The 60,948-nt window shown below is 40.3% G+C and overlaps 1 protein-coding gene across 2 annotated transcripts; it reads right to left on the minus strand.

Annotated features, from left to right (window-relative positions):
* Positions 1–25,270: 25,270 nt before the first annotated feature.
* immt (inner membrane protein, mitochondrial (mitofilin)) lies at positions 25,271–58,150 on the minus strand. 2 transcript variants are annotated; one of them, XM_057850817.1, is made up of 15 exons: positions 57,695–58,150; positions 53,550–53,617; positions 53,298–53,487; positions 49,468–49,612; positions 48,977–48,997; positions 45,388–45,480; positions 45,071–45,244; positions 42,561–42,694; positions 39,776–39,879; positions 36,477–36,612; positions 34,247–34,376; positions 33,196–33,419; positions 32,978–33,109; positions 31,153–31,282; positions 25,271–26,230 (listed from the first exon to the last, which is right to left on the minus strand). In XM_057850817.1, exons 1-15 carry the CDS (start codon positions 57,734–57,736, stop codon positions 25,626–25,628), a joined length of 2,328 nt encoding a protein of 775 aa, XP_057706800.1. In that variant the 5' UTR covers positions 57,737–58,150; the 3' UTR covers positions 25,271–25,625. The 2 variants fall into 2 exon arrangements, with proteins under 2 accessions (XP_057706800.1, XP_057706801.1); XM_057850818.1 differs by lacking the exon at positions 48,977–48,997 and having other exon boundaries at positions 57,695–58,060.
* Between the last annotated feature and the right edge of the window lie 2,798 nt (positions 58,151–60,948).

Consider the following 60,948-nt stretch of genomic DNA (forward strand, 5'->3'; position numbering starts at 1 on the left):
TCCTAATGTCATTGTATAACACTTTCCTGCCTTTTATTTACTATGTGCCATGTTTGTCTTTGTTGTAAAGCACTTTGGGGACCTTTCGGGTTTTGTAAAGGGCTATATAAATAAATTTGATTTTTTGATTTTTTTGATTTTCTCCTTCTTTGGTGGTATATACAGTGGGGCAAATCCGTATTTGGTCAACTACTAATTGTGCAAGTTCTCCCACTTGAAAATATTAAAGAGGCCTGTAATTGTCAACATGGGTAAACCTAAACCATGAGAGAAAGAATGTGGAAAAAAAAAACAGAAAATCACATTGTTTGATTTTTAAAGAATTTATTTGCAAATCATGGTGGAAAATAAGTATTTGGTCATACCAAAAGTTCATCTCAATACTTTGTTATGTACCCTTTGTTGGCAATAACGGAGGCCAAACATTTTCTGTAACTCTTCACAGGCTTTTCAAACACTGTTGTTGGTATTTTGGCCCAATCCCCCATGCAGATCTCCTCTAGAGCAGTGATGTTTTGGGGCTGTCGTTGGGCAACACGGACTTTCAACTCCCTCCTCACCCCGTGGCGTCAAAATGATAACAAGAACGTGTGAGAGAATTTATTCATGCTTAAAACACATCCATTATATATTATATGTTGAATGCTTTTGTCATGCTTGCATGAGAACATTATAGCATAGAGTATCATTGTTAAAATAATCTGTTCTAATCTTTTTGAGTGGGCCTTCTCATAGCCTTGACGATTGTAGATGGCGTCAATATGCCCAAATATGGACTGTCATTTTCCTGTTGTTTTCCTATATGCCCTGAATGAATACAATGTGGCAAGTGTGGCTTATCAAACTTCTTCCTGGCCACAGCTGGTGATTCAAAGTTATAGCTTAAGGTGGTTTTCCCCTATGAGAGATGTTTTTCTGTAACTTGAGATGTTTTTACTAAGTTTCGATTTCGTTTCTATGGTGTCAACCCATAAATAGAGGGATGCTCAAAAAGGGTATCTCTCTTTTGTCCACATGCGGAGAGACACTTTGTGCATTATTACGCGTCTGTACCCAAGAGCTCTTTTACAAAAACCTTCGAAGAAAATCAATCCATGGTTTTGGTCGAGAGAATCTAGCTATCGAGGTAACACTTGTCTCGGAGTTCAAACTTGAGCTTCCCTGACAGAACGGTGAGCAAAAATCCCAGCACCACGCGGGGGGACCTAGTGAATGACCTACAGAGAGCTGGGAGTAACGAAGGCTACTATCAGTAACGCAATGCGCCGCCAGGGACTCAAATCCTGAACTGCCAGACGTGTCCTACTGCTGAAGAAAGTAAACGTCCAGGCCTGTCTGCGGTTCGCTAGAGAGCAGTTGGATGATCCAGAAGAGGACTGGGAGAATGTGTTAAGGTCAGATGTAACCAAAAGAGACCTTTTTGATAGAAACACAGGTTTTCATGTTTGGAGAAGAAAGAATACTGAATTGCATCCAAAGGACATCATACCCACTGTAAAGCATGGGGGGGGGATCTGAAAAGGGACCAGGACGACTGATCTGTGTAAAGGAAAGAATGAATGGGGCCATGTATCGAGAGATTTTGAGTGAAAATCTCCTTCCGTCAGCAAGGGCATTGAAGATGAGACGTGGCTGGGTCTTTCAGCATGACAATGATCCCAAACACACAGCCAGGGCAATAAAGGAGTGGCTTTGTAAGAAGCATTTAAAGGTTCTGGAGTGACCTAGCCACTCTCCAGATCTCAACCCCATAGGAAATCTGTGGAGGGAGTTGAAAGCCCGTGTTGCCCATCGACAGCCCCAAGACATCACTGCTCTAGAGATCTGCATGGAGGAATGGGCCAAAATACCAGCAACAGTGTGTGAAAAACTTGTGAAGAGTTACAGAAAATGTTTGGCCTCCGTTATTGCCAACAAAGGGTACATAACAAAGTATTGAGATGAACTTTTGTTATTGACCAAATACTTATTTTCCACCATGATTTGAAAATAAATTCTTTAAAAATCAAACAAAGTGATTTTCTTCCCCCCCCCCCCCACCCCCCACCCCCCCACATTCTGTCTCTCATGGTTGAGGTTTACCCATGTTGACAATTACAGGCCTCTCTAATATTTTCAAGTGGGAAAACTTGCACAATTAGTGGTTGACTAAATACCTATTTGCCCCCTGTATATACATGTTTTTTTGAGTTTCTTGCTGATTTGATCGTTAGTGTTCTTGATATCCCATGTTGTAGTTAATTTACTAAACAGCAACAGAATTGGACAGAGGTTATTAAACTGAGTCTGAACCAAACAGTGGATTTGGTGAATGGCTACTCCCCTACATCTAAGGCACAGGTGTCAAACCGATTCCAGAAAGGGCCTAGCGGGTGCTGGATTTTGTTCCAACCGATAACGCGCAGAGAGTTTAACCAATGAACTTCCTGCTGAAACAAGCAGCACCTGACAAAGTTTAACTGATTACACATGTAAAATATCTAATTGGTGAAAAGGTGTCCTCTTCATTGGTTGGAAAGCAAACCTGCACCCACTAGGCCCTTTCTGGAATCGGTTTGACACCTGTGATCTAAGGTAAGGTCTTAAACCTTGTTGATCCGCCTTCCGCTCTCTTCGCTGCCTGAGTATCCGCCCTGAGCTCCGTCGCGGGCCGCTGGCTGGACGCCGGTGTGTCGTCTGCTCCGGCGGGGGACCCTACCCTGCCCTGGGCTTGGTGGGCCGTTGGGGGTTCCGTAGCGTGGTGTGCCTTCCCGGTCGGGGCTGTGGATCGTGGGCAAACGTGTGGGGTTGGCAGTGCGTCCCCTCTTCCCATCCCTGAAGGCCGGTTGATGGGGGCGCGGGTGGCCCGGGGGGGTTAACGATGGCCCCTTCGCTGGGCTGCGGGAGGAGGGACGGGCTGCGTTGGCTCATCCCCCACCCCCACCCCCCATGGGCTGGCTGGGTGGGGGCCGTGGACTGGGGCGCGCTCGGGTTGGGGGCTCCGATGCCGGGATTGGCGATAGGGCGGCGCAGGGTCGGTTGCCATCATATTTGATCAAAAATGAATTGTTCCCATCCCTCGTCCCTTTGGATGAACTCCAGAGTGGCTGCTGCACCATCATCATACTGCAGGTTAAATGTGTAAAATGTAGAAAACAGAGCAGCTAGCCCAGATACGAAAAATGACTGTATTCCTTCACAAATGATCTGCCCATCGATGCTGATCATCCAGCCATGAACGTAGCAGCCTGGTGTTGCACCTGAAACTTGACCAAAAAAAAGTCTTTACGTGTTTTGAAGTCATAACATTTAAGGAAAATCACTTTGTGAATTACACGAAACACTAGTGACTCATCCAAACATAAAAATAACAACATTCCATACATACCACGTAGTATCAGCTGAGGAGTTGCTGGAAGTAGGAGGGTTCTCTCCATATCAGCTGTCGTGTCAGATTCCTAGGACAGTTCAAATTGTAAATAACTTAGTGATAGTTTAAAAAGAAGTTAAACAGTATGACAAGGACAAAATAAACAATAGCAAAAATGAAAAAATGATTTTCCATATTGTATTATTGATTGTATTGTCAGTGTCTCCCTTTTTGAATAAAGAAAGAGGAGGCCTGTTCTACATGTCAGGGCAATTTTTTTGTACTATAAAGGATAATAAACAGAAAAAGTAACTTACATTTGCAATTTGGATCAACCCTTCTGAAAGCTCAGAGAAATTAGCTATCAAAGCTGGATGACGAAGAAACAGCTCAGTATTTGCACCATTTAACTGGAGGGTTTCTGCTTGAAGAACTCGACAATGGCTCTGCCACACTCCTACATGGAAAGCTTGAGCATACGCAGCACTTTATGCTCATTTTCAACTTCTTACTGATATTAAAGTCCCTTTTGAGTGAAAAGGTATGGCCATTTCTCTCTTAAATCTGTGAGGGTTGGTGCTGGTAATGCATTTATTTGACGGTGGTGCAGGCAGAAGGTGGTTTCCATGTTCCTGTACTTCTGCACTTTCAATCCCATTTACACCGCCCCGGTGGTATATCTCTTCCAACCGCTGACGTTTCTACTCTTAACGTTTGTTCTGTCTCTTCTGGTGGAATGTCAGGCTGGTATCTTGATGAACTGTGGTGCCTGAAGCTGCTTTTGCGGTTCAGATTTTCTAATCAGTTTTTTAATTGGATTAAAAGTGAGGAGTGGCCAGTTCTCAATAGTTTATTTACCATTGTTCTACAGCTCAGCAAAACTCTGACGGTGCTGGCGAATAACCTTTTGGCAGACAGTGATGCACTGTGAGCGCACTGGATTTTCTTCGTACCTCCTCCTTTTCTAATGTCATATCACAATCCTTTTGAGAGGTTTCAGCTTCAGTCACCTGTGCTGTGGCAACAATGGAACTGATGAGGTTTTCCTCTGTTGAATGTTTGTGCTTTCTCGATAATTGGGATGTAAATGATGAATATTACAGTGAAAGACTGTCACACTGATTGAAGGGGCATGCCACTGTTCGTCCCTCTTTAAATTGCACTCTGAGATGGGAATAAAACTGACTCACTGTATCACATTTTGCACTACACAAATCAACATGGCATTTAAGTTTGGCTATATAAAATTGGGTATTGCAGAGTATTGTGAGGAATTACGGGTAGGCAGGTGGTGTGGACCCAAATGCAGGGAAAGGGAGGCGAGGCAGATAGACGGTGAAAAAATTATTTAATTAAGGCAAGCAAAAAACAAAGTATCAACAAATAACGTGGAGATCCCCAAAAACACAGCAGCAAACAAAATTCAGGTTACTAACAAAAGGCTGGATATCAAAAACTTACTGAGGGTAACACGAGGGCTTGGATAAAACTGACGAGAACAGGTTCGGATGTGCCCATGGACATTGACAATGACGCAACAAGTAGTGAAAAGAAACTGGGAGCTTATATACACACAGCGACAAGGGGTAACGAGACAACGAGGAAGACATGGGTGACACAGAAGGATGCCAGTTGGCGGATACACTAGGAGCAGGAACAACAGGTGAAATCAGTGGGCAATCACAGGTAGGCTTGCCACCCGTCCCTTGAAATATGGAATCGTTCCGTAATTGGGAGTTAAAAGTTGCGTTCCGTTTTGAACCAATACGGAATGCAGTTCATTCCGTATTTCACAATTGTCCCATGGGGCGACCCCGTGCGACCCGCGGCTCCGGCGGCAGGGAGGGGCGGGCGGCAGTGCGCCCAGCGGGCAGCCCATGCACGTCTGGCACACACACAGACACACACCTGCGCTCATGAGTGAGCACTGAGCCAAAAATAATTAACAAAAAGGGCAGGAGATATTAAAGACAGCTAGATTGTTATCTGCCTGCCCACTGCTGTCTGCCCTGTACTGCGCTCCACTTCTGGGTTCATTGCCTAGTTACCTCGCTCGCGCTGCTCAGTGCACCGCCTCGCGTGTTTTCAAAACATAGATGTCTTCAACACCAGATGCTCAGGACACCCCACCTCATCCTCAAGAGAGGAAACGTCTTCAAAAAACAGACTGGAGTGGGAAGAGGGTAACCCGTGGCTCGATAGAGTCACTGATGATGATTGGAAAGCGAACTGCAAGGCAGGCAGGAAAATTTTTGCAGTGTCTCATGGAGGTGTAAAACGGCATGCTGCAGGGGACCTCCACAAACGGAATATAAGATCCCAGAAGAGCCTTCGTCACAATTCTTTGTACCTGAAACATCCCCCGAGCTTGATTTGGTATGTTATTATGCTCTTGTATATGGATAACATATAAGCTATGATTATATTTACCTTCATACATCTTGCATTGATAGGAGGATAGCTAGGCTATTTCAGTTGGTACTATGGTTGATTGTTCCCAGGAATGTTGATTTTTTTTTTTTTTGAAACATGCATTTATTATCAATCAAAATGGAATGAATTTATGTATCCATAAAGAACATCTTATTTTGTCATGCTCCTCATTTGGAATTACCAGCAAATAAACACTGAATAAATAGTCCTACTTCAAATATAAACTATCTATTGATTAATAGTGATACCAAAATTAAAGCAATAATTTGACATTATCCCACTCCTACCCTCTAAATTACTGCAGCTGAGGTGACACAGGTATACCACACAGTAAAGCGTAGCCAGCCAGAGCTACAATCGTGCTGACTGCGGACACAGGCTCAATCAGCAGATTTTTATGTGATTCCAAAATGGTGAAGAAAATGACTTTGGGAAGAACAAAGCAAGAGGCACTGTTGAAACAAGTCCTGGGTCCAACGGCAGTGGGTGATGTGCTCAAGATCTTAACGGCACCAATCCCATTCTCCATACAGACCGATGCCTCGAATAAATAGAGCAGGGGGATGTTTCCCGTTGCTGTCCAATACTGTACTTCAGTCCAGTGTCTGGGGTCACCAACAAAATGCTGGACTTCATAGAGAATGCAGACGAGTCAGCTGCTGGAATTGTAGCTCTCCTGGAACATTTCCTAAAGAAATGTGGCTTGTCAATGGGTCACGTGAACGGATTCAATGCCGACAACACAACTTTTAATTACGATATTCACAACTTCGTTTTCACTAACCTGCAGAAAAAAAATAAAACAGTGCTGCAAGGAAACTGCCATGCCCACATAGTGCACAATACAGTTTTCTCATCTAAAAATAGATACATTTATATGCATTTTAGGAGTTTTGGGGATGCCCCTTTTTTTTTTTTGCCCGTAAGGCTTTGGGCGTGAGGGGGAGGCATCCCTTATTTCTATTCCTGAAAGGTGGCAACCCTAATCACAGGAGCACACTAGGAGGGAACCAACACAAAACCTAACAAGTATAGGATCTAGGAGGTTCCTTGTGATGTCCATAAAGATGCGATTTCAGAGTAGCAAATTTGAGGAAGCTTTTATGCAGTCAGAGATGCAACACTTTAGAACTACATGAGGGGCATTGCTATGAAAACGCAAGTTTCCCATAGGCCACTACACACTCAAAAAATGAATCAGGCAGGTTGTAAAGTTTACTAAAAGACAGTGTGCATTTTCAGCAAGAAACCATCTTTAGATCTTGAGCCAGAACCTGACCCGACCTGAATTTCGGGCCGGGTCGGGCCCAGAATGTCATTTACGTTCGGGTCGGGCCGGACTCCTTTTCTCTCTCTTTTTTTTTAAAAATAAATATATATTTGTATACTAAAACAATGTATGGATGTTAAACTGAGGAATACTTGTTATAAAATAAATAAAATGGATAAAACAGGGAAGGCGCTTTGGTAATCCCAAACATGAGCCGCAGCAGAGCCTGTGCATTGTTTGCGCACATGAATTCTGTGGCCCCGCCCTCTTTTTAATCTTCCGCTCGTGCTCTGGCACTCTCCGCGAGTCTGCAACCCTTGAACGCTGTATCCTGGTATTTCCTTTTCGAATTTCGATATGGAAGCAAGAGGTGAAAAGCAAACTAAAGATGAGGGAATTGAAAAGGCAAGAATCCACCAGTAGAAGTGGGGTGTGGAAAGGATTCAAATTGATAGTGGAAGATGCTACAGAAAATTGTCGGCCTTGCGGAATGCAACAAATGTGGCGCTTTGCTCTCAAAGACTGGCACGTTGACGCTGAGCAGGCATTTTAAAAAATGTACTGGCCTAAAAGATGATATTAGTCAAACATCGTTATTATCATTTGTTTCGAGGGCCGCACCTCTTCATTCTAAGCTAGCAGGACATCATGGAGTTCGTGGTGTTCCTTAAAATGTTATTTATTTTGTTTCAGTGCTCCTTAAGGCAGGTTGTTCTTTTGTGTGTTCTGATGCGAGTCATTAAAATATAGCATGTTATTTAAAAATATTTTTGTTTATTTTTGTATATGCTGCTGTTCCTCTCCTTGTCAGAGAGGCGCGTCCATGTGAGCACAATATCCCACACAGAAATATATTTAACAAACTTTTCCAGCATTATTTCATTGTGTAAATGCATTTAGAATGATCATAAAAATAGGTAGACTATTTAAACATTAAAAAAAAAAACTTTTTTTCTGCCAACTCGAAGAAATTAAAATAAATGTGTATTGCATTTTGCCAAGGATATGACGCATGAACTATCCACCTGATAGAACAGACACACAAATATAAAAGATATAAATGTTAATTGAATATGCATCTTAGTCTTGTTTAACTGGGAGAATTTGTTATGCTTTAATTTGTTATCATTATGCACATGGCATCATCACAAATGTGATCACGCAAAACACAACCACAGATGCATCCCCGCATTTCCTCCTTCTCTTTAGTCCTCACAAATAAAACGGGCTCGGGCCTACATATAAAACGTAAAATGTCAGTTTTTTCGGGCTCAGGCATACAAATAAAAAATAAAATTTCTGTTTTTTTCGGGCTCGGGCCTGTAAATTAAGTTAATTGCTCGGGCCGGGTCGGGCTTTAATACACGCAGGCCGGGTCGGGCTGGATTTTTTAGGCCCAATCTAGGCTGGAGGTCAGCCAGCGATTGAATTAAAAAATGGAAGAACCACCGAGACAAGTATGTGTGTGTTCGGAATCGAGTGGCTACACAAAGTGGTGACCCCGTCGCCCAAAAACCGCCAGCTTTTTATCACTTTTATGTCATGTTTTTGGTTGGTGCACTTTATTTATTGTGTACATACTGTAATTTCCTGAGACAGTCCAGTATGTTTGCTGTGAGTCTGTGACTTATTTACGTGTCACACTTTAAGCAAATGAAGAATAAAGCATAGTTTTGGTGTCAAAAGACTTGGTTTGATGTTTAATCTTCAACAACGGACAGTTCACACTTGATACATCATCACTGATTGAGAGTGCCTCGGTGCTTTTATGATAGCATCAACATCAGTTCCATAGCCGCCAGAAATCTGCTGTGGCTTCCCACTGGCTAGTTGTAGGACACGGCAAACAAATCGGGCTGGTGGGCTTTGCAGACCCTGGAAAAAACACTGGACGCAGTGCTTAACGCCAGTTTGAAGCTAGCTGCCACAGCTTGCTGGTTTCCACCCAAGGCTAGAACTCTCTGTGCGGCATCAAAAGTCGGACAGACCGCCTCGAAAACGCCTGTGACTCCTCAATATTTGTATGATCAACATTTGTTCAATGTTAATGAGCTGAAGATCCACATTCAAGCATTCCATCTTGCATTGTTTATTTTTTCTCCGTTAATCTAGAGGATGTCGAAAAGCATGCCCCAAAACCGTACAAACACAATGCCACACCCCTCTAGTGGCTTGGCGGTGAATTACAGAGCAACGCGTTCCCTCACCGCAGAACTATCAAATGCTCATTAATGCCGTAGTCACTTCGCCGTCACCGCAACACAGGAGCATAACTCCGGCTTAAGTGACACGCTTGCTGTCAAGCAAATAAAAGGAGAAATTGACCCAGGAAACAAAAAATTATCCACTTTGAACGTCAAATGAATAAATATAGAGCGATCGATAGAGAGAGGTCGAAAAACTGTGACTCTCTTCCTTATGCCTTAGCGCAACTGTTTGCTCACACAGCTCCTTCCGTCGTCAAACATGACGTCACAAGCTAGTTTTTATGCAATCAAATAAATAAATCGCTATGAACATGAATAATTAACAAACCATTATTTATGCTCCTACAACTACTATAAGATTTCCAATTTTTGCTAACCTAAAAACATGTAATACTCTGGTAATTACTGCACTTTAATTACATTGCGTTGACAGTACAGAAAGGACTCAAAACACTCACTGGCAATTCAGCAGAAACCTCTGAAGGAAATATTGCTGCCCTCCCACACATCAACTTCAATCGTGTATATTTGGTTGTCGTGTGCACTTTTGATCGCAATGAAAACACGGTTGCATCCAAATACAAATCCCCGTCATTTTGCTGTGCATTTACTAATTTTCTGAGGGCTCTAAAACCACCCATTGTTAAGCACGAAAACCTTTTTAAGTTGTCGTTGGTCTTTTCATCAGGACCATTGGTCTGGGGATATTACGCTGCTGTGACTACCCTATCTATCTTTGAAAGTTCACAGAGCCTGGTGTTCAGCTTCACAAGACAATGCAAACTATTTTCTAAGTAAATCCCTCTCAGACATGAACAGAACTGGTTGGCAGATTGCATTAAAAGAACACTTCCAACATCTAGTGCAGTTTAAGAATTTATGCTTTAAATATGGCATGAAATGCTATTTTTAGCGTAAAAATACACATTATGCAATTGATGTAAAAAAAATATTCAAGCACAGGGGATAAACATTTTCTGTTGGCGAGTTCTTTTACGAAAAATTATTTGGTGTTGTCTGAGCTGAATAATACACACATGAGCTTATATATATATATATGTATAAATATATATATATATATATATATATATATATATATAATATATATATATTACAGGTGTGCATTGGCACTGCCCTCACGATTCGATTCGATTACGATTCGGAGGGCCACGATTCGATTCGGTTCGATTCGGCAATGCATCGCGACGCATTAAAGCCTGGGATGCATTAAAATTCTAAAGCAAAGCATATTTTTCGTGAATCATGAGGCAACACAAGCGATCAGACATTAAACAAATTTTTATTGGCTCTTGTGTCATTCCTGGTTGAAGTCAAATTAAAATAGTATACTTTCAGATATATATAAAAAAACAGATCACAGCATTTAATTAGTGCTTTCTCTTTTTTTTACACACAGTAGCAGCCTATCACACAGTGCAACATCTGAACTCCTGTGCAAAATCAGTAATAACAGTCACTGTATTTTAGTCACAACGACCCATCAATAAAATATTCAAATAAATATTAAAGAAAACGACAAAGAAAATATTGTAGTGCAGCAGCATCTTTATCGCAATAAAAATCCAGAGAATTGATTGATATTTGAATGTAAGGTAGCTCCCGCTACAGTTGAGCCTAGATCTTGAGCCCGAACCTGAACCCAACCCGACCGAATTTCGGGCCGGGTCGGGCCCAAAATGTAATTTACGGTCGGGTCGGGTCGGATTGGGCCGGACTTCACTGTCGCTAACGTTTTTTTAAATAGATATATATTTGTATACTAAAAGAATGTATGGATGTTAAACTAAGGAATACTTGTTATAATATACATAAATTGGATGAAACAGAGAGAAGGCGCTTTTGTAATCACAAACATGAGCCAGTGCGTTGTTTGCGCACATGAACGCCGTGGCCCCGCCCTCCTTTTAATCTTCCCCACCCGCTCTTGGCGCTCTCCGTGAGTCTGCAACGCTGCATCCTGGTATTTCCTTTTTGAATTTCGATATAGAGCCGCAAGAGGTGAAAAGCAAACTAAAGACGGTGGGATTGAAAAGGCAAGAATCCACGAGTGGTGTGTGGAAAGGATTTAAATTGATAGTGGAAGATGTTACAGAAAACTGTCGGCCTTGCCGAATGCAACAAATGTGGCGCTTTGCTCTCGTACGAGAGCAGAAAGACTGGCACATTGACGCTGAGCAGGCATTTTAAAAACTGTACTGGCCTAAAAGATATTAGTCAAACATCGTTATTATCATTTATTTCAAGGGCTGCACCTCTTCGTGCTAAGCAGGACATTGTGGAGTTCGTGGTGTTCCTTAAAACGTCATTATTTTGTTTCAGTGCTCCTTAAGGCAGGTTGTTCTTTTGTGTGTTCTGATGCGAGTCAATAAAATAAAGAATGTTATTTAAAAGTATTTTAGTTTATTTTTGAATATGCTGCTGTTCCTCTCCTTGTCAGAGAGGCGTGTATAGTGAGCACTATTTCCCACACAGAAATATATTTAACAAACCTTTCCAGCTTTATTTCGTTGTGTAAATGCATTTATAAATATAATAAAAATATGTAGACTATTTAAACATTAAGAAAACTGGCGTTTTTTTCTGCCAACTCGAAGAAATTGAAATAAATGTCTTTTGCATTTTGCCGACGAATTGATGCATGAACTATCCACCTGATAGAACAGACACACAAATATCATCGATATAAATGTTTATTGAATATGCATCTTACAGTCTTGTTTATCTGGGAGAATTTGTTACAAAAGACAGGTTTTAATTTATCATTATGCACATAGGCATCGTCCAAGTTGTGATCACACAAAACGCAACCTTGCATTGCATCCTCGCATTTGCTCCTCCTGCTGAGTCCTTACAAATAAAACGGGCTTGGGCCTACAAATTTTTTTTTGGGGGGGGGGGGGGTTCGGGCTCAAGCCTACAAATAAAACCTAAAATTTCGGACTGTCCGCCTTTAATACACGGGGCCGGGTCGGGTCGGGCTGGATTTTTTAGGCCCGAACTAAGGTCTAATCGAGAGAGCAGAGAGATAGGACATAACATAACAATGGCTGAAGCGGAGAAAGTGGGAGCGAGAAAGGTTATTGATGCACCTAACACATTAAAAGCAGACATCTGGAGACATTTTGGCTTCTACGAGGTTGGTGGGAAACTTGACCAGAGTTATGCGGTGTGTAAAAAATTAAACATGAGAATAATAATACAAATGGGGAAACCAAATCCATTGCATCACCGGAATTGCGCAGGGAAGATTTTTGAACGTACTTATATATTTTAAAATGCGCTGAATCGATTCGGCTTGTTGCCCGCATCGAATCGAATCGTCCATGCCCCGCATCGGGATGCATCGCCGCATCGATTATTGTTGACACCCTTAATATATATATATATATATATATATATATATATATATATATATATATATATATATATATATATATATATATAGCATATCAATGTATAGAGTCAGAATGTAAAACAAAGTTCCTATAGTTAACAGTACAGGCAATGTTGGACATGTTTGAACATCTCACATAGTAATAATATACCTATTGTAATCATTACTGTCTCAGCGCCTTTTAGTAAGAGGAAAGTAGTAGCCTTCCTACTACTACTCGACAGACTGCGGAGGAGGGGTGGAGGTAGAAGGAGGCTGCATTGGGTCCATCCACTGAACCAGCGCAGGCGTCAGCAAGGTGATTATTATCATCTTGTGGCTGAACTGCGGCTGGCGGCCATCACCAGTACTTCAGGATGAATGTGGAGAAAATGGATGAGCTTCTGTCGCTCATCGGCAGTGAACTCACCAGGCAATCCACCAACTACAGATTAGCCATAGAACCAAAGCAGAGACTGGCTGTTGCACTGAGGTGGGTTTTTATTTTAATGCATTTCAAATCACTTAAAACAAGCTGAACAGGCATTGACCTCATAGTATCATTTAAATAAGTGTCAGAACTACAAAACAAAGGCAATATCTAAAAAAAAAATTAAAATAAAACGTCAACACAAATAGTCACCCACAGCACACACGGACAAACTCAACCAAAAATAATGAGGCAGCTCTTTTTCATGGTCCAGAGAGTGAGGTGTTGTTACCTTCCCACTCCAGAGCGCTTGGAAGCATTTGTGTGAAATGCCCAAGTGGTTGGTGTCCTGGGGGATGTGTGGGGTGCTGAAACAATATTCTTCTGTTAGCTAGTAAAGGTGGGATGGGCAGTGGTGGGGCAGGTTGTGCATAATTAGATGTACTCATATAATGTGATGGGTGTTGCGGGGGCTGTGCACCCTCCTCATCTGAATGTTCCAATTCGTCCAGGTATTTTAGAATATGTATTTTTCTCCTGAGCCTCTTCCTAGTCTGTTCAGCTGGGGGACGAGACTCATGGCAAAGTGGTAAGATTCATCCAGTGATGTATCTGGCCTGGTCTCTTGTAAAACCGACAAGAGTCTGTGCTTAATGGAGTCTGTACCCCTGTGTCTCTTTGTAGGGGCGCTGGTAGAGGTGTCCCGCACCCTGGGGCTGCGAGACCTCTCTGCCCTGTCCCTTGCCTCCGAGGTAGTGGCATCCAGCTGCTGTCTCTCTGTGGTCACAGATGAGCTGCCACTGGGCTGCCCATCTGATCCACTAAGTGTCAAAGTTGTGGATGACAAACTCTTCCTCCAGGGAGGTGGCACTCAGGTTGGCTTTTGAACTAAGGGAAATATTAAATGAAACTTATTTGTCATAGGAAGTACTACATTAGGGATACATAATCAATATCATTCAATATCATTCAATATCATTTCAATGTGCCATGAATAATGACAAATTTGATAGTTTGCAATACTCCAAATTGCGGATGATTAGAATTCACAAAGACCTTCTGGGTTGTAGATGGGGCAGAAGAAAGGACATAAGCCCTTCATACTTTCACTCCCTCTGGGTTCCACCTGCTGAACCACTAGCAGCTACTTTCCTTCTGCATTTCACGAACGCATCCCTCAGGCACCTCCATCTGGTTTTGCACATATTTGCTGAAACAAAGAGGAGATGTAGGTTAATAAAACAATCTCGCATGTAACCTTTCTTTACTTTGTCAATTCCTTCACAGATACTTGGCATCTGGGGACTCACTGACGAGCCTGGCATTCTATCCTATCGCCTGGGTCACACAACCGTAATCAACTCAGTGCATATGGTGTGTGCAGCCATAGAAAAGACCATGATGAAAATATTCCTTCCTAAGCCGACCCCAGACACACGGAGGGAGGTGGCAGAATGCTTCTGGGTGAAATTGGACTTCCCTAATTACCTGGGTGCACTTGATGGGAAGCACATATTGATTCAAGCACCACCACGATCAGGGAGCCTATTCATTAATTATAAAAGAACATTTTCAATAGTGCTTTTGGCACTTGTTGATGCTGATTACCGCTTCATGTGCATTCAGGTGGGAGACTATGGGAGGACAAGTGACAGTGGTGTATTTGCTGGATCACATTTGGGGGTGTGAATGGCAAATGGCACACTTCAGGTCCCACAAAGTAGCTCCCTGCCTGGTGCTGCCCACCTCGGTAATGTGCCACATGTCATGGCGGGTAACGCAGCATTCCCTCTGAAGCCCTATTTGATGAAACCATACCCTGGAATGAACCTCAGCCGCAAAAAGATCATATTTAATTACAGATTATCGAGGGCGAGAAGGGTGGTGGAAAATGCATTTGGCATTCTTGCATCCCGGTGGAGGATTCTCCATCGGAGGATTAACCTGGACCCTAAAAATGTTGACACTCTCGTCATGGCAGCCTGCACACTGCACAATTTCCTTCTCGGCCCCTCAGATAATGTGATGCTGCTCACGGAGGCTGAGGAATTGGGGAGGGGAATGGCATCAGTGAGGAACATGGGGGGGGGAAACAGGGCTTCAAGGGAGGCCTGTAGTGTGAGGGAGACCTTTGCCACCTTCTTCACCACCCCCGAAGGCAGTGTGCCCTGGCAGGACAGGATGGTGCCCTAAGCACACTTCCCACACAAGGTGGAACGCATTTGGGCTTTGTTTATATGTAAGAATATTCCATAAAAATGTGACTGATCTTTTCTGTTAATAAATACGATTGAAAATGAATTTTTGCCTGATTATGCCCTTGGTAGTGTCGGTCATGGACTTATTTGCATTTATTTGCGCATTAATTTTTCCCATGGCACATAACATCTGATTGGGCTGTTATTTCAGATTATTCAACAGTTGTTCATCTATATGACATTAATAGTGATTTATATACTACACTGACTGAAACGGGTGCATAAAACAGCGTGCTTGGAAATGGTGTCTCATCATTGCAGAGATTCCCGTGCCAAGCGCACACTGTTCTCACCGTCCATCCCCATAGCTTGAGTTCTATGGAGCTTCCATTTTTATATTGTCCTTATAGAAAGGATCTGCTGCATCATAAATGATTTTGTGGGTTTCCACCTCCACGATGAAACGCTCATCATCCATCTTCGCCCGTGTTTAAACCGTGATTAGGCACCTGGGCTTTTGACGTCAGGCCCAGCTTCGCCCATTTTGTCGGATGCGTGTCCGGCAAAAATAGAAATTACCCTATACCATCCGGCGGGCATGCGGGCATGCGGTGGTTCGCAGTCAATCCGGAGCACTGACGCGGCCGGTATACGTTGAGCAATAGGATATAATGGGAATGGATTGGCTCCGGCGCTATTTTTTACCGGAGTCAGACCGGAACCGCAACGATCATGCATCTGGTGTACTTGGGCCCTTAGAGTATCAACTACGTAATTTCCTGCATTTTGGTGAATCTTTACACACTAATTTGTGCATTTTCTGCATTAATTTAAGATGAAAATATATTTATGTAAACATACAGCGTATAGAGCAATAATGAATAGACTGATATCATCTATAAGAAATCTACTGAAGGCCATCTTTTACAATCTAAATTAAAGTTGCACTGATACCGATACCAGTATCGGCAGGGGGTGCCGATCCAGCCCGAATTGGTGGTATCGGTATCGACGAGTACCAACATTTAGGGCGCCGATACCATCTACTGACATCCCTTGAACGCAACTGTACTGTCCTCCCCAAGTGAGCTAAATTTCCAAATCCTGATGCATGACATCCATATGATTTTGTCTCGTATTTACCATTTACCAAACGAAACAAAGACCTTCGTCTTCAGTAATGTGTGCATTCACAACAACGCAAATCCGCGATGATACTTATGGCATTCACAATCGGTTAGCATTTGGGATCAGAGAGGTTTAGACCGTGGGACACTAAGCAAACCCACGGTTTCATGATGAACTATGAGTGGCAAATTAAGAGCGCCGTACTTTAAACTCTTCCTGTTTATGAAAGTCGATTATCATATGCTGGTGTTGTGCAGTAATGAGCAGAAGTGACTTCTGTGGCGTTTGTTAACTTTCTTTCTTATTTCCTAGAAAACACTAACGCGCACACACTAGATATTATCAAATAGCAACCTACAGGGTGACCCAAAAAAAAGTTTACACTCAGTTGACTGCTTGTTTAAAAGCCATTGAAACATATCTAAATAGGTTGCCATTCTTAAGTGATTCATTAAGGTCACTCAATGCAGCTGGTAATCTCTCGTCTCTACAATTCCTGTGCTTCTGCTGAAAATGAAGAAAACTTTAGCTGTACCTGAATTGCTGTGTGCCGGTCTGACACCTACTGAGATTGCAGCAAATCAGAGAGTATCCAGATGTGCAGTCTACAAAGTTAAAAAGAAGCTGAAAGATACTGAAACAGCCTCACGAAAACCTGGGTCTGGAAGTGCCGATCTGTGCGGACCAAAAGGTTGATTGACAAGGTGATATGTGGCCACCCCAGAGTCCAGATCTCAATCCCCTGGATTATAGCATATGGGCAACTTTGGAGGACAGTGCCTGTAAGAAGCCACAAACTTCTGTGGCAGCCTTGGAGAGGTCCATTGTTAGATCTTGGGAAAAGATGACAGCATCCTACATAAAGAAGACCTGTCAAGCGTCCCGCAGGTGCCTGGAGGCTGTTGTGACACTTAAGGGAGGACACATTGAAAAATAGAGTGTACTGTTCATGTTCTTTACAATAATGTATAATTTGTGATTAAATTCTAATTCTAAGATGAATAAACATGGCATTTAAGTTGTATTATGGCAGTGTAAACTTTTTTTTGGGTCACCCTGTAGATGTGCTACGTTAGATCCCATGCCAACTCTCGCGTGCACATACTAGATATCATCAAGTAGCAACCTAGATGGCCTACGTTTGAACTCATGCCATTAGCTGCGTGAGCCCAGAGTGACGCGTAGTCCATATACTACATTGATGAATTAAAAACCGTCATGACTGAAAGGAAATTAAGCTGGCTAAATCAATCCATACCAGTGATACCATACCATAATGCTGCAAATACTGTTATTTCCGTACGTAACACAGATGGACTTTTTCAGATTAGTAAGAAGTAAGCACGTATATTTGATAACCCTATTTTTGTTTTGAAAACATTTCTGCAGTACCGCGCACTCCGAGTCATTGACTGGTGTAAATGCGCACCGGTGCTCCAGGTCTGATCGAAGGAAGGGCGGACCAAACCATTTTATGAAAATACGTTGGGGGGAAGAGTGGCTGGCAATACATATGCAAGACAACAAAACAAGAAAAAGATACCCTTCGTTTTATTCCTATTAAAATGATAATGATTAATATTCCAATTTGCAGACGATTACCTAATGTTCTAATTTTCTTTGTGGGCCCCATCAGGGCATGGGCCATTAGAATCAATATCACTTTTCACCCCTATACGGCGCCCATGGGTGTAGTGTCAGAAAACTGGGTCTGCGTCAGAGGTCACGGGTGATCCAAAAAGGACAATGACTCTAAACATACCTCAAATAGCACCACGAAATGGTTGGAGACAAAGGGCTGGAGAATTCTGAGGTGGCCATCAATGTATCCAGATCAAAATCCCCTTGATCTCAAAATTTCTGTTGGAAGAAGGCACCCTTCAAATCTGAGAGACCTGGAAGCGTTCTCAAAAGAAGAGTGGTCCAAAATTCCATTTGAGAGGTGCACAAAACTTGATGGTTATACGAAGCGATTGCTTTATGTTATTTCTTCCAAATGATTTGCAACCAAATTTTGAGGTGAGGGTGCCAACAATTTTGCCGAGCCGATTTTTTGGCATTCTGTGTAATATGGTGTACATTTTGGATTTTCTCTTCAGCTTTTTTGTGTTTTTCCGATGAAAATACAAAAAATAAACCCATTCATACTGAAAACATTTGTAATTGCGTTCATGTCTGGGAGAAACTGTATTTTCTGGAAAAATTCGAGGCATTGGTCCACGCCTTTGTCCACTCGCCTTTTGCGCTGCCTTACACCAACCACATCACCCTAGATCTTAATGTGCAAAATAAGGCGTATTATAATCTGTCCGGCAGAAAATGATACGATTGGCCAGCAATCAAACTAAGGTTAATACATTTGTTTTCCGTGTCGCTTATTCACCGAGAAGCAAGCTTCGGCAGCAACAACCTATAAATCAGGCAGGATGATCAACAATCTGGACATCTGCTTTTACGTGACAAAAATAAGACGTCATTAGACGTCTCAGTAGACGCAAACTGCAACGTTTTCGTGTGCTGTGATCCTCAGCAAAAAATAATTAAACTGCTGTGTTTCACTGTTTACCCTAATCCAGGAGTCGGCAACCCAAAATGTTGAAAGAGCTATATTGGAGCAAAAAAACAAAAAAACAAAATGTCGGGAGCCGCAAAAACTTAAATGCCATATCTTAGCCTTATAATGAAAGCAACACATGCTCTATGTATCCATCTTAGCTATATTAGCCTACTATCAAAATGACTAAGTTAGCTACGTTCTTCGTCGTTACCGTATTTCCTGCACTATAAGGCGCACCTGATAGCCTTTAATTTTCTCAAAAGCCAACAGTGTGCCTAATATTCCAATGTGCCTTACAAATGAATCAATGTTGTTTAAAGGGCAGCTGAAGAGCTTTTCAGATTTCGTTCTTGAGTGTTTTACTCGGTTGAATTGTATTAAATGCATCATTCGCTGTCTTAAAACTCACATTAAAAAAATGATAATAATTGACCGCGTAGTTTTAGAGTTACTGCCATAGCAACACCTTAGCAACGAGGGACGCGCCGTCCTGCCGACTGCTACCTGATGACGGAACTTCCAGGGGGCCTCGCCAACACTCTGAACACGGAAATATAGCACCATGCTATCCTCGCCATATATTGCAGATATTTTCAGGGTTTTACTCGCAAGATTTGTCATGCCATCTCGAGGTGTAGCGATGAATTGCTCACAGGAAGGCTCGAGACTCTGAGTGGCCCCCAAAAAACTTTGATTTGGACCATTTTTGTAAGCATGCATACAGGTCCCCAATCGGCTCAGTTTTCGTCATTTGAGCAACGACAGCTTTGAAAACCTACAACAATGCAACCTTGGTTTTACAAAGACGTAAGACGACCCTTACTAGCTTTTCAAATTCTAAAATCTGATGCACTTCTGTTGATAAACGAGAAGAAGTAAATCATACTGCCTGTTTGTTGAAGTGCGACATTTTTTTTGCCTGTCATAAGTAGATAGGTTTGCTGACAGGTCATCTACTCATGTGATTTTATTACTAGATATATAGGCATTATGTAAATTCAAATGTCCCCATTACCAAATAGATCATTGGCTAATTATTTTTTGGTCTGTCGCAGGGTAAACCTAAAGCCTATATATAAAACAATCCACCTGCCAGGCCATGATGTACCAAGTTCATCTCAATAAAACAATGATTATTGTACTACAGCATCGATATGAAGGTCTGCCTATTTGAGGGGTTAACAATAGCGTCAAATAGATGCTGCTTTGACTTGGGCATTGTTATTATTTGATCACCAAGAAATGATTATTAAAAATTATTACATTAAAATTTGGATTCATCCTATACTTTAATGCTACTGCTACTTTTTTTCAGGATGCCAAACATAAAAAATAAAGTGGTGAACGCCCTCAACACGACGAAAAAAGCGTAGCAAGTCAGTTGCCACGCAGTTTCCCGAGATCAAGAGAGAGTGGGTTGAGTCAGATGATGACACTGATACACTGAGTCCAGCGATGACGACTAAACTGCTTCTCAGTCTTTTGCCATTATCATTTTTCAATGTTGCACTAGTCCGTTGCTATCCTAACTTCTTGCTGCTTACTAAATTTATGTTCTTTGACGTGTGTCATTGTTTGCTTGGCATAGCTTAGCATTCTATGTTGTGTCACAATCTGACACTGAAAGCTGATGTTGATTCAACATAAATCTGTTATTATGAATGAATGAATGAAATGTTTATTGTCATCATCATCGGTATCATTGACAGTTACAAAATGTGATATGATTTGCCCGAAGAAAGAAAAAACCGAAGAAAGACAAAGGCAGACGGGAGAAGCATATGCTTATCAATACCCGTCCCACTACAGCCAGGGACGCACAGTTTGACATGGTAGGGTTGCATACATCACATTACATGAGCTTTTTTTTCACTTATATAATCTTCCCAAAACTTATTGATTGCCATGGTCGATTTGTGTAGGTTCATTGAGTAGGGTGCCGTTGGTTAGGTGTAGGTCGCATTGTTGAGAAAATTCTGTCCAGTGCTCAGCATCCAGTCAAGCAGCTCCATTTTGAACGATCGTTACACTAGCAGATTAGTGATCTGAGTTTGTTTACAAGGCGTACAATGTCATGACTTTGTCTCTGTCCCTGACATTCAATCATCTTTTTGTTGTGGAAACATTTTGTTGTGGTTGTGTGTGTGCCAGTTGAGTTATGTGTTATTTTGGTTCGAGTAGCGACTCAGAATGGTTTCCTTCTAGATCTTTTTGAAGTGCCTAAATAAGGAGCTCAGTCGTAATACATTCCATGAGATCTTCAATCCCAGTTGACATGTCATGTAGGATATCAAACTTTAAAATTTTCATTAACAAACTATTATTGTGGCCTATTGAATATTGTTTCAGAATGTTAAATAATTACAATATATTATATACCAATAGAATACATTAAAAATAAAAAAAATATGTTAATTTTGTTTTCAATTTATGGTTTTATTTTTTAATGTAATTCATGCCCCTGTCAGTGCTTCAGCCTCCTCAAGTTTGTCTCTCACGTCTGTGATCTCCTGACGACACAGGCATTCTCTTGGAAGGGTAATTACTTGAAAGTTTACAGCAACAGCTGGAAAATAAAGTTGTTTTGTCATTTATTTTGGAAAAAAAATGTTTTGTCATTTATTTTGAAAAATCAATACCATAAATCATTTATTTAGCCACATTTGGGCTAGCTTTACCATATTTAGATGGGTAGGAGCTGTCCCATAACCTCATATCCAGTTTCAGCTATGTGGAAAGCATGGAAAATATATACAACCACGTGATTGCATTCTCTCAAATAGAAAAATCACGATGCTGAACATAGGAGTACCACTTTCCTGTTCGTGAAGTGTCGAGTTGTCAATTAGCGTCATCACAATGTCTGCTGTGTCAAGTAAATTGTCGTCATGTGACGCCTCAGATTCAAACATTTAGGGATTAATTGTAGATCATCTTTCCTGGGAGCGTCACAAAACAGCGATCCTTAATGGTTATCTTTGGTGGAAATATCTCTGATATCGTTGTTGCTACTATGCTCGCTGTGGATAGTCTTCTGTTGCGTCCTCTCGTTGCGTCGATGAATTTACATCACACTTCTCGGTTTGGGAAGGGACCATTAACAGAGTGCAAAAAAACTAAACAAAAAAAACCACAAAAAAAAAAACGCAAATTATCCTTGCAATTACGCGTTAATAATGACATTGTTGTTTAGAAGAACTCGTCCAAAGTTTGTATTCGTAAAATTACACCAAAATCTGAAAAGCTCTTCAGCTGCCCTTTAATCCTGGCATGACATTCCATTTAGCTTAGCGCCATCTTGTGGATGTATAACGCAATGCCAGCCACTACCACTACTACTCGTACTACTGCACCTTAAAATGCATTGTGCCCTATACATGAAAACTGATTTAAAATAGGCCATTCATTGAAGGTGCGCCTTATACACTGATATGCACCTTATGGTGCGGAACACTGATGCACCTTATGGTGCGGAAAATACAGTAAAAAAATGAATGAATGCTTTATTTTGGACATGAGCACCATGTGACTACTCTGTTGTACGATGTCGCCTCGTGTTTAAATTCATCACAATGAATTATAAGAATGTTTGTCCTCCAAAAACAATTAAACTAAAAATAAATTTCCCTCCCACATTTTTTTCCATTTTGAAACATTTTTTAAAAAGCTCCAGGGCGCTAATGGGGCAGTGCTAAAGAGCCGCATGTGGCTCTCGAGCTGCCCCCCCCCCCCCGCCCTAATCATATGTAAAGCACACGACGGCTCTGGATGCTAACAATCTCATAATAATACTGGGATAGGATGGATCACACAATAGTTTCCCGTGAAGACCTCCAAACAGTTTTTGACATCAAACACTTGTGTCACTAGCAAACTTGACACATGAACGCTACTCGTCTCATCCCGTCTTTCCTGTTTTTTTTTGCTTTTGCTGTCCTTCTCCTTAATGGTTCACTTGGGTTCAAATTGGTAGAGCAGAACCGATCACAGTGTCACTCTTCACTACATAAACATGTCGAGGTTCAGCAGCGTACCCATGTAATGTCCCTGCCCTGCAATGTCAACAACAATTGTGAGCTCATAGACTTTGTAACGGTCACTTCTGTGATCCTCTTTGTTCCTTAGGACACCCACCACACAATGGCGCCTCTTTATGTTCACGTTTTTCAGTTGCTACCTACTTAAAATCAAGTGTGATTGATCATGTGTGCGTGGTCCATTGCACTCCCGGGTGACGAGTGGTTGAGCTGGATTTATTTATTTTTTGTCTATTAAAAGTTCATAAGTGGAAGTCTGCTCCTTTTTTAGTTTAAATGCACTCATCTTGCCCTGCCACGCTTTACAACCTCAAAATGATATTGACAAGACACAGGGCACAGAGTTGATTAATAAGGTAGGGTGACCATATTTTGATTTCCAAAAAAGAGGACACTCAGCCCGGCCTCAAGATACTTGAATTTTACTCGAAGTTCACTCAAAGATGCCTATATCACTTTAATATATTTAAAGTGTGCCCCCTCACTCTGGATAGAAAAATGCAGTTGGAAAAAAAAAAATATATATATAGAATGCAAACCCATGGAAATGTAGTCCAGTCAATACACATTCACACGAGCCAACTAAACAATTTTATAAATTACTATCACGACAATTGTCTTTGACGAATTGTTATTCCCATTCAATTGATATTCTCATTCAATGTTCTAGATTGCACACAAAACATAACCGAAATAAACTGACAAACTATTCAACCAGCATGTTTCCAAATGTAGCAGTTCAAAACTATGTTTCCCATAATGCCTAGCGTGGTTTAGCTTTACAGTCAAAGCTCTGACAGAAGTCAACAGTTGCCATTATATAGGTATTTATCGTAAAAAACTTAACTGGGCAGGCGTTGTGTCCAAATGGTCAACCCAGTAGATGGCAGTAATGCTTCATGATAGCGGTAAACTGCCAACAAAAACAAGAACTACTCCTTCCCTCCCTACTACTAAAGAGCCACGTCATCGCAGGCAGGCGCTGCCACCCAGCGATCGGAGGGATTCTCTTCAAATTGGTCTCGTGAAAAATCATAAAAAAACGGGCATTTTTATGAATTTATAAAACCCGCCCGGACGACGAGGATACTACGTGAAAGTAGGACATGTCCGGGCAAAAGAGGACGTTTGGTCACCCTATAATAGGGGACCTATCTCTGTCAAAGCTGAGTGGAAACATAGACAAAGGCTTTTTTTGTCAAAGATTCTTGTGAATAAATGCTTAAATCCCTGAATTCTTTATAGATATGGATGCAAAACAATCTCGATTGTTAAAAGAGCAAAGGACCGGGCAGTTAGAATTTGCTGCTAGTCTTTAAGCCACTGTGGCGCCGCCTTACTATCACACAAAGCTTTTTACGTTGAAAATTCTGGTGAATAAATGCATAAATCACTGAATTCTTTATAGATATGGACGTAAAACAGTCTTCATTCTTTGTTAAAAGAGCAAAGAACCGAGCAATTAGCATTTGTTTTACCTAAATATTGCAAATTATGGTGCCAATGCCGTAGCGGTTAATTTCTCCCATTGATTTTTTTTTCACGTATCAAAACGTATGTATGGTACGAAAAATATAATCACCTTGAATCCTCGAACTAATCACTCCTGGGACAATCCTTACTGTTTGTATGAGGTACAGCTTTTGTGCTTTTTCAACCTAAATCCGACATTAGATCGCTGCGTGCGTGTTTGAGAATAACTCCTCCTGATGTGGGCGGGCCCCCTACTTTAGGCGTGACGGAGAGGACCCGTCAATATAATTATGAAGTCTATGTCAAGCTACTAGTTAATTTTTTTGTTTTGTTAAAATTTTATTAAATTTGAAAACATTGAGGGATTTTAATATAACTTGTACTAACATCTATCTTTCAAGAACTACGTCATTCTATCCGTGGTACCCTTTAATATCTGATTATTTCGTAAAAATGGGGCAAGCATTAAGAAACCAGAGGGCAAAAACGTCTTGTTTCACTCACCTGTTTTCGCATTAGTCTTTGTCCAAGTCGCTGTGCTTTGCTGTTAGTTTGTCGTTTCTTTGTGTTACTTAGCCATGATGGATTGGCACGTCTTGTTTTTCCCCGTTAATCCGGGTGGCATGTCTCGTAAACACATGCATGTAATTTTCCCTCCTACGCCAAAATACTGAATTAGGGCTCCCCCATCCCTCAAATCCCACTTTACCAATGGATATATGGAACGATCCATATGGTGTGCCAGATGCCAACTGTTGTAAGAGTAGGGAAAAATGAAGAAACGAGTTCCACCTTCTTATTTATTTTTTAGTGCATAACTGACAAAAATAAAATGCAGATAAAGAAATATTTCTTACACAATATTGTCATTAATTACAATTTCTTGCGGGAAAAAAAAAAAAAAAAGGAATTAAACATGGCAAAAATAAACTCCTCGTTAATGTGGGCCTAAACTGATAACAGTAGACTCAGAGAGAATACCAGTAATTTGTTTAAACACTCATCCATTGAAACTTAGTGCTTTTAAACAACAGAAAAGTGACTAGGTTTATGTCTGCTTACATCTCTCACCTCAGCAAAAAGCTGGGGAAGGGACTATGTGGTACTCAAACATTTTCAATCAAGTGTCCCTTTCGTTAGAAGGTGAGCCTAAGGTGCTTGTGTGGTTCCTAGCCCCACTGCATTTGCATAAGCAGACAACAAAGTGACAACCTGCCTGGTTTCCAGGGTGAGCCTGGCTTCATTCAGCCAGTCCTCCGCCACTCTTCTGGCCTCTCCTGTCAACTGGTTGACTAGTTTTGCTGCTAACTCCAGATCACCGTGCTCTAAGCAGTAGCTAGCATATGAAAGGAGCTTGAAAGGGTCTAAATCCTCACTGCTTAGCTGGCTAGGCGGGGCTTCCTGTTTGGCCTCAAACAACAGTGCCGCTTGCAGGTAGGATAGGAAATACTGATACAAGGAGTTGTGAGACTCATCAATAAGGGCAACCCTGCGAATGAGCGAACGCAGATCGTAGAAGCGGGCTCGCAGCGAGGCCTCGCTGTACACGCCGCGCTGCAGCGATTCTTCCGGAAGAGCCGAAGCCAAAGCCGAAGCAAACTCGTCATGGCAGTTGTCTCGCACGACTTGAGCGGCGCCTTCCAACGGCTTGGTGGGTGTACCGGCTTCAGTGGTCTTTAAGGTGTAGTTGAGAGCCTCCACGGAAAGCCACAGCTGGTGTGCTTTTCGAGCCTCCTCCTCTGCTACCACGTGGCCTGCATAGAAGAACAGCGTCAAAACAGATATCCTCACTATACCACAAGATAATGGCGAGTGAAAACGGGTTCACTACAGTCGTGGAAAAAAATTGGACACCCCATTAAATATTCAGTTCTTTATTCAGAAATGTTCACATGTTAGTGTCTGATCTTGTTTTTCTTTATTTCTGAAAAAGAAAGTGATTTAATTGCAGGTAAACAACAAAAATTAACGTTGTTTCACTCATTAAACCAAATTTATCAACAAAAATGCATACTCTAACTGAGGAAAAAGTTAGGACACACTACCACCTAATAGCTAGTGTCTTTGGCTGAAATAACTTCACTGAGACGCTTTTTGTAGCCATCTACCAGTCTTTGACATCGGTCTGAAGAAAGTTTGCTCCTCAATGCACAATACTTTCAACAGTGACTGACTGTTGAAGTGACAGAAAAAATCAAAGTGAGATCAAAGGAGTTGTCTGAGGCCTTTAGAGAGAAGATCGGAGACACTTATCCCTGTAAGGCTGTACTTCTCAAATAGTGGGGCACGCCCCTCTGGGGGTCGCAGAGCGATGCCAGGGGTGGCTCCCCCCCGTACTAGAATAAAGTGTAGTTGCACATCCACACAGTGGGTGGCAATGGCACTCTCATTTTCGGAGTGCGCGCAGTATTTTTTAACTAAGCAAAAGCACACAGAAAAGAGAGATGAAGAGCTGCGCGCCGTTTTCGAAAGCCGTTTTCCGGCCGGACTCACGCAACGACCCACTGTCTTCTCCGGTTCTCACGTTTCCGCCCGAGAAGTGCCATTTTGGGCTTGGGATCGTCACGACGACTGCCCTTACCTACGGTTCTCCCTCTACCGCTGAGAATGCACTTTTTTCGGGCCGTTTGCCTTTTTGGCTTTGACTTTTAATACAATGGGAGATGAGGAAAGACCACTGTTTACTGTGTCTAAAATTGATTATAGCGGACAGCCAGAAACCAAATCAATTAAGACGCCACTTAAAGACATTAGACCCCAATCTTATTGATAAGCCGTTAGATTGTTTTTCAGCGAAAACGTGCCGACGATTGCCAACAATCGTCCTGCTTTGTCAGTGTTATATCTGTAAACTAGTGAGCACAGTTAGCATGCTCAGTGCAAAATGACCCCCACACCATTGCAAAGGGGGTGATACTGTGAGCAGCAAAAATAAAAACTGTCCTTCTGTCCAAAGACACTCTTATTTTTCTTCTACTATTCATTTTAGTTTTTTTGGTCAATTTTTTTGGCATATTGTCCTCATGAGTTAATTTTCTAATCAAATTGCATTTTTTTTTAATTTACTGATTTTATTACATTTTATTTTTTCAGTATCAAATTGTCAAAAATGTACCTTGAGTGTATTTTTACAGTTTGGATGTGACTTTTTAAATTCAGGCAAATTGCTGCGCGTTAGGTCTTTTTTGTTACAAACAAAACAATGCATATAAAGTTATACTTTATTATAAATTGATTATAATTTTAGAGACAATGATACTATTTACAGTGGCGGCAGAGAGTTTTGGGGGGGGGGGGGGGGGACATTTACATCTTCCTTGGGGGGGCGTAACAGAAAATAATTGAGAAGCACTGCTGTAAGGGATTTCAAAAGATCTCAAAAGAATATAAAATCAGACATTCCACTGTCCGGAATATCGTCTACAAGTGGAGGAGATTCAAAACAACTGCCAAAATGCCCAGTTCTGGTCATCCAAACAAGTTCCCCCCGAGAGCAGACCGCAAGATGCTAAAAGAAGTCTCCAAAAACCCTAAAATGTCACCACAGGACCGACAGCAGGCTCTTGCTACTGCTGATGTGAAAGTGCATGCCTCTACAATTAGAAAGACTTCAGAAGTTAAACCTTCATGGGAGGTGTGTAAGGAGGAAACCTTTGCTCTCCAAGAAGAACATGAAGGCCAGACTTTGCCAGGTTTGCCAGAGTGAATGTAGAGACCAGTACTTCTGGAATAATGTTATTTGGACGGATGAATCAAAAATTGAATCATTTGGAACAGAGGACATGTTTGGCATAAACCCGACACAGCATTCCAGGAAAACAACCTCATACCAAAATCAAACAATGTGATTTTCTGTTTATTTATTCCACATTCTCTCATGGTTGAGGTCTACCCATGTTGACAACTACAGGCCTCTCTAATATTTTCAAGTGTGAGAACTTGCACAATTGGTGGTTGACTAAATACTTATTTGCCCCACTTTATTGTACTGTTTGGGGAGGCTTTGCTCCAGCAGGACCTGGCCAGATCACCATCATAGAATCCACCATGAATTCTATCGTGTATCAGAGGGTGTGTGAGGAACATATGAGATCATCCGTGAAAAAAATTAAACCTAAAGCAAAACTGGACCCTGCAACATGACAATGACTCAAAACATTCCAGTAAATCCACCAAGAAATGGCTGAAAAGGAAGAAATGGAAAGTCCTGGAATAGCGGAGTCAAAACCCAGATCTTAATCCCATCGAGATGCTCTGGGGTGACTTGAAACGGGCTGTACATGCTAGAAACCGCTCAAATATCTCACAGCTGAAAGTATTCTGTGTTGAGGAATGGGGCAAACTTTCTTCAGACCGATATCAAAGACTGGTAGATGGCTACAAAAAGCGTCTCACTGAAGTTATTTCAGCCAATGGGGGTAACCTAGCTATTAGGTGGTAGGGTGTCCTAACTTTTTCCTCAGTTAGAATACGCATTTTGTTGATATTATTATTGACTATTAGTTTAGTGTGGCTTATTTGGTGATTTAATTGGGTTAATAGGTACCATTTTATTTGACAGCGCCATCATAAGACTCATAATTAAGACATGAAACTATAATGGTCATTACTGAATGCTGAAGACAAATCTCATCTGGCAAAGTATGTCACTAACTCCATTTATGTCCAGCTCGGATCTTTTACATCCATTCAAAAGTGCGATAATTTTCCGTATAAAACTAAATTACATTTTATAAGCATTCATTAATGCTGATAACAGTGTAATGTCATAATTAGGATTGTCTAATGACAATCTTATGGTGCCACTGTCAAATTAAGTGTTACCGAATACAATAACTAGCAATTCACGAAACAACTTGAACAGTAACTGAAGAAATATTTAGCACACAACATGTAGCGCTGCAATGCATGCTAGGAGGCATGTTCGACCACAAATGTGTTGACCGTAAGTGGCACCAGAGGTTGACTGTCTCCCCCAAGGGAGCAGTGATGGCTAAATGAAGCTTCTTGAAGCAATGAAGCTTTGCAGCCAATTGATTTAAAGCCCAAAATATGAAAGTGTTCATGAACAATTATTCATTGAACGAGTTCCTGCACAACACTGTGTTTTTCCTCAAGGAAGACTATTTCCCATGAGGACCAGTGCAGTGTCGTAAAATCCCGAGTTCCAAGTCACTTGCAGTTGGATTGAACGACATTTGTTTCCAGTGGCTTTTTGAAAGATAATTAGTGATGAGGTAATGAATCAAGTTGTTGCTATACAATGTCATATGACGATGTTGAAAATAAATATTTGATTCTGTACCTTCATTTTTGCAGAAAGCGTTCGCATTGACTTCCGTCTTTATAACGAATGGGGATGGGGGAAGTGATGTATGACGTAAAGTGGTCAGCACATTTGTAGTTCCTGCCAACGTCCTCAAAGTTATTTAGTGCCAGTGAAAGTGATGCAGACACCGTCAGGCCATAGCATAGGTGTCATTCAACTAGTTGTCAGTTGACATATCATCACGTTGTGGAAATATTTTATAATGTTTGAAAAGTTAATAGAGCTGTCCCGACTAGTCGACATCATCGATGACGTAAATGCGTCGACGAGCACATCATCCCGTCGACGGTGAATAAAGGGCTAAAAAATATATATGCGTGGAAAGTTGACAATGGCGGAGCGCAAGCGGGGAAAGTGACACAAATCTAAAAAAGCACACCAGAGTGGCCAAAACATTGACTTATGTCTATTCAATGCCAAGCTTGCAATTACATACCACGGCAGGGCATCGGCCGTGAATTAACACTTAAAGCGTCGTCACCCAGTTGTAATTTTAGAAGAGATAACAAGCTGGCAGATCGTTAGTCCATATAACCAGTGTTGTTCATACTGGCATTATTTTTGTCAGTAGCGAGTAATCTAATCAATTACTTTCTTTCCAACGCAGTCACCATTACTGAGCATGTAAAGGCGTGCTTTACTGCAATTTGCTCACTTGAATGATGCGAGAGATGTCTGAGACACGGAGAGTGCAGAGCAGGAGGGAAGTGGGTAGTGATGCCGTTGCAAATGCGATGCTAGGTGGTTCGGACCGTTAGCCTTGCATTCGCGTTCTCGCTAGCATTAGCATAGCGAGCATCATCTTAAACTCTCGGGCAACTTTTTTGCACTAAAGTTTTCTTGAATGACATATACACCTTGTGTGATTAAAAAAAGGAAACACTGCCCTGCTTAGTATAGCCCTTGACAGCAATAATCTTACTTAATATTATAACGTATTATGTATATACATATAGTAGTATACTATAATATTAATGCTACATATTTTTAATGTGTAGTTTTTTTAAAGAAGTGTTTTGAATCATGTTGGAAAGGTGAAGTCACAGTGTTCTGAATCTGTTTACATTCCATTTTTTGCACTAGTTAATGCTATCAGCATTTGATATAGAATTTAAGTCTTCCAAAATGTTTTTTGAATTAATAAGCGTCGACAAAAATTTAAATTGCTGGATTAGTCAAAGGAAAAGCTTATTAGAACAGTCGACTAATTGTAAAAAAAAAAAAAAAAAAAAAAGAAAGAAAAATCGTCGTTTGGGACAGCCCTAAAAGTCACCGAGTGTTGCTTAAATGCCCTTTATTCATTGTTTTTCAATTGGCGAGGAGTGAGCAAATGACTGAGAATCTTACTATCTATAGCCTCCTCCACTCCTTTTAGTCGGGCGTAGGCGGTGTTCATATCCAGAGTGAAGTTGTCCAGCTGCTCCTGGCTCAATTGACGGTATTTGGTTTCTTGTTCCAACAACTTACTGCTTAAGACCTACACAGACAACACAGGGAAGATATAACAGTATTAGATAGGCCCTTATTGACACGCAGTCAGCCATTACCTAATACAACCTACAATCTCTTTTAACCTCTTTGGACTAGGTTCTTCTCTTGAACACACTGCTTATGGATTTTTTCCTCTAATATGTTAAATAATTGTAATTCCAATACAGTATTGAACCAAGTAATCTTCAAATCTTTTTTATTACAGCCATAAAAGTGCTGCCGTTATAACCTCACTGAGAACAAATAGATGAAAAACCAGTCACAAATGAGACATTGTCCACAAAACAAAAGTGCAGTAATATATTTGCTTGATACTTAGAATGAATGTTGTCTAAAAAACATGTACTATTTCCTCACGTTAAACCTTGCGTGCTTGTATAATGATTGTTCTTTTACATTCATATACTCCAGGACAGGGGTCCCAAACCTGCAGCCCACAGGACAATATTTAGTGGCCCGTTTCACATCCAATTGTAGTATTAGTGATGTGACTAGAAAAAAACATTCACGGCTTTCACGCAAAAAACTTCTAGATATTATTGAAAAATAAAAATAAAAAAAAGAAACAAAAAACAAATCTTATTTCTTACCTAAAAATGTCCTTACGCTTATACACATCACTTGTGTTTTTCCTATATGCTTCAATTAAATTTCCCTATGTGTCAAGCTATTTTTTAGTTCTAGTTAAGCTTTAAGTTAGTCTAAATTGTAAGTCCTAATAGGATTTTAAGTTTTGCAGTGTTCAAAATAATTGTATCATACCTGCTGTAGTGCAGCACATTAGGCACCTGTGCAACTTGGTGTTTTATCCAGCAATGTCTACTGGGCTAAATTGACAGTTAGCTCTATTATGTTTTTATTTTATACCCTCATCGCTGTACAGCGCTGTGTTTTTACAGCTTAAATAAAGCCTGTATGTAAGACACGTTAGCCACGCATCGACAGTAGTCATAATTAATAGAAACCTACCCCTCCGCAGGGCCAACGTTATGTTAGCAAGGTACAGTAACGTTAATCTTATTAGCGCAGAGAAGTCTACTGCTTTAAGATGGCGGCTGTTTACTAATGCCGCCAAGTCTATCATTTCGCATCTAGCTCCACATACATGTAATATCTATGAGATGCATCAGACGCTACCTGCTACCACTGTAGCATCATGCGGGCGTAGTTTTTAGCAATGTTGGCATAGTTTGTAGCGGCTGTCGGCTTCCGTCGGATATTATTTTTTCTTTCTCTACGCACGTGATGTCTGCGCGTTGTCCCGCATTAAAAGTAGTCCAGGCCAAACGTGATGCTTAGAGTTGTCAAAATTAAAAAATCCCTCGAGGCAAATAAAATTACTCTGATCAGTTTTTAAACTCGAGTTGCTCGATTATTCGTTTGAGCTCTAATCAATTCACAATGACAAACAAAAGAAAACCAACAGAAGTATGTGTAACGCAGGCGACAATTTTGAAAAGTAGTGGCATAAAAAGTACAGATACCAGCCGTAAAATGTAGTGTTGTAAAAGTAAAAAAAAATACCACTTAATATTTGTACTCACAGTACAGATACACAAAAACGTTTCGTTACATTTGACCACTGCACTATAGTGAGCCCTGTCCCTGATGGGTCATGTTTGTTATTTAACTTGTAATAGCTTTTAAACAAAGATGCAAAGAGTGTGTTACTCTAAATGACCTGCTCAGCTTCAGCTTTCAGTTCCTGCTCCTGCACTTTGAGTACATCTTGGACATGGTCTGTGTGAGCGGCTGCTTGACGCCGTAGTTGAGTCCTCATCTCTGCCTCCATCACTTCCCTCAATTCAGACAACTTAAGAAAGATGTGTTATGTTAGGGCAATTCATCGAGATCCCATTTCTGGTCATAGTAAAAGAATAGGGAAAGAGTCTTTTGTACCTTCCTTTCCTGCTCCAGGCGCGCCTCCTCCTTGATATGCTGCAGGGATGTGTTAACAGCCGATTCCTGGGCTTTCAGGTGTTCCAACTTCTGCTGCTCTAGAGCGGCATCGATATGGATCTGCTCTCTTACTCTCTGCTCAGCTATCTCCCGGTTCAGTTGGTCAATGCGACGGTGTGCATGAGCAATCAGGGCATTCAGGTCATCTGTTGACAATTTACCAGCTAACACACACAAGCACACATTACTGTGAATAAGTAAAGCAGAATATGTGTAACAGCAATCATCCTTGCGATAGCAATTAACACACAACTATAACCGCCAACGTTCAATGTTTTATTTTTTCACAAAAAGATATTGATCTGGCTTCACAACTATTTAATCATTTTACGACTGTCAGTGTTGCTTTTGTCAACAATGACGACAATGTAAATATTTCGCCAACGAACACTTTTTTCATGACGATCACAAGACGATAACGAGCTAAAAACGTGTTTTGGGCCACTAACATTTTAACGTGTAGTTAGTCTGCATCATAGCAGTGTCTTCTTGTGTCACTGGTCACACTGGTAAAAAAAAATATTACGCACTTTCTGTTTAACCTATGAACTTTTAACCTCGCATAAATTACTGTGTTCATCTGCTTTAAGATATATTTAACTGGAATTTTTGTTCTAAAGAATAAGTGATTTACAAAGGAAAATCTTTAAAGATTATCAGGGTTAGGGATATCCTGATCACATATTTTTGCACCGGACTTCGAGTCATCGGAATCCCGATTTCATACCGGGAAAAAAAAGTTGAAGTCAGTATGGCTTCTTCTTCTACTACTATTTCTGGTATAGTTGGTCAATCTGCGATTGTCAAAAAAATTTGTTCCTACTGAAAGTGTGATGCATCAAAACGCAAATTTTAATCGGATCAATGTTTTTAGTGTCCATGAAAACAAGTGCATCAGATCATAATTTGAATCCAAAAGCTGATTGGAATAAGGAAATTTTGTCCATGTAGAACGTAGCCAATGACTACTGATTTGATTGCGTGTTCTTACTCAGTCCTTTCCAGTTGGCTTGTATCTCTGGAGTCAGGCTGCTCACTTCTCTTTGGAACTGTAGTTTAGCTTCATTAACCAGTTCACTGTACTGGGAGACAATCTTAGCTTCTGACTCTGCAGACTGCACCTGCACAACATATGAAACAGGAACACAAATATAGCTTTGTCACCTTTTGAGATGGAGCAAAAATGACCTGAAGGGTTGCAGAGTGACTCCAGTGCAGCAATAGGACATAAACTATTCAGCCATCCATTCTTTTTCCACTCTGCTCATCCAATTCAGGGTGAAATGGTGCAGGAGCCCAATCCCAATTGACACTAGTCAGAATGGAGTTCACCATCAAAATTTTTGAATGGTACCACACACTTAAAGACGTGTAGGCTCTAATAAGTCACAATTGCTCTTTTACCAAAAAATGTTATTAGAAAAGAAAAAATATTGTCATTAATTTAAAAAAATCTATAATATTTAGTATTTTGAACTTCGCCATGTTTTACGCACGCAATGCACACTTGGGGTGTTGAAGCGGTTGGGTTGTACTGGGAGAATAGCTGTGCTCTATACTAGAGAAGCTAGTATGACGACTGGCATGATTTTGTCAGATTGTTTTGTTACAGAGCTGTGGGATGAGTTTCTGACGTCATAACTGCATCCAATTCCAGCTCATCAGCAGTGTCTTTAAACCAATCTTAATATAGATAGAGAAATAAGGTACATTGCAAATGAAATGTGTGGTTCAAAAAAGAAAAAGTGTGGTTTGCCAATAAAAAACAATTATTCATGAAAGAGAGTTTTGATTTCCTAACAAATCGATTTTTATTTGCTTGCAGATCGAACTGCTTTCTGTTGCTGATCGATGTACTTTCTCTTGCGGAATAGAGTGCTTTCTCTTGCGTAGCAAACTGCTTTCTCTCTTCACTCAGCCCAGATGATATGGGGCTGCCATATATCCACTCCCTTAACAGCAGATGGCGGTTTTCAGTATTCAAAGGCCACCAGGACTAGACACGTCAAAATCGGAAGTTGCACTTATATCGTTTTTTAATCACATATTTCATTTGCAAACTAAACTTATTTCTCTTTTGAATTATTGTTTTTATTTGCAAACCATACCTTTTTCTTTTTTTGAATGACACTTTTCATTTGCATACCACGCTTTTTCTCTTTTTAGTTTTGGCATGATTCTAACTCCATATTGAAATCCGCGCTTTTATTTTTGACGGCAGGGCTCCATCTGAAATATATTTTTACGCCGCTTTAAAGACGACACTTGTTGTGATGCGAGAAATCTGCGTGATCATAACTGTTATGTGTGTTGCTGTTTCTGTATTGTTACATCTTATTGGTTTAATGAAGTCATGTGATTATTTTTTCTGCGTCTGATTGGTGGGATTGGGTGAGCCACTGTGCTGGTGAAGAGGAAAAAAAAAGGAGTGAATAGTGCAGCCCAAAGTAGCAAATTAAGAGTAGCGTTTCTACTTCACAAATTTACTCAGGTAAAAAGTATGGCGCGGTAAAACTACTATTATTAGTACATATTTCTCAGAAAGTTACTCAAGTAAATGTAACGTGTTACTACCCATCTCTGAATATATCAGTGTATGTATGCCAGTTTACAGAACTCAGACTAAGAGGCAGATAGCTGACTTGATATGAACAAATGACAGAACATACAGTAAACTAGTCATTCAAAATTCAGATTCCCTTAACTTTTTGTTTAATTGCATACGGTACTTTGGTCGTTTTTTTGAATTAGCATTCAAAAACAAAAGGTGACTATGGTTCAATATTTTTCAGCTCAAATGGAAATTGTCATGGTACCTGTGGTAATTTATCAGATAATCGCATTACTTTGTTTGAATATGTGTTGGCCTCCTCCAATCATAATTCAAAACTCCTCCAATCATAATTAACCCCAGTTTTGATTGCGAATTGAACCAGAGGGTAGAATGGCAATTTATCCAGGTTTAACCTTGCGTCACACAACTCAATCCATTAGAATTACTTATGAAAGGCTCAAGAAAGGCTCCTATAAGTGCATGTTGGTAATTTGTGCACATATTTCAAATAGATAGCCCCCTTTTAAAAAACTATCTTCAACTAATTATTTCAGTTGCCAACAAAGTGCCCGCATTGGTACTGCACTTGACTGAGGCATATGGCCCATAAAATCATCAACAATTTTTTAGCATTTTTTCTACTAGGACCAAGATAAAAAATCTTTACCTTGTTGATAACTTTATCCAAATCCACCACCATTTTATGGAGATTCTCCTCTGCTGCTAACACGAGTGGGCGAACAGCAGTGACATTCAGCCCCTTGGATTTTTCAATGACCGATTTGAGATTGTCCAAGGCCTCACTATAGTGAAAAAGCAATGATAAGACTGGTATAATTCATTGGAATGATTTCAATCATCGCTAAACTTTTATCGAAATGTAGCCAAAGTGCCTGGTGACAAACAACAACAAAGTATACCATAACACAGGTATTAAATTTCATTAATTTGATTTCAAAATACTCCAGTGGAGAAAACAATTATAGCAATCAGGCTACCTAATGGACAAATTCGTAATTCATGGTTTGACACTAGGGGTACCAAGCAGATTTGGCCTTTTGACATATCAAGTCGTAGTCCTGTAGTCAGTAGAGGTGTGCAAAATTTCCGATTCTTAGATTATTCGCGATTCGGCCGTGGAAGATTCGAGAACGATTCACAAACATCCAAATTCCGATTATTGAAATATGCCAAGTAAAGCAGAAGTACGACACACTCAGCGCGTCGAGCGGTCTTCGGTACGCAATTAGGGACGGAGCGAGAGTAGCTAAACATCATGCTTCTCATTACCCGGCCCCTCGGGTAACGCCAATGCTCAACTCACGGCTCTAGCTCAACTCATGCCACGAGATAAACAACAACAACGTACCTGACTGCTGCTGAAAAGCTGCTACAAAGTACGTCATCCACATAATGTTACGGTAGATATCATTTATACTGTATAGGACTAGATGCAATACGGTAGCGTTAGCAGCACATCTACAAAAAGCTAGATGCGGACGTAGTAAACGGCCGCCATTTTAAAGCAGTACACTTCCCTGCAAGGCTGTTGTAGCGAACCTTCCAAGCAAACCTAATTAACTTTTTATCTAAAATACTCCTAAATCGGTAAAATATTGACTTGAATCTATCTTTAAAATAGTTTTAAAACTTTAACATGTCGAAAGTAGACAAAAGGGAAATTATGGATTAACGGGAGCAATTTTAACAACTTTAATGGTTGATTCACAACATTAAATTAATTGAAAGTAGTTTAAAGCTGCTGATATAGAATGGGGACTGGAGTTTTTTATTTACTGTTATTTTTGTATATTTGTTTACTGCTATATGTTAACTTGATACTGAAATAGTAGTTTGGTTTAGCCTGAGAGGAATTTTGAACAATTTTGGAACTAATGTACAAAACAAATTTAAAAAAATAAATTAATTAAAAAAAAAAAAAAAAAAAAAAAAAAAGGAGTGGGGTGCATCAATAATCGTTTTATAATCGAATTGGAGCCTCTGAATCGTAATCGTATCGTTAGGTGCCCAAAGATTCCCAGCTCTAGTAGTCAGCCAACTTTCATTCGTAAAGGCAACTGGAATCTGTAAATTATGCATGAATATGGCCCAGACAAACGGGAAGTGTTGCGCACACACCAGTGTTCAACTATTTTTTTGTTTTTATAAAAGTCTATTCATGTGATCGTTTGTGTCAGTTGAACACAAAATACAATGTTTTAAGAAGATTAAACTTTGTTGTGAGTGTAAAGTATAACTTTGCACGAGAATTGGGGAGTTTTGACCATTTTATTAGTCACACACCAATTGTTTTACATATTTTCAGTTAGAAGAATAACATTTTTCTTACAGTGCACATATGGGTCCTGTGTATGCAAACAATATTAGTTATAATATAGTTTGTATGTGCTGCCTGCAGAAAACTAGGGATGGGACACTTAAGCTTATGATACGATGCACCTCGATATGCCATGGTCACTAAACTATACGTCACAATAAGATCAAAAACTGTCAAAAAAATAAAATAAAATGTAAAAAAAAAAAAAAACCATGTAATTACAACATTTATTTTATTTCAATTGCAAACGCTAACGTAGTACAGACTGCAGTATAAAGCAGGCACTAAACGCAATGGCAATTGCCTGTCATCTCACATTTTGTGGATTTTGGGCTGTGACAATGGTATGTAGAGCTAGTTAAATATTCCAGTAATGTGGGTTGGTGGTTTAGGCGCAATACCTCTACCGCCTCCTAGAGTGGAGGAGGATCAACTCAGAGATGGATTATTATTTTTTTTTTTTTTAACTCAAACTGTATTCGCCGTCTGACTGTGTGCACTGAACAGTGATGCCTGTACTAGGAGTACAAATACCGTTCCACTCTTAGTAATTAGTCAACCTGCATCGTAGCAGTGTTTGGTTGTGTCAAAGATGTGACTTGCTGTCTTCCCCGCCCCCACTCAACAGTGGCCTCTCCAGGCTTCAAGCTTGTTCGTTTTGAAATGCATGGTAAGATTTGCTTTCTTATCTTGGCAAGAGTGAATATACAATGTTGCTTTAGCATTTAAAAGTCTGTGCTTAGTGCTCATCACACATTAAATGTAACTCATAGCGTTAGCATAGCTTCCGTATTAGCTTGTGTGGCGAGCGTCCTCAAAGTTTAAAGTCCATGGCATCCAAGTCGGTATAACGAATTGAAAACAATATATTGTTTTCTGCTAACTGTGTATTATCATAGGAAGAAGTGCTGCGTTCGGTGGTTTGGACATAACTTGGTAGCAGCTTACATCTAGTTCCTAATAATGATGGTAGTTAAGACAGTCCTGCTCCTGATTTAGTGCTAGTATGAACCTGGTTTTGATTATATTAGTTTGCATAAAATTTTAAAACAAATGCGATTGAAATTTTTGGAAAACATTTTTTTCTGGCTAAAACCTTTGAATGTTTGCAGACGAAAATATCTTGAGTATTCAATGACTAAAACTAGACAAAGACTAAACCATTTTGAAATTACTAAAATATGACTAACAAGTATTTTCATCCAAAAGACATTGAAAATTGATAGCGCTGCCAAAAAAAAAAAACAATGGTGAGAAAGTTATTATTTTGAAATAAAAATGAATGAAAATTACCTTTTTGGGCCCTCCCTGGGATTTGTATGGGGAAAGGCCAAATTGGCCCCTGCTTGGCACCCCTAGGACTTCCAGACAATTCAGTCCAACACTTCTAAAATATTTTTGGGCCTCTATTTCGAAGATTTTCCCTTGCTGGGTCTCTTGTAAAAATTGAGGGTTTACTGTATCACACCTGAATATGAAGACAACTACAAACCCAAAAATATATATACGTACAAGAAAAATCCTTTCATGTAAGGAAACTTGAATTTGTCCAACCAATGATAAAAGCCAAGAAATAGTTTTGAAAGACAGACTATAGTCGTGATTTTTCAAAAACAAGTAATGCTTACTTGGCTTTCAGCAGAGCTGTTTCTGCATCGTTTGCAGCAGCTGCCCTATTTGCAAGACAAGATTCGAGATCCTTCCACTGGGCTGACTTCAGCTGAGGTGGAACCTGGATTGCAGAAGAGCTGTTACTGTTATGTTTCTCTGCTTGCATTTTCTCTGTGTGCCCCAATTTCTTCCTACTTTCCCAAAACATGCATGGTTAATTCATTGAAGGCTTCACATTGTTAAGTGGGTGTGAGTGAGAATGATTGTTGGTATCCTGTCGGTCAATGATCAGTTCATGATGTACCCCGCTTCTGGGCCAAGGTCAGCTGTGAAAGGCTACACTGCAAGACACACCTCCTCCTTAAAACAAGCTAAATTCCCTTGTTTTCAGTGTAAACCTACTAGAAATAAGTGAAATTATCTGCCAGTGCTTCAAGTAAATTTTACTCAGATTTCTTGAAATAAGAAAAATAGCTAGCTGAAAATCAGCTACATCTTGTTCAAAACATTGCTTGAAAGTAAAATTTTGTTTACTTAGGTGAAAAATGACCAACTTTTAGATGTATGGTCTTAATAAGAAGAAATAGTAATACATTCTTATTTCAAGAAATCTAAGTAAAATTAACTTGAAGCACTGGCAGATAATTTCACTTATTTCTAGTATATTTACTCTGAAAACAAGGGAATTTAACTAGTTTTAAGGACGTGTGTTTATGCAGTGTTCATAGAATAGAACAGGGGTCGGCAACCTTTAACACTCAAAGAGCCATTTCGACGCGGCTACCATGGAAAACACAACACAGAGCTTCATACACTTTTTGACATTTGAAATGGTGTTTGCACCAGTACTACAGAAACCTTTTTACTGCACTGAAAAAGTAACTGGTGGATTTACTTAAAAACCATTGTAAATTTACTGTTTGCAATATTAAGTTCAGTTCACAAGCAGTAAAATTTACTTAATAGAAGTGCAAATTGTTAAAATCATTTTATCAAGTAAATCCAATTTTTTTTTTCAGTGTGAGAGCCAAAAATAAAAATAATAAAAAAAAGTGATTCCATGAGTTTTTTTTTCGCTCTTGCGAGATTTATTAACGTAGCTACCCACTACTAAGCAGAACAAATCAGGATGACTTCTCTTACCTTCACTTACAGAACACTCTTGCACGTCATGAAATCACCAACTATGTATAGCGACGGTTTCCTCAGAAATTGTAGCGCCAAAAAGCAGGCTGGGAGACAGGCAGTGCGAGGCTGTGTGGCATCATTAGTGGTGCCTTTATTGTGAATGGTGCAAAGACTCATGGGTACAACTTCCGAGTGAAACCGTGGCGATACATATGTATGAACTATGAACAGTTCATTTAAAAAATTTATGAACTACAATTTGAACTAGTTCATGTGGAAAATGAACTTTCCCAACACTGCTCTAAGGCCGATGGCAAAAATAAGAACAAGGAAGTGCTCATGGGCAAGCTGAATGTACACAATGGATTCTTTCCGAATGAACAGCTTAACCTTGATGGTTTATAATAATAGAGCCAAATTAATTAAGAGGAATTAGAAGCTATAACCCAGCAAAGGGCTGTAACAGTACAACAAACCAAATATACAAAAAACATGACAAGACAATTAAAAAATTGTAACAATAAGTAATGCATTTCCAACCATCAACACCCCTTACTGATGGAGAACTTTAATACATGAGTAATTGTTGAATTCATAACCTGCGTGAGTGTTCTGGTAATTAAGATATGTACTGGTATTTACAAAAGTGAACTGGACTCAGATTTGTTAAATTTTGTAAATGCCACAATATATTTTAATGAAGTACTTTTTTATTTATTTATTTATTTATTTTAAACTGGGCCGCATCAGAGGGATCACAGAGCTGCATGTTGCCCCTGAGCCATGGGTTGTTGATCCCTTGACTAGCTGCATGGATTGAAAAGAGCCATTTTGATATTAATTAACGCAACAGGAGCTGCACAGCTGTGTATCAAAATCTGGGATAATTAGGTAGAAAACTTTCAAATTGCTCTTATATCAGTGACCACAACAAAGGCTGTTAAACACTAGGGGCAGCCCATCAATTGTGGATGTGGGAGGGGACTTCTCAACGAAAATGAGCGGCGGCAGTCATTTTGGACAGAGCGGAAAGCCTTTTCGCCGAGGCCCAAAATGGAAACTTGTTATATTTTCACAGCGCTTCCTCGCTGACGTCATCAACGCATCCAATAGCAGATGGGCAGGCGTACGGATATCTGTGCTATTAGGCTGTTTCAGCAGACAGATACACGCAAATCACGGCCAACGAAACCTTGATAAATGCATTTTTTTTAATGTTTTGCGACCCCTGGGACACTGGAAAAATGACTCGCACATCTTCCTTGCTAAGCTAAATGATACCTCGATGTATGTTTGTATAAAAGTGCAGTTCACGAACAACAAAAAATCTTTACCTGCTCACTGAAACTAGTAAAACTTTTTATACGGCTATTAAAATGCCCCATACTCCTTGAAATAGGAAAAGTCAATTTCTTGTGCAACAATGAAAAGTAAATGCATTGCTGCTTGGGACAATAGTAAATATGCCCGCTGGAGTCCACCTGCTTTTCACTTTCAGGCAGCATCTACGTCAGCCTCCTTGGCTCCTCCCATTTTGCACTTGAGTGGGCCTCTTTTCACACTGGGTTGCCGCTAATGTGAAACAGCCTTAAAACATCTTACAAATCTAAAGCATGAAGCATCAACTGCACGGAAATTACTGTATTTCACACCATTAGCTTAAGAACAGTGTACCTCAGCTTCCATAGCTTCCTTGAGTTTTTGTGTATGTTGCGAGATTGCCTGCAAGGTTGCCTCCTGAGCTCCGATGGCCTGCAATGTGGCTTTAGCTGAGCTAGCCAATGAATCGTCAAGACTTACTGAAACAGCTGAAACACAGGAGACAAAGACATACACATAACCTTTTTCCAATTCTCAAGTATTAATGTATTTGTCTGCTATAAGATATATTTAACTGACATTGTTGATATATTCAGCCAATGATTTGTAAAGGAAAGTCTTGGAGCTCATTGTACAATGTCATTTAGGGCTGTCACCATTACTAGTTATTTGTATCATCGCTTGTCCTACTGATTATTTAATCGAATAATCAGTAACACCCTTCCCCTCTAATTTCATAAAAGACAGCTCATGAAACAAGAAAACATAAAACATTTAAAAATGATGGACTGATGGCCATGATGTTATTCATAGTCACGTATGGGTATGTTAATATGATACAACACCTGGTCTAATCTCCTAATATCCCACAGCTATTTTTTTTTTGTTTTTCGCGGTCCCTTTCAGTAACAGTTCAAGAAAAAAAAACCTTTTACATACATACAATGGACCATGCAGCAAGAGTGAATCATCTGCTTCCCAAAATCCACCACCAAATATACAAAACAATTGAACTGCATGTAAATTAAGGTTCTTGCCACACGCTACCATGATGCAACGCGAGAAATGTATAAAACAAGAAATTTCAATTTTTGGAGAAACTGCAATAGCTTTGCTGTGATGCTTTATGTATTGAGTCTCTCGCTGCATGTACATTTTTGAGGCATTTCAGGGTCACTTCCTGTTGATATGGGGGAAATTCAGGTCCTCTTCTTATTGTTATCGGGTCACTTCTTGTCAATGGAATTGACATTCATGGCCGTAATATGGCCGTCATTGGCATGGGCGTTGATGGTATGACCAGTTGATTGTCAATTGGCTTTAATGGGTTAAGTTTTGGTCAAAAAACACAACCACCAATAGTGATACGTTTTTGGGATTGCCAAAGTAGATTTTTGCAGGTCTGGGTTGGAAATCAGTAGGATTGAATGGAAGTTTTGTGCCATTGAAATGAATGGTGAAGAGGGCCATTGGAAATGATGGGAAATTTTGGCCATTAGAAATGAACGGGTATGTTTTTGGCAAAATCCGTCCAAACCGCACCTTTTTGTCAAAAATCGTATCCAACTTTTGTGCCACTTAGCTTCCTGATTTTTTCATGTGTAACTTTTTGGACATGGTGGAGAGTTATTATAGATGGTGGCTTTTGCATTACGTGCAAAGCTACCACCAATGACACAAAAGAGCCTCTAATAGAAGTTTAGTCTCCATAACTGTGGGCAAAATGGCCAAGAATATAGCACTGGATTATGCTGCTAGCAGAGCATCAGGCTGAGATTGTGAATCAACCTATTTTCGTAGTTATGGAGGAAAACACAGACAAGACTGAAAAAGCAGTTTCTGCTGTCGCACCCATCTTTCAAATAAACTGCTGTATTTTAAGCCAAAACAACTGTTTTGTTTGATAGAACAATATGTCTATATGCTGCAATAGCAAATTCATGGCGTATTAACCCCCCCGAACTATTTTTAAGTTGCCCGTTTTACCCTGGAAACCCCTGTTTACAGACATCGCGCAACCGCTTTTGTTTCAACGCAGCCATATAAAGAATTATATCATTCAAAATGTAATTTTTAGCTTAGAATCATTAATTGATGTCTAATATTTCGTAAAAACGACTTTAAAAAAATATTTATTCGCATATTTTAAAACTTTTAAACCTATTACGTCACATTGAAAAAAATGGTCTCTGTAAATAAGTCACGGATATCTACCTCATAACTATCACTTAATTGTATTTTTTTTGTTACTGTCGCATTTTCGCTGATATGTTAGATGATAAATAATCTATACAAAGAGAAATTGGGGGAAAAAAACAAAATGTTTAAAAGGGTAAATATATGAAAAAGAACATCTTGACCACTCCTTGATGTCTGCTATTTCTGCATTGAGACCCTTGTTATATTAACATGTTTCACCCATAAAATCCCCCCAAAATCCGGCTGTGGCCATTAACATCTGTGTTTCGACTACATGGCGTTTTTCAATCGAAACAAGGTAATTACGCGTCGTTAAAATCATGGCGTCTTTAATTACACTCTCTCATGCTCTCACCTCTAGTTAGGGTTTCACTGATTAAAAAAAAACTTTTTTTTTTTTTAAATGCCCTCCTGTTCAAAATTTTTCTTCCCCCAGAAAATTGAAATTTTAAGCTTTTCAATGATGTAGCACACGTGCATATAGGACAATTTTGAAATTTGGCCAAATTGGGGGTCTCTCAGCGGAACTTCAAGCCACCTGAGTGTTTTCGACCTAATTCATTTTTTTCCCCTCGAGTCCTAACACAGCACTTTGTATTGTAAGGATGTAAGCATAAACAAAAAATTGTTAAAATAATTTGGTTTATACTGTACTGTGATCTTACATGCAAGGATTTCCTGTTCGTCTACGTCTTGTTGAGCAAGTCTCGCTGTCACCTCTTCTACAGGACGTTCTCTGAGTGGTTCTGCTGGGGCTGTTGCTGCTACGGACTCTACTTCAGTGGGAATGGCAGCTGTTTCTTCAGTAACCTTATGGTCATGACACTCTTGGCACTCCTCTAGACAGACACATGAACACAAAATTATTATAGCTACGAAACATAAATTGTGGAATATAGTTAAATACATAGGATGGTTTTCTTAATTTTTCAGACATGAAGGACGCAGTACAGTAAGGAAAAGTATACCAGGGCGGTCGTACCTTTGACAGGTGTCACTGCGGTGTCGCATGGAGCAGGGACTGATGGTACTTCACTGATAGCTGAGATTATATGAGTTGCCTCAGCTGAAGCCTCTGCATGAGACACGAGACCATTAAATCTATTGATGCATGTATGTACCCCTATTACATGGAGAATATTCCTGATTACAGGGGGTATTCAGTTTTTTGATGGAGTTCTATTCCTACTAAGTTTGCAACAACTACTCGATTAAATTGATTAAAATCAATTAAAAAAATAGTTGCCAACTAATTTGATAATCGATTTTTGCCGGCAGCTGTGAGACATCCCGTTTTGGTCCCTTGTTCGTGTGTAATGTGAGAATGCAAACACACGCCAGTGATTAGGTCAAGAAAGAGAGAGAATTCACTGCTACACTCAGGTTGGGTTGGGAATCAATACAGGAATTTTACTAAGTGTCTTTTGTGTTGTTAGATCCAGTATGTTTCCGTCAGAGGTGAGTAAAGCTAGTAAATTGTATTGTTGGTGAGGCAATGTTATACAATCATTGAAGCTCGTAAAGACCAGCAAACGTACAATGGTGTTATACTTATATAGCGCTTTTCCACCTTTCAAGGCGCTCAAAGCACTTTACACTATATTGCCATCTACCTACTGGTGACGCAGCACCAGGAGCAATGTGGGGTTCAGTATCTTGCTCAAGGATACTTAGGCAAGTTCATCAGGGCGGAGAATTGAACCTACAACCTCTGGGTTGGGGGACAACTACTCTACCACTGAGCCACGCCATCCCCAAGAGACAAGTACAAGAGACACGAGAGAAAAATTAAATGTCCATGTTGTGTTTTTTTTCAACTGACAAAGTGTGGCGTGTGGATGTCAATTTCCAGATTAGCCAGTGTCCTCCCAGGTGATTTGTCGATCAAAAAATCCGTTGCTGATTGGTTGTAGTGCCAGACGGCAGCGACAGAAATAGAACCATTTAATCTTTTCTTATATCGCGGTGCTGGTCCGCGTGTGCACGAAATTTCATGTGCATTAACGTCACGTGTCACTTCGTCCCAAGAGAGTTGGCGATTTTCGCCTTGCCACGCTCGTTCCGTTGAAAATGTATTGACGCGAGCGACGTCGCCTCCTGTGTGTTTCACCCCTAACTTGAGTACATGTTGTGGCTACTCTAATAATGTATAACATTAATATACAGTGCTGGCCAAATGTATTGGCACCCCTGCAATTTCTGTCAAATAATGCTTAACTGCACCCAGAAAATGATTGCAATTACAAATGCTTTGGTAGTAATATGTTAATTTATTTTGCTTGCAATGAAAAACACTAAAGCCAATGGAAAAAAAAAAATCATTATCATTTAACACAAAAATCCAAAAATGGGCCGGAGAAAAGTATTGGCACCTTTTGAAAAATCATGTGATGCTTCTCTAATTTTTTTAATTAACAGCACCTGTTACTTACCTGTGGCACCTAACAGGTGCTGGTAATAACTAAATCACACTTGCAGCCAGTTAAAATGGATTAAAGTTGACTCAACCTCTGTCCTGTGTCCTTGTGTGTACCACATTGAGCATGGAGAAAAGAAAGAAGACCAAAGAACTGTCTGAGGATTTAAAAAGCAAAATTGTGAGGGAGCATGGGCAACCTCAAGGCTACAAGTCCATCTCCAAAGACCTGAATGTTCCTGTGTCTACGGTGCACAGTGTCATCAATAAGTGTAAAGCCCATGGCACTGTGGCTCACCGCCCTAGATGTGACCTGAAAAGAAAAATAGACAGAAGATTTCAACAAAAGATTGTGCAGCTGGTGGATAAAGAACCTCGACTAACATCCAAACAAGTTCATGCTGTCCTGCAGTCCGAGGGTACAACGGTGTTAACCCGTACTATCCGTCAGCGTCTGAATGAAAAGGGACTCTGTGGTAGGATACTCAGGAAGACTCCACTTCTGACCCTGAGGCATAAAAAAGCCAGGTTAGAGTTTGCCAAAACTTACCTCAGAAAGTCAAAAAAAATTTTGGAACAATGTTCTCTGGTCAGATGAGAGAAAAGTAGAGCTTTTTGGGAAAAGGTATCAACAGAGTTTTCAGGAAAAAAAACAAGGCCTTCAAAGAGAAGAGGACGGTCCCCACAGTCAAAGATGGCGAAGGATCCCTGATGTTTTGGGGTCGCTTTGCTACCTCTGGCACTGGACTGCTTGACCGAGTGCATGGAATTATGAAGTCTGAAGACTACCAACAACTTTTGCAGCACAATGTAGGGCCCAGTGTGAGAAAGCTGGGTCTGCCTCAGAGGTCATGGGTCTCCCAGCAGGACAATGACCCAAAACACACTTCAAAAAGCCCTAGAAAATGGTTTGAGAGTGAAAGCACTGGAGACTTACAGAATGGCCAGCAATGAGTCCAGACCTGAATCCTATAGAACACCTGTGTAAAGATCTGAAAATGTCAGTTTGGAGAACGCTCCCCTCAAATCTCGGAGACCTGGAGCAGTCGGCCAAAGAAGAATGGTCTAAAATTCCAGGAAAACATTGTAAGAATCTCACTGATGGATACCGGAAACGGTTGTTCGCATTTATTTTGTCTACCAAGTAATAGGCTAAGGGTGCCAATACTTTTGTCTGGCTCATTTTTGGAGTTTTGTGTAAAATGATAATGATTTATTTTTTTCATGCTCTTTTGTGTTTTTTCATCGCAAGCAAAATAAATGAAGATATTACTACCAAAGCATCTGTAAATGCAATCATTTTCTGGGAGAAATTGAGCATGATCTGACAGAATTGCAGGGGTGCCAATACTTTTGGCCAGCACTGTACAATCAGCACTAGTTCCTGAACACTCTATCTTGTTCCGTGCATCATTTCTTACACCAATTCGCATTAGTCAAGTTTGTTCATTCAGCTCTGAATACTTGAAGAAGAAAAAAATCCTATGGGTTTCGTAAAAACACAATTGACATCTACATGTTAAATACTATCCTATTATTGAACAGTGTTACATTAACTGAATAAGAGTAAGCAAGTAATAATTATTACATCACAACATAAATGAATTTTAAAAATGCTATTGAAAATAAAATGTAATAATAATTAATGATGACATCTCTTGATCTTAACCCTCACGGTATACTTGTATCAACTGAAAATAGGACCCCCTGTGTATGACTGTGTGGAAACAGGACTAAATGCTACAACTAGGGACGTCCCCGATCTGATAACGCAATCGGAAATCGTGCCAAGCACACCATTTTTCAGGGGACAATGGCATTGCGAAACAAAAAGAATATATTCGTTTTTTGCGCCGCAAAACTCCTAGAAAAAGCCGAAGAGGAAGTACTGTAAACAGTACAGTACTGTAACATGTTGGGAACAAAAAAATAATAATAAAAATTCTGTATCGAATCGGGACTCTGTATCAGCAGATTCTAAAATCAGGTGACTCAGGTGCAAAAATATGTGGGACATCCTAAGCAACAACAACCTAAAGCCAACAACAATGTAACCACAAGCAGCATTGACTAGACCTAATGTACAAACCACAATTACAAAAAAAACTTTCAAATTAATGGAATGTTTCCATTAAAGCATCAGATGACTGCTTACCCTTTGAGATGTCTGTGATTGCTTGTAAACAGAGGGTGAATTAATATTTACATTCGCATAATCTTTTACATCATAGCAATGTATACAGTAGAAGGCTCCATACTGTCAGGGCGACTTCATGTCTGACTCTAACCTTAAAAATTTAAAAGTCCAGCAACAAGGTTTGACAGCTTTCTGTGTCATCATAACTACATTTTGATTCCAACTATTTTCGAAGTTGATTCACCAACAGTGCATATCAGGTAGGGTTTTCACTGTTGGGCTGACCACCAGATTTTTTTCGTTCATTTTTTTTAAAGTATCAACTTCTTTCATTCGTTTGGCATGTTTCTGTTCATTTAAACAACAGTGGTTCAAAGAAACTTCACTCAAAATGATTGCACTGATTGTGCAGTAATTCATGAAAGACAACACGATCAACGAGAATGACAACCATTGACAATCATGTGCAGAATTTGAATTGGGTTAGTTATTGATGAGACACTTCTTACCTGCTAGGCTCTGCGCAGGCTGTACAGGGAGTGGAATAGCCACTTCAAGGGGACTCTCTGCAGATTCGTTCACTTTTTTTTCTTGCCTGGTTTTAGATACCTTTACCGCTTTTTCCATCATGGAGGGAGGTTGGGCCAACTCATTCTACAGAGCAGGAAGAGTTACTATTTAAAGGAGCAATATGTAAGATTTGCACTTCAATTATTCATTAAATAACCCAAATATATCAATAGACATTAAAGAGCATACGACATGAGAAAAAAAGTCTTAAATGGCATTATTATGTGAATTAGAATCATATTTTGAGACGATTCGACAATATGCAACAATTTAGCAAAGCGCAGATGACGAGAAATTAGTCTTTTAATCTGCTGGTTAGCCACGCCTACCATTATAGGGCTTTAGCGTCCCCAACAGGTGGATGACGTCAGCGGTAGGCTGGGCTCATCGGTTTTACAATTATGCCCATTGAGGGGGAATTATTCAGAATGAGGAAAACGCGACGAAGAGAGCCGCAAAATGTCATTGTTTCAGTCTCTCTGCTCCAATATTTTTACAGGATATTCTTCTTATCCAAGTATTTTTCCCCAATAGCTATATAAATGACTTGAGAAGGACCAGTCAGCCCGTCGAGGGGCAACTATTCACAACGAGGAAACGCGACGAAGAGAGCTACAAAATGTTATCGTTTCTGTCTCTTTACAGGATATTCTTTTTATCCAAGTATTTCCCCAATTGCTAAATAAATGGCATGGTCATGACAAATAACAGTTTTGTGCTAAATGGAATATGAAATAATAAAACTGCATTTATTCAGGACGACATGGCAAAATTACTCCATAATGGTCAAAACTGTCGACTTCACCTTTACTGTCGCACCTCCCGAATGATATTTTATGACACCTAAATCAGACATATGTCATTTCCCTTCCCCGGCTTCGGAGAATGTAAACAAACCAAAAGGCGTGACAGCTAGCCGACATGCTCACCCGAACCGAGTGATGTTTCAAAGTCTTCGAAGCGGAAAATCACACATAACTAGCCTGGATTATTTTGACATGACGACTGGGTTGTCGATTGTCTTCATGGATCGGCAAACCGCCCGGCAGAGAGCAATTTACAGTTCGTTCCCCGGAGGAGGGCGGCTGCAGTTGTTGTGGAGCTAACGTGGTGCTAATGTGCATGAGGAGAGCTTTTTACATGCCTATCAATGATCAAACGTACAGTGGGGAGAACAAGTATTTGATACACTGCCAATGGGTTTTCCCATTGTGAGTGTATCAAATACTTGTTCTCCCCACTGGAAGCAGTCCTTTATTTAAAGAAAGTTTGAAGTGTTTACTCTGTAATAGCTGTATTAATATTTGACATAATACTAAACAAGATGTTTACTCACTTCCTCGTAAGTCCAATGCTCCCACTGTAGTCGGGCTTGTTTTGGCCAATATCCAAGGTGAATCGGAACCTTTTGAAACTCCAAAAAGGCGCATACGCCTCTCCCTCATACAGAATGGTTTTTCTGCAGCCGTTTGGCTGGCGTGATGCGAAAAATAAACGTATTGATCCGCAAAATCAGCTGAATCCTTCGTCCTCATGCACAATAGTACGCTGTATAGTGAAGCGGACGCCTTCTACTGTACACGTCACAGCGCCCTCCTCCTCAATGCAAGACCGAAGCCGGAAGTCACTCATTTTCATGGCGCGGGATTCAAAAAACTAAATAAATATAACGATCGCTTCCACACACATCCAAGCTGTCCATATCATTCAGGAGCATAAAATACCGCATGTATTATGAAATAAACATGCTTTTTCGTGTCACATGCACTTTAAAGTAATATGTTTCTTGGAAATACTTCTAACACTGTTCTAAATGGTTATATGGTGCTTTTATTTTTTAAATGTTCACCGGAAAGACGTTCGCTAAGCTACTAACTGTAAGCTTAACACTCAGTAAAAAAAAAAAGTGTACTTCTATTTTCGTCATGCTTGTTTTGTCAGTAATAGATTTTTTTCCTTTTTTTCCTGAATCGTTTCGTGCAAGCGAAGTTTTCATGTTTGAAGTGTCACATTTTAATCCAAGTTTGCGTTTCGGAGAAGACTACCAATGTTTTATAGGAGGCCAAAGTGGTCAGTACATGGTCTTTTGGATGGATGAACTTTAGTTCTACGTTATGTTGATGACCAATAAACATCTGTGAAAGGAACTGGAGTGGGGCTGCAGCTATCGAATATTTTAGTAATCGACTGAGAATTCTATCGATTAATCGAGTAAGTGGATAAAACAAATATATTTTTAGGTGAAGAGCAATTATAAATATACATGAGAAAACAAGACATTTCATCTAATCTTGAACCATTTTTAGTCAATCAATGTCTTTATTTTCGATGTAGATTGTTGAAAACAGCCAACAATTGCATCTCATATGTAACTAGAATAAAAAAAAAAAAAAAGACTAATTCACTGCTTTCACTCAAAAAACCTTTAGATCTTATTAAATATATATACAGTATATGTACACCTAAAAATGCCGTTACGCTTGATAAGACACATCATTTAAAAGTTTGGATTTTTTCCCACGTGTTTCAAATGAATTTCCACTTGTGTCAAGCTATAAATTCTAGTTAAGTTTTAAGTTAGTCTAAACTGTAAGTCCTGATAGGATTTTGAGTTTTTGCAATGTTCAAAATAAATGTTTTATACAAGCTGTGTTGGAGCACATTAGGGACCAGTGCTACTTGGTGTTTTATCCAACAATGACTACTGAGCTAAAATTGATAGTTATCATTATTGAGTTTTTATTTTACACCCTCATCACTCCACAACGCTATGTTATGTTAAAGCCTGTATGTAAGACATGTTCGCCATGCATCAACAGTGGTCATAATTAATAAAAACCTAGCCCTCCGCAGGGCTAACGTTACGTGAGCTAGTAGTGACAGTAACGTTGATCTTATTTATTAGCGCTTAGCGCTCTTTATTAGCGCTTAGCGCTCTACTGCTTTAAGATGGCACCTGTTTACTAACGCTGCCCAGACGCGGCCGAGTCTGTCATTTTGCATCTAGTTCGACATACATGTGATCTCTATGAGACTCATCAGACACTACCTGCTATCAACGTTGCATCGTGCGGGCTAGTATTTAGCAACGTCGGCGTCGTTTGTAGCGGCTGTCGGCTGCGGTAAGTTTTTTTTTTTTTTTTTTTTTTTGCTTCTTCCTCTACGCACGTAACATCAGCGCGTTGTCCCGCATTAAAAGTAGTCCGAGCAAAACGTGATGCTTAGAGCTGTCAAAATAAACGATTATTCGAGGTGAATAAAATTACTCGGATCAGTTTTTAAACTCGAATTACTCGAGTTGCTCGAGTATTCGTTTCAGCTCTAAACTGGAGTTTCATATGCAATCAGCACGCACGTGTGCCGAGTGCATGCAGCGCACACAAACACATGAACTCACAAATGTATGCACACACTCGACGATAAAATTAACGCCCTCATTTTTATTTTCCGTGCGATAAATTGACTTGCTCATATTGCAAGAGCGTGCACTAATCCTACAAGCACATGTACTTCTACTACAAGTTGGTCACCACGACCAGCTCAGCAAAGCTACCCATGCATTTTCTATCCAAACTACAACATGAAAAATAAACATATAGCATTATTGCTCCTTCAAATGTGCATGTGTACCTAATATTTCGGCTAGAACGAACATACAGCCCAAGGTAGGCACAATCAATGACCGAACAATAACTTAATTTCCTAAATATGTTCTGGCTTCCTGGTATTTCAAAACATCTCTAACAAAGGTAAGTAACGGTAAGCTCACCTTTTTTTTGACAGGAAGACCTGCTTCTTGGGTAGCAGGTCCTAATGCAAACTCCAACAGCTTATCTGAATAAGGAACATTTTTCTCCACAGTTTCTCTGAACTTGTGGTCCCACTTGGCGTAGATTACCGTTCCTCCGATGACACCACCGACAGTCATCAAACCAGCGGTAACTACTTTGGCAGCACCACTGAGGGATACAAATGATGAGATTTGCTTTTTCTGCCCCGCTGTTGCATTTGCAGGCATTACCTGCTTTCGCCTGCTGTGTAGTGTCTGCAGGGCTGCAGACTGTTACGATTGGTTCGCCCATAGTGTTTCTAAGAAAGCAAAAGGTTACAAACAGCGGTCTCAAACCGACTCCACAAAGGGCCGCAGTGGGTCCTGGTTTTTGTTCCAACAGATCCAGCACAAACAGTTCAACCAATGAGGTTTCTACTAACATAAGCAGCACCTGATTGCAATCAACTGATTACACTTGTAAGAAACCAGATTGGTGAAAAGGTATTTGTCTCGTTTGGTTGGAATGAAATCCAGTACCCCCTGCGGCCCTTTGAGGACCGGTTTGAGACCACTGGTTACAAACAATGTAAAATTGATTTACAGGAGTGCATGACCACCGTAACATAAACCAGTACATAAACCACCTTGTTGGGGGGGGGGGGGGGGGGGGGGGGGGCAAAAATCATCAACTCTCAACCGAATAAGATCAGTTTAATACACATTTCAACCAGGCCTTTTAAATTGTCTAACTTGCAATACACTTTAAAAATAATATACAAGTTGGTTATTTAAACTGTTGCAACGAGGTAATAGCATACCTTTAGATACCGGGTTTGAATCCCGCTGCTACTGACACCATACTATTTTATTTTTTAAAACACTGTTCATATACATTTTGCAGCTGATCGGGAATTGCAAACCCGCCTCAGGTGTAAATGGAGTGTAATTATACAGTGATCCCGTGTTTTTCAAGTTTTATGGAGACAAGAAACTGCCGCGATAAGTGAAAAACCGCAAAATTTTGTGTGTGTGTTCAATAGAGGTTGGAATTTTTGTGCACCTAAAGATTCGATTACGATTCAGAAGCTACGATTCGATTATAAATCGATTATTGATGACCCCCCCCCCCCCCGCTATTAGGTGCTAATGTTTTGTACATTACCGTAATTGTCGGACTATAAGCCGCTACTTTTTTCCTTCATTTTGAATCCTGTGGCTTATAGTCCAGTGCGGCTTATTTGTTGATTTATTTCGGTTAGAACACTTTATTTGACAGCGGTGTCATAAGACCATCATAATTATGACATGACACTGTCATGGGCATTACTGAATGCTTATGTCATTAAGTGTCATCTGGCAAATGATGTCACTAACTCCATTTATGTCCAGCTTGAATTTTTACATCCAAAAGTGAGATCATTTGCCAGATAACACTAAATGACATCTGTTATAAGCATTCATAAATGCTCATGACAGTGTCATATCATAAATATCATTGTCTAATGACAGTCTTATGGCGCCACTGTCAAATATAGTGTTACCAAATACCATAACTAGCAATAATGAAACAACTGGAACAGTAACTGAAGAAATAATGAGCACAGAACATGAATTTTGATAGTTATTTGCATCTGTCGCGCTGCAATGCATGCTAGGAGGCATATTGGACATCAACAATGTTGACCGCAGGTGGTAGCAGAGGTTGAATGTCTCGCCCAAGGGAGCAGTGATGACCAAATGAAGCTTCTTGAAGCAATGAAGCTTTGCAACCAAGTGGTTCAAAGCTTCATGGGGGTTCATTAGGTCTTATGAAAGTCGTTTGATTTTGCTGTCAAATGAAGTATTACCGGTTAATATCTTTTGATGTTAATATCCCATAATAGAGTGAGGACAGCTGCGGCTTATAGTAAGGTGTGGCTTATCTATGAACAAATGCCGTTTTCATGCCAATTTTTGTGGGTGGCGGCTTATAGTCAGGTGCGCCTTATAGTGAGAAAATTAGGGTAGTTACAAAAACTGTTTAAAAAAAAAAAAAAAAGCCTCGCAGGCTTAAATAAACGACTATTTCAGTATCAAGTTAACAGTTGAAAACAATAAATAATATACTCAAATCCCTATTCTGTATCAGCAGCTTTAAACTACATTCAATTAATTTAATGTTGTGAATCAACCGTTAAAGCTGTTAAAATTGCTCCTGTTATTCCATAATTTCACTTTTGTCTACTTTCGACATGTGAAAGTTTTAAAACTATTTTAAAGATAGATTCAAGTCAATATGTTACCGATTTAGGAGTATTTTAGATCAAAAGTTAATTAGGTTCGCTTGGAAGGTTCGCTACAACAGCCTTGCAGGGAAGTCTACTGCTTTAAGATGGCGGCCGTTTACTAACGCCTGCATCTAGCTTTCTGCACATGTGCTGCTATCGCCACTGAGTCTATTTTGCATCTAGTCATATATAAATATGATATCTACCTTAACATTATATGGACGTACTTTGCAGCAGCTCTCGGCAGCAGTCAGGTATGTTGTTGTTTTTTTTATCTCGCGGCATGAGTTGAGCTAGAGCCGTGAGTTGAGCATTGGTATTACCCGAGGGGCCGGGTAATGACAAGCAAGATGTTTAGCTACTCTCGCTCCGTTCCTCATTGTGTCCCGAAGACCGCGCGGCGCGCTGAGTGTGTTTTACTTCCGCTTTACTTGACATATTTCAATAATCGGAATTTGGATGTTTGTGAATCGTTCTCGAATCTTCCACGGCCGAATCGCGAATGATCTAAGAATTAGAAATTTCGCACACCTCTAGTGTTCAATGTATTTATTCAGATTTAGCATTGGAATGAGATACATATATGACATGTTTTTTCACTTTTTTTCCCCAAACTATAATTAAAAAATCTATATGTATTTTAATAATTTTTTTGGCACTTCAAATCTAATTTTTATGATAAGTTTTAAATATGTTACTGTCCCACCAAAATATTTTTAAAAAGATTAAAGCAGTAGAAAAATGCTTGGCTTTATCAAATGCTTTATTGAGTGAGTCTACTCAAATCTGCTCAAAGTACTCACTTACACACGAGTTGCCACAGCAACTGTTTAACAAGTTAAACGATGATTGAGCCATGCGGCGCTTTTGTAGTTCGTGACTCTGGCAAGATGAAACACAAACATCTGTCAATCATCTTTAACTTTAATAAGCAACTCCAGTGCACGCGCACTGCCTGACGAAGAAAGAGCAGGGAGAGAGAGGGAGGAAAGGAGGAAGAGTGAGACTACGCGATCAACTCGAGACAGCTCATCTGCATTTTATTTTTTTAATTGAAAAATAAAGTTTGAAGAACGAAGTAGCGAGGGATCATTGTATAGCGCATTAATTCACATGGTTACCACGCCCAAAGTGCTTTACATTAGCATACATTTACCCTTTCATGCACACACTAATGGTGCTGCCATGCAAGGTGCTGCCAACCCATTGGGGGAAATTAGGGCTCAATGGCTTGCTCAAGGGCACTTCGACAGTGGGCAGCTTCGGTCCCAGGACAATCCACGGCCGATGTGTGTGTATGCTTATTCAAAATTTACGACAAAAGTAATAATTATATTTTTACATGTTCCCCTTAATACTAATGTCTATTGACGAGCCTGTGTATTAGTAGTGGAAAGATTAAGACCGGTAGGTGGCAGAGTTTAAACAGAGGATACAGTGGACTGTACGATCGTAAATGGCATGATGTGGTTAACCCTGAAAAGGGTTATGGCACAGGTGTAAAATCTACAACTGCCACAGCATCATCATGTGTGGCCCACTAAAGCAAAACAAAAACAAAAATCTGGTATCTAACTATCATTTCAAAATTGTCAAGTAATATCAAGAAACATTTGTGTGTCACATTTTCCATAACTTGCGATTTAAAATTTAACTCATTGGCTGTCATTGAGGGCGCCAGACGTCCAATCCATTTCGATTGGGAGCACTGTCCTCCCAGTCAAAATGTTAGCCTGTCAGTGGCACTGAAACATGAGCATTTGCAGCCAGTTCTCCCTGATTAAATGAATTGGATGAGTATCGTTGTCAATGGTAGGCAATGAGATAATTTGCTGTTGACAAAAGTACAAGTAAAAGTACTTGGCAAGGTGCAATCTTGTTATGTTTGTGCATAAATAATTATGTGGAATGGGGGCTATAATAGGCATGATTCATTCAAATACGCAGCCGCTGTTGGGGAAATTAAAACCTAATTACATATGCCATTTATGACATAATCATAAATTAGCCCTGGGCTGCGGGGCGCTGAATGACAACTCCTCTTGCTAGCATGCTAATGCTAATATACGCATTTGTTCAACGGCCTGGTGGAAAAAAATAAGAGTTGATGTAGTGTTCGGGTCTTACCCAGAGTGAAGAATTTGCACTTCTGACACAAGCCCTCAGCATGATCCCAAAAGTCCTTTTGTCCTTAACGTCCAACTGAATTAACCTGCACTGCAGCCGTGACTTTTCCCCTTGGTTGCATCTGCTGCTCAAGCTATAGATATCACATATATATGGCTAGATATTTGTGGCACGCTGTTAGCCTCGGGGAGGGCAGCAAGACTTGTCGGCCATTTTGTGTCAGCCCCATTCGCTAGACATGCGTGTGCTTCGGAATAAAAACTAACAGATTGCCCAATTTTCTATCGATTTTCCAAAGGCTTTGTGTTTCATTCACGCCAGAGAATGTCATTTTACCGTATTCTTAAAAATATTTTATTAATACTATATATTTTTTCACCATTTAGCCAGAATCATTGCCACGTTAATAGTTATTTATTTAAAAACCAAACCGTTCGTGATTAGCCAACAAGAACCCGTAGAATTAAGAGTATTTAGATGGCGTAAAATCACACGTCTATGCAGTACAGCTAACCAGAAATTCCGACGTAAGAAAGCCGCCAATTAACTTTGCCGTTGATATCTAGCCTGATATATAAAATATCTACGGCTCAAGCAAAGGCTTCTTCTTGGGGCAATCGTCATATGGCGCGCAAATAAGTCAGCGCCACCACCAGACAGGAGTAGTATTGCATTTAAAAAAATGTAACATTTAATTAAACGCTTGGCCTAAAACCATAGGCGGATTTTGAATTTTTGGGCAAGGGGGCACAACATGTTGATGACCCCGAAATGCAGTGTCAGCAATAAAATTAACTTACAATAATATGCTTCGGACAGCTGTACTTTTCGCCAAGATCGTCATCCATTGATTATGGTGGCTTGCCAATGTAGTTACCCTCGTCAAAAATTGTACCCCCTGGACGGAGTCACTGCGCTGCACTGATTTGCTTGATTTCCATGTTTAGTTGAGGTAGTTACCTACGATGTTTTAAAACATGGCCCATCCATCAAAAAAAAAACTTCTTTTCTTCTGTTGTATAACATAACATACGTGCTGAACATAAAAAAGGCCGTTTTATTGTTTTAGTCATGGGATGACCTATAGACCCTACTCACCAACGTCACAGAATGACGTGTCGCTGTATCCGGCCGCCATATTGTCCGTCTTTGTTTATCCGTATTCTCAATGGTTTCAATTTGTCGTGCAATTTATAGTGCAATTCATGGAAGCCCCGGTGCTTTCAGACGCTGTAAACTCATTGGATGCGTTGCATAAAAGGCGTTATGTGGAAAAGCTTCAGTCTATCCATTCGCCAGATCCATATTTGATGCCTAAATCGATATTTTTCGACCCGCTGTCTTCGCCCACTCTGCCTGACATCTGTGGCCTATACTACGAACCGAGTTCAACCTCCCCAGAAGTAATCCAGTTTACCATCGGGTAACCGGAGTTGACAAAACCTGGTTGTCTAGTTTGTGGTCAATCGGTGCTACGACGCTGATTATGAGGTTGATTAGTCGAACCTGTGTCAACCCAGTCAGAGTTACTGCGCGTTCACATAAAAGGGGGCGGTGACCAGTCAAACACTACTTGTGACGATGGCACGGGCACCTTACTTCACGGAGGAGGAATGCGCGATGATCATGTGGAATTATGAGGAATTAAAATCCGCCCTCACCGCGAAATCCAACACCGCTTCGGCGAGTAGAGCGCAACGGGTCTGTTGACAGCGAATTTACAGATCGTGTGATTTGTGAATGCGTCAATATGCCAGTTTACTTATGTCCATGAAAAGAAATAAAGCCTGCTGTCAGGACAATAAAATAAGATTTGGTACATTAACAGTAAGAAATAATTGTCACGCATCACCACACGAAACAGGATGATTGTATGTTTAGTCCCCTTGACTGTATGAATACGTATGTTCTTTTTTTTAGTTTGGGCCTAAAAAATCCAGCCCGACCCGACCCGAGTCCGATCAATAAACTTGATTTGCAGGCCCGAGCCCGACAACCCCCCCCCTCCCCCCAAAAAATTATGTTATATTTGTGAGGACTCAGAAGAAGGAAATGCGGGGATGCCATGCGTTGTTGCGTAAATAAAAGCCCGTCTTTTGTAACGATTTTTCACAGTTAAACAAGACTGTAAGATGCATATTCAATAAACATTTATATCTTTTATATTTGTGCGTCTGTCCTATCAGTGGATTTGACATTTAATTTAATCTCCTTGAGTTGGCAGAAAAAAACACAAGTTTTCTCAATGTTTAAATAGTCTACATATTTCTATGATTATTATAAATGCATCAATTTGAAGCGTTTCCATACCCCACTCCGAATCGCACGGCATACAGTGTTCTTACGCAGATATTCAGCATCACCGATGGAATACATATATTGTCCCTGGCGAAAGAGCGCACGGACAGGCACACACAATCTGCGCGGTTGTGAGGGCCTGACTCGGCGGGTTACATTAGTGACGTCTGCCTAGATCAGTTGGCACAGGGAAAGAATTCCCTCAGCTGAAAATCTATATCTTTCATGGAGAACATCTTCCGGGTACGCCAGCGGATTCTGGCGGTCCCGAAATACCCGTGCCCTCCGGAGAGAGAGCCCCTCACAATCCGCGCGCCAATGTCGTATGGGTCGTCCAAGTACGCTGTCATTGTCAGGAGGACACGTCCGCTGAGGAGTGCTGTTTAAATAGAGCGTGGTTAATTGGAATCCTGATGTTAAGCAAGATCTAACTCTGACACGACCAGGTTTGGCGTGTGTTGCCATGGCAACACTTCTCGGTTCCAACATATCCACCTTTCGTAGTCTCGCATAGCCGCGAACTTACGTCGCACGTGATAAAGTTACTCTCGAAGTTACCCTGCTAAGCCAGAAAACCGGCTTCGTAGTATAGGCCACTGCTACCCTGATATCTACAACTATCTTGTCCACACAAAATCAGCCTATTCTCACGAAAGTTAGAAAAACTTTAAGAGCAGCACTCTAAGCAACATTGCCCCGTGTGACCCTTTACTTCCAATTTTCTAAAACGGCGACAATCAATAAAAAAAAAAGTTGACTGCGATGGCCGGCGCTTCAAGGATAGGTGAATATTGGACAATTTCTTCAATAAAACACGCAACAACTGTGTCTGCCTCATTTACAAAGAGACAGTCGCTGTTTTCAGAGTTCGATGTGACGCGATGATAACAAGACACGCTGACATGTACGACATTACAGGAAGCAAGAAATTATAGCAACTTGAAGCTAGTTTAATT

This window comes from Corythoichthys intestinalis, chromosome 11 (genome assembly GCF_030265065.1).
Source record: "Corythoichthys intestinalis isolate RoL2023-P3 chromosome 11, ASM3026506v1, whole genome shotgun sequence".
Classification (NCBI taxonomy): Eukaryota; Metazoa; Chordata; class Actinopteri; order Syngnathiformes; family Syngnathidae; genus Corythoichthys; species Corythoichthys intestinalis.

Bases quoted from the DNA above. Each gene is read 5' to 3' on its own strand.
- immt (XM_057850817.1), bottom strand. From the start codon at position 57,736: ATGCTGAGGGCTTGTGTCAGAAGTGCAAATTCTTCACTCTGG. The intron at 49,613-53,297 runs GTGAGCTTACCG...CCTGCTCTGTAG, and splicing joins GTCTTCCTGTCAAAAAAAAG to AATGAGTTGGCCCAACCTCC. The intron at 48,998-49,467 runs GTAAGAAGTGTC...TCTGTTTACAAG, and splicing joins GCCTGCGCAGAGCCTAGCAG to CAATCACAGACATCTCAAAG.